At 41.6% G+C, this 72,089-nt stretch overlaps 2 protein-coding genes across 3 annotated transcripts in view; one reads left to right on the top strand and one right to left on the bottom strand.

The window, feature by feature from the left end:
* The window catches only part of LOC120020629 (mesoderm induction early response protein 1-like), a 27,517-nt gene extending 4,076 nt beyond the window's left edge, over positions 1 to 23,441 (top strand). Inside the window, exons 4-14 of the mRNA XM_038964339.1 lie at positions 689 to 889; positions 3,388 to 3,520; positions 6,672 to 6,736; positions 13,027 to 13,099; positions 13,238 to 13,389; positions 13,909 to 13,990; positions 14,256 to 14,350; positions 19,962 to 20,089; positions 20,930 to 21,060; positions 22,544 to 22,662; positions 23,095 to 23,441. Of these exons, the coding sequence (XP_038820267.1) occupies positions 689 to 889; positions 3,388 to 3,520; positions 6,672 to 6,736; positions 13,027 to 13,099; positions 13,238 to 13,389; positions 13,909 to 13,990; positions 14,256 to 14,350; positions 19,962 to 20,089; positions 20,930 to 21,060; positions 22,544 to 22,662; positions 23,095 to 23,301 (1,386 nt within the window). The 3' untranslated portion in view covers positions 23,302 to 23,441. The remainder of the gene's footprint in view (positions 1 to 688; positions 890 to 3,387; positions 3,521 to 6,671; positions 6,737 to 13,026; positions 13,100 to 13,237; positions 13,390 to 13,908; positions 13,991 to 14,255; positions 14,351 to 19,961; positions 20,090 to 20,929; positions 21,061 to 22,543; positions 22,663 to 23,094) is intronic.
* A 6,750-nt stretch (positions 23,442 to 30,191) lies between these two features.
* Positions 30,192 to 57,774, bottom strand: LOC120020627 (plasminogen activator inhibitor 1 RNA-binding protein-like). 2 transcript variants are annotated; one of them, XM_038964337.1, is made up of 9 exons: positions 57,403 to 57,774; positions 47,808 to 48,000; positions 40,077 to 40,220; positions 39,872 to 39,940; positions 39,667 to 39,744; positions 38,230 to 38,407; positions 34,380 to 34,436; positions 34,022 to 34,183; positions 30,192 to 32,062 (listed from the first exon to the last, which is right to left on the bottom strand). In XM_038964337.1, exons 1-9 carry the CDS (start codon positions 57,656 to 57,658, stop codon positions 32,003 to 32,005), a joined length of 1,197 nt encoding a protein of 398 aa, XP_038820265.1. In that variant the 5' UTR covers positions 57,659 to 57,774; the 3' UTR covers positions 30,192 to 32,002. The 2 variants fall into 2 exon arrangements, with proteins under 2 accessions (XP_038820265.1, XP_038820264.1); XM_038964336.1 differs by having other exon boundaries at positions 38,206 to 38,407; positions 57,403 to 57,773.
* Positions 57,775 to 72,089: the final 14,315 nt, after the last annotated feature.

Below are 72,089 nucleotides of genomic sequence, written 5' to 3'. Positions count from 1 at the left end.
AAGTCACACAGCTAACGTTAGCTAGCTAACGTTACAACATCAGATGCGCAAATGTTAGTAACCTGACCAATTCGCTATAGTATTCACTGGTATACGACTCCATGCCGTATATAATGTTATCAAGTTATAATGCGTTAGTTGCTTACCGGACACTGGGAATCTGTGTGAAATGTTAACTAGCTAACAAACTAACCACTATCTGTGAACTAATGTTTTCCCTCTACAGTATGTGGTTAATTTTCGTAATGAGAGAATTAGGGGAAAATGAGGCATTGCTTGTTAAACAAGTGGATTCAGGGATGAAGTGTAGCTGGAGCTGGTTTAAGCTGGATGCTACCATGTATTCTCTCCCTGAAAGAGATCAATTATGCCAACAAAGGGTATCATGTAAAATATATATTTTGATTTGTATAACACTGTTTTGGTTACTACATGATTCCATATGTGTTATTTCATAGTTTTGATGTTTTCACTATTATTCTACCATGTAGAAAATAGTAAAAAATAAAGAAAAACCCTTGAATGAGTAGGTGTGTCCAAACTTTTGACTGCTACTGTATATATAGACTATTTGAACCCTATTATTGCAAAGTTTTACCAGTGATTTATGTTAGTCTGTTTTTAAGTGTAATCCACTAAATTCAGTGTGTAACAAAAGGGATTTTTTGTTGTTCCATTTGCGCCATAGGAGGGAGAGATGCCCATTCATGAGTTGTTGAGTATGTATGGATGTGGCGGCGGTTCACCAGCAGATGGAGAGGAGGAAGAAGAGGAGGAGGAGGAAGACTTTGAGGACGAAGAGGAGTTGGAGGATGAGGAAGAGGAGGAAGAGGACGATCTGGACAATGATGAAAGCAGTAGAAACACTGGCGAGCTGAAGAGGAATAAGGTGGGTGCCATGAATCTCCAGAAATAACAGGATATCAACCAACACAGTCATAAAGAAGGAATGCTTGTTTGCACCTTACTGTTCTAATGTGACTGTTATAAAGCTCCACTACATATTATACAGTTGACCCATTCAGTCAGAAATGTGTAGTTGTTGCTGATAGATACATCTAGTCAGCGTTGATGATGATGCCGCTGTTTCATACATGAGTATTGAATGTTGATTTTGTTGTTTTTTAAAGGGTAGGATGTCCAATCAAAACACATCTTTTGACCAATGGGTAATATAATGTTAGTTATATACATAATCTAAATAAAAAAAACAATGGTCCAAACCTCATGTCGTAATCCGTTCAAAAGTGATTGGAGTTTTTAGCCTTGTAGAATGGCCAAAATTGGGGTGACTAAATCAATGGAGGCCAGAAAAACAAATTAGTCAAAAATCAGGAAAATAGCATTGTATCACGTAGGCTGGATGCTGTGCTACAATTAAGGCTAACTGACAGGCTCACCGTTGAACTCCTCTTTCTTCTCAAACCCAGAGGATATAAAACATTTGCGGTAAGATGGATATCGATTTTGAGACATGATGTAGTATTTTTATATTTTAGTATACACTTCATATTAATGGTATTTTTTTTGTGTGTGTAAAATTTCTCACAAAAACAAGCATACCTCTGTCAACAGAGCTTGGTGCTTATTATCGGATCTCGGGGAAAAATAAACGCCCTCACTGTCAACTGTGTTTATTTTCAGCAAATAATGAATGGATGAACATAAGATTCAACAACTGAGACATAAATTGAACAAGTTCCACAGACATGTGACTAAAATAAATGGAATAATGTGTCCCTGAACAAAGGGGGGGTCAAAATCAAAAGTAACAGTCAGTATCTGGTGTGGCCACCAGCCTCATTAAGTACTGCAGTGAATCTCCTCCTCGTGGACTGCACCAGATTTGCCAGTTCTTGCAGTGAGATGTTACCCCACTCTTCCACCAAGGCACCTGCAAGTTCTGGGGGTAATGGCCTTAGCCCTCATCCTCCGATCCAACAGGTCCCAGACGTGTTCAATGGGATTGAGATCCGGGCTCTTCGCTGGCCATGGCAGAACACTGACATTCCTGTCTTGCAGGAAATCACGCACAGAACGAGCAGTATGGCTGGTGGCTTTGTCATGCTGGAAGGTCATGTCCGGATGAGCCTGCAGGAAGGGTACCACATGAGCGAGGAGGATGTTACAGAGGATGTCTTCCCTGTAATGCACAGCATTGAGATTGCCTGCAATGACAACAAGCTCAGTGCAGTGAGTGCTGTGCAGTGCTGTGACACACCGCCCCAGACCATGACGGACCATCCACCTCCAAATTGATCCCGCTCCAGAGTACAGGCCTTGGTGTAACGCTCATTCCTTCGACGATAAACACAAATCCGACCATCACCCCTGGTGAGACAAAACCGAGACTTGTCAGTGAAGAGCACTTTTTGCCTGTCCTGTCTGGTCTAGCGACGGTGGAATTGTACCTATAGGCGACGTTGTTGCCGGTGATATCTGGTGAGGACCTGCCTTACAACAAGCCCTCAGTCCAGCCTCTCTCAGCCTATTTTGGACAGTCTAAGCACTGATGGAGGGATTGTGCATTCCTGGTGTAACTCGGGCAGTTGTTGTTGCCATCCTGTACCTGTCCCGCAGGTGTGATGTTCGGATGTACCGATCCTGTGCAGGTGTTGTTACACGTGGTCTGCCACCGCGAGGACGATTAGCTGTCAGTCCTATCTCCCTGTAGCGCAGTCTTAGGCTTCTCACAGTACGGACATTGCAATTTATTGCCCTGGCCACATCTGCAGGCCTCATGCCTCCTTGCAACATGCCTAAGGCACGTTCACGCAGATGAGCAGGGACCCTGGGCATCTTCCTTTTGTGTTTTTCAGAGTCAGTAGAAAGGCCTCTCTAGTGTCATAACTGTGACCTTAATTGCCTACCGTCTGTAAGCTGTTAGTGTCTTAACGACCGTTCCACAGGTGCATGTTCATTAATTGTTTATGGTTCAACAAGCATGGGAAACAGTGTTTAAACCCTTTACAATGAAGATCTGTGAAGCTATTTGGAGTTTTATGAATTATCTTTGAAAGACAGGGTCCTGAAAAGGGATGTTTCTTTTTTTGCAGAGTCTTGGTAAAATGTGTTTTATAACATAAAAAAAAACAAGCTGGCGCCCACCCAGAAAAATTACTTTGTGTGGAGGTGCTGACTAACGGCGAATAAACTATATCATTTGTTGCACTCTCCATATATAAACTCCCATTTATTGGGTAAATCACCAACGTTTCGGCATCACTGCCTTCTTCAATGCCTTTTTTATAGTTTATAACAAAAGGAAGGGAAAGTGTTTTCTCCCACTCTGGGCAGAGTGGGTGGACACCCTGCAAAGGGGCTTCTTTGAATGTACCATTGGGGGAAAAAATTGTGTGTAATGCTTTGGGGTGTGTGTGTGTTCAGACTGAGAGGGTGAAGATCTCGTCAGGAATGGGGAACGAGAACCAGTTGTCCTGCGAGGGTCGCACGCGCTCCGTCAAATCCCACGGCACGGCAGAGCTGATACGCGGATCACAGACGCTCAAGTACTTTGAAAGTATGCACCTTTGCTTCCATCACGAGACACGCTTTTTATATTGGATTGTTTGTGAGATCTTTTTTTACATTGCCTTCAAAAAGTATTCCCTTTGAATTATTCCACATTTTGTTGTTACAGCCTGAATTCAAAATGGACTAAATAGATTTTCACCCATCTACACACAATACCCCATAATGACAAAGTGAAAACGTGTTTCTAGAAATGTTGGTAAATGTATTGAAAATGAAGTACATGAAGTACCAGTCAAAAGTTTGGACACACCTACTCATTCAAGGGTTTTTTCTTTATTATTTTACTATTTTCTACATTGTACAATAATAGTGAAGACATCAAAACTATGAAATAACACATATGGAATCATGTAGCAACCAAAAAAGTGTTATACAAATCAAAATATATATTTTTTATTTTAGATTCTTCAAAGTAGCCACCCGTTGCCTTGACAGCGTTGCAGACTCTTGGCATTCTCTCAACCAGCTTCATGAGGTAGTCACCTGGAATGCATTTCAATTAACAGGTGTGCCTTAAGTTCATTTGTGGGATTTCTTTCCTTAATGTGTTTGAGACATTTTCAGTTATGTTGTGACAAGGTAGGGTTGGTATACAGAAGATGGCCCTAGTTGGCAAAAGACCAAGTCCATATTATGGCAAGAACAGCTAAAATAAGCAAAGTGAAATGACAATCCATCATTACTTTAAGACATGAAGGTCAGTCAATACGGAAAATGTCAAGAACTTTGAAAGTAACTTCAAGAGCAGTCGCAAAAACCATCAAGCACTATGATGAAACAGGCTCTCATGAGGACTGCCACAGGGAAGGAAGACCCAGAGTTACCTCTGCTGCAGAGGATAAGTTCTTTAAAGTTACCAGCCTTAGAAATTGGCAATTAACTCCACCTCAGATTGCACCTCAGAGTTCAAGTAAAACACATCTCAACATCAATTGTTCAGAAGAGACCGCGTGAATCAGGCCTTCATGGTTGAATTGCTGCAAAGACACCACTACTAAAGGACACCAATAATATTAAGAAGAGACTTGATGGGACGAAGACACATGAGCAATGGACATTAGACCGGTGGAAATCTGTCCTTTGGTCTGATGAGTCCAAATTTGAGATTTTTGGTTTCAACCGCCTGGTCTTTGTGAGACGCAGAGTAGGTGAACGGATGATCTCCACGTGTGGTTCCCACCGTGAAGCATGGAGGTGGAGGTGTGGGGGTACTTTGCTGATGACACTGTCTGCCTTGAATTTTAAATACAATTACAAACTTAACCAGCATGGCTACCACAGCATTCTGCAACAATACGCCTTCCCATCTGGTTTGGGTTGGTTTGGGCTTAGTCCCACTATCATTTGTTTTTCAACAGGACAATGACCTAAAACACACCTCCAGGCTGTATATGGGCTATTTGACCAAGAAAGAGAGTGATGGAGTGCTGCATCAGATGACTTGGCCTCCACAATCACCTGACCTCAAACCAATTGAGACAGTTTGGGATGAGTTGGACCGCAGAGTGAAGGAAAAGCAGCCAACATGTGCTTAGCATATGTTGGAACTCCTTCAAGACTGTTGAAAATGCATTCCAGGTGACTACCTCATGAAGCTGGTTGAGAGAATGCCAAGAGTGTGCAAGGCTGTCATCAAGGCAAGGGGTGGCTACTTTGAAAAATCTAAAATATATTTGTTTAACACTTTTTTTGGGGTTCTACATTATATATTCCATATGTGTTATTTCATAGTTTTGATGTCTTCACTATTATAATACAATGTAGAAACTAGTAAAAATAAAGACAAACCCTTGAATGAGTAGGTGTGTACAAACTTTTGACTGGTACTATAAGTATTCACTCCCCTTACTCTGTACATGTTAGAATCACCTTTGGCAGTGATTGCAGCTAAGAGTCTTTTGGGGTCTCTAAGAGCTTTGTACACATGGATTGTACAGTATTTGCACATTATTATTTTTAAAATTCTTCAAGCTCTGTCAAGTTGGTTGTTGATCATTGCTAGAAATCCATTTTCAAGTCTTGCTATAGATTTTCAAGACATTTTAAGTCAAAACTGTAACAATTAGGCCACTCAGGAACATTCAATGTCATCTTGGTATGCAACTCCGGTGTATATTTGGCCTTTGGTTTTAGGTTATTGACCTGCTGAAAGGTGAATTTTTCTACCAGAGTCTGTTGGAAAGCAGACAAACAGGTTCTCCTCTGGGATTTTGCCTGTGCTTAGCTCTGTTCCGTTTCTTTTTATCCTAGAAAACTCCCTAGTCCTTGCTGATGACAAGCATACCTATAACATGATGCAGCCACCACTATGCTTGAAAATATGGAGAGTGGTACACCGTGATGTTGTTAGATTTTCCCCTAACATGGCCCTTTGTATTCAGGACATAAAGTACATTTTTGTGCCACATTTTTTTGCAGTTTTACTGTAGTGCCTTATAGCAAACTTTTTTTTTTTATTCTGTATAATATTCCTTTTCACTCATGTAGGTTAGTATTGTGGAGTTACTATAGTGTTGCTGATCCATCCTCAGTTTTCTCCTATCACAGCCATTAAACTATGTAACATGTTTTAGTCACTATTGGCCTCATGGTGAAATCTCTGAGCGATTTCCTTCCTCTTCGGCAACTGAGTTAGGATGGACGTCTATCTTTGTAGTGACTGGATGTATTGATACTCCATCCAAAGTGTAATCAATAACTTCACTATGCTCAAAGGGATATTCAATGTCTGCTTTATTTATTTTTTACTCATCTCCCTGGTCTTTGTAGTTGAATCTGCAACTTATGTGAATTCTTAAGCCGATTTTTCTTCACTCCTGAACTTATTTAAGATTACTGTAACAAAGGGATTGAATACTTATTGACTCCAGACATTTCAGCTTTTCATTTGTTATTCATTTGTAAAAGAAATCTAAACATAATTCCACTTTGACATTATGGGGTATTGTGTGTTGGCCAGTGACACAATTTCAATTTAAGCCATTTAAAATTCAGGCTGTAAGACAACAAAATTTGGAAAAAGTCAAAAGGGTGTGAATACTTTCTGAAGACACTTTATGCATTTTAACCCAGTGGTTGAAAATGAGAACTGATGTGTGGAAAAGGTGACAGAGTCAAACTGCCAAATGTTGTTTCAGATAAGGATGCAGAGGAAGAGTCAGAAGAAGATGAAAATTATGTCCCTTCTGAGGATTGGAAAAAGGTAAATATATTGTTTAATCATTCGTTAGATATGGTAGTTCCAGTGGCGATTTTTAGCATGTAAATCTCGATGTGGCGAACTCAACTTTTTTGTTTTTAGATGCATGCCAGCAAAGCCACTACACCAATGTTCCCACCTAATTTTTTTCGGGCACTGAGCAAATTTCAGATCTACTGACGGCAAACTTAAACGTTGTGAAAATCCTGTGGAACTTCCAGTGCGCGTTTACTGTGAACACTGAGGCTGTAGCCGCTTTAAGTTAGTTTTAACAGTGGTCAAGTAGGCTACTGTGGTTATTTGATCATAATGTAGGTCTACCAGAGTGGCCTACTATTAAAAAATGATGTCCTGATGCCTCGTATGGAATACAGTACGACAAAAGGAGTCTGTATTGAAAACATTCCAACGGCAATCCCTAGCTGCTGGGCTTGCTAAGGCCTTGCCCTGGGGGTCTGCTGTACTGTTGTTACTCTGGACTTAACCTAACACACCTGAAGACAATATTGAATGTTTCTCTAAGCTGAGTGGGGTGTGTTGGGTTAGAGCGATACAGGGCTGTGGACCCCTAGAGACAGGATGGGGCAACTCCTCTATATTGTGTGCAAGTAAAAAGAGCTCTACAGTACCATGAGATTAATTATATGGAGGATTTGCTGTTTGTCTGTTATTATATATTTGAGGTGTATGTGTTTTTTTTTATTTATTTTTTTGTACTGTTGTTTCCAAGCCTTTCCCTTGGGAATAAAAAAAGGGGGGGGGGGGGATTGTTGGGAAATTTAAGTCATGTACTAGACTGGTGGGGGTCGGGCGTGCAGGCGGCTTGGGCTGGCTGGGCGTTCTGGCTGAAATTTGATATCGAGGATGTCGTAATAAAAACTATGTTTTTTTTCTTTTTGGAGTCCATTTGTTAGGCTATTGGTTAAAGGAGCAACACATTATTGATTATTGAATGACCTTTGATCTAGTTCAGTCTTATCAATCACTTAAACATATTTAATAATGATCTCTTACTAAGCTTGATGACTGTGGGCATTTTTGCTTACTTTTTGTTGTTCTAAATAGAGATGGCATATTGGATTGTGTGGAAATGCAGAAAATTAGCTTTAGAGGGCCAATACAATTCTGGGGGGGACCCCCAGACCCACCGCCAGGTTATGTCCCCCCCACTTCTAAAACCAAAGTTGCGCCCCTGCTGCATCTGATGTTCAGTCTTAGCAGAGGGAGAGAGCAGCATCCCTCCACTCTCCTTTTCCTCCACTGACACTGAGGGACAGAGAGGGACACCGTCTTCCAGTTGTGGTGAAACTTTCTGCCTCATGCAAAAGTCATGGTTTTAAACGTTTTGAAATCTCAAGTATCACATTTGCTGTAGCCTTCTTTTATGCCTGCTACATTACTGCAGACACGCTAATCTGAGCCATCCGATTGGCCAGCGTTAGTCCTATAGTGCACTTGATTTGCTCTCCGGGCTGGCCGAGAAGGCAGAGTTTGTACATTTGACACATGAAATGGTTCAAAATGGCAATAGTTGCTTACCCGGTGCGCAGGGCAGCTGAATCGGATGCACCTACCGAAAACAGCCCGAGACACATACAAATAGGAACACAAGGCTTTATCGTTGTTTGTTTTTACATAAATGTTTGGCTATCGACTAGGAATGCCTTGGAGATCGAACAGTTGGTGTCCACTGCTCTAGAAAGTTGCGTGAAGTTCAATCTCGTGCTTCTCTATGGGCTAATACAGTTGAAGTCGAAAGTTTACATACACCTTAGCCAAATACATTTAAACTCAGTTTTTCCACAATTCCTGTCATTTATTCCTAGTAAAAATTCACTGTCTTAGGTCAGTTAGGATCACCACTTTATTTTAAGAATGTGAAATGTCAGAATAATAGTAGAGAGAATGATTTCTTTCAGCTTTTATTTCTTTCATCACATTCCCAGTGGGTCAGAAGTTTACATACACACACACAATTAGTATTTGGTAGCATTGCCTTTTAAATTGTTTAACTTGGGTCAAATGTTTCGGGTAGCCTTCCACAAGCTTCCCACAATAAGTGGGGTGAATTTTGGCCCATTCCTCCTGACAGAGCTGGTGTAACTGAGTCAGGTTTGTAGCCCTCCCTGCTCGCACACGCTTTTTCAGTTCTGCCCACAAATTTTCTATAGGATTGAGGTCAGGGCTTTGTGATGGCCACTCCAATACCTTGACTTTGTTGTCCTTAAGCCATTTTGCCGCAACTTTGGAAGTATGCTTGGGGTCATTGTCATTTGGAAGACCCATTTGCAACCAAGCTTTAACTTGCTGACTGATGTCTTGAGATGTTGCTTCAATATATCCACATAATTGTCCTTCCTCATGATGCCATGTATTTTGTGAAGTGTACCAGTCCCTCCTGCAGCAAAGCACCCCCACAACATGATGCTGCCACCCTTGTGCTTCATGGTTGGGATGGTGTTCTTTGGCTTGCACGCCTCCCCCTTTTTCCTCCAAACATAACGATGGTCATTATGGCCAAACAGTTCTATTTTTGTTTCATCAGACAAGAGGACATTTGTCCAAAAAGTACGATCATTGTCCCCATGTGCAGTTGCAAACTGTAGTCGGTTGCTTTTTTAGGGTGGTTTTGGAGCAGTGGCTTCTTCCTTGCTGAGCGGCCTTTCTGGTTATGTCAATATAGGACCCGTTTTACTGTGGATATAGATACTTCTGTACCCGTTTCCTCCAGCATCTTCACAAGGTCCTTTGCTGTTGTTCTGTTGAAATACATCCACAGGTACACCTCCAATTGACTCAAATAATGTGAATTAGCTTATCAGAAGCTTCTAAAGCCATGACATCATTTTATGGAATTTTCCAAGCTGTTTAAAGGCACAGTCAACTTAGTGTATGTAAACTTCTGACCCACTGGAATTGTGATGCAGTGAATTATAAGTGAAATAATCTGTCTGTAAACAATTGTTGGAGAAATGACTTGTGTCATACACAAAGTAGATGTCCTAACTGACTTGCCAAATCTATAGTTTGCTAACAAGAAATTTGTGGAGTGGTTTAAAAACAAGTTTTAATGACTCCAACCTAAGTGTATGTAAACTTCCAACCTGCGTGCCCGTGGGCAGATTAGAGGGAACATTGCATGACACAACACTAAACAATACAGTATTTGCACTTTAACAGTGACACATGTTGCCCACAAACTGTTAGGGCCTACATAAAGCTGTCCCAACAGCGGAGCTTTCTTTTCAGCACCATGGAGTGAATCCTTACCACTGTTACACCTGGCTATCAGAGGAGCCTTGTCTGGCAGCGAAACAGTTCATTCAGCCTCATTTACTGCGTTTAATAAAAGATAGCTGATTTGGCTGACTGGCTTAATTATATATGGTTTCTACTGACTCCTTGTGGATTTGTGTAACTCGGTAAAAAACGCATTCTCTTTCAATTATAATGAATGTCGACATGAGTTTTGACTTTTGAACAATACACAAACATTACATTTATTTTTCAGTCGATTCATAATGTTTGTTCTTGTCATTAACACTTACAGTACCAGTCAAAAATTTGGACACACCAATTTTCTACATTGTAGAATAACAAGGCACACCTGTTAATTGAAATGCGTTCCAGGTGACTACCTCATGAAGCTGGTTGAGAGAATGCCAAGAGTGAGCAAAGCTGTCAAGGCAAAGGGTGGCTACTTTGAAGAATCTCAAATATATTTCTTTAGCACTTTATTCTTTTTGATGTCTTCACTATTATTCTACAATGTAAAAAATAAAGAAAAACCCTTGAATGAGGTAGGTGTGTCCAAATGTTTGACTGGTGCTGTAGCTCTTAATTATAAGCAAGTGCAAGCAAAAGGAGCTGCGACGAGGTAGGCCATCGTTCAGCACTTTCAAAATGGACACCGACCAGAGATTCAGATGGGTGTTCAGATAAATTCAGCAAGATGTTGAGAACGAAACTTTACTCTGTAAGACATCACAGAGGAAGAGCGCAAGAAAGATGTGAATAGCCTACCATTAACTATTTTATTAGGGCTATGTTTTTGTTTTTTTTAAATAAGGAAAATACAATCACAAGGATACACTTTAATAGACAGAATACCAACGCACAGACAGCGTATTGCGCCAACAAAACAACCCTTGCATTGTCAACTGGAATTACACGGGTCTACTAAACTTTTTGTAGAAGAATAATTACAAAAAAATGAATGTGAAGAGACTGTCACATTATATGGTATCCCCTCGTGGAGAAAAGCACATGAGCAAATTTAAGAAACAATGAAATGCATCATTCCAACATGACCTAAAAAGATAAATAAGATACTGATTAAGACATTAATGAGCACGTGAAGCCGGACATAGTCGATATGCCTATTTATTCAGCCCTTTTGAAATGGACAGCGAAGGAATTCAGAACATGGGCCGTTCTTACAGTATTCTCCCTGTACACCAAGTCAGAACCAATAGGATAAATAACGGCGGCATATAAGCAGACAATGAAAGCTCTTACAATATTCGATGATGACATTTCTCGAAAACAGGCTATAGGGCTACATGTTCAACCACCAAGTCAGAACAGTAAGCTAAGTCCTGAGGGGGTGCGGGACCAAATTCTTAGGGTGAAACGCATGGGCTACTAACAGCTTACTACACAACATACACTTAGTATTACTTTCTTAGCTACAGTATACATATCTCCCTGGCATATTACATCATTGATGCAGCAGTATACAAGACATAGTTTTGGACTCACTGTTTATGGCCCATAGTGTGAATGTTTGTTATTTTAAGCTTGGAAAAGAGATCGTTTCAGACCGATGTTTTAAATCCTTCAACCCAGACTTGGACCACACACCCTCTCCACCAAATAGCAGGCAGGGGAAGCACAATAGTTATTGCTTTGCAATGCTTGCAGTTAGCCACTGATTCCTTGCAAACCACTCATTGTTGAATTAGCTATTTCCAACTTGTGTAATGTTTATGGTCGATGAGCACCGGGCCGTTTTATCTATAATGAACAAAAATATAAATGCAAAGTATTGGTCCCGTGCTTCATGAGCTGAAATGAAAGATCCCCGAAATGTTCCATACGCACAAAAAGCTTATTTTTCTCAAATTTTGTGCAGAAATTTGTTCACATCCCTGTTAGTGATATTTTCTACTTTGCCAAAATAATCCATCCACCTGAACGGTGTGGCATATCAAGAAGCTGATTAAACAGCATGATCATTACACAGGTGCACCTCGTGCTGGGGACAATAAAATGCCGCTCTAAAATGTGCAGTTGTGACAACAACAAAAAATGCTACAGATGTCTCAAGTTTTGAGGGAGCGTGCAATTGGCATGCTGACTGCAGGAATGTTCACCAGAGCTGTTGCCAGAGAATTGAATGTTCCTTTCTCTACCATAAGCCACCTCCACCATCGTTTTAGAGAATTTGGCAGTACGTCCAACTGGCCTCACAACCGCAGACCACGTGTAACCACAACAACCCAGGACCTCCATATCCGGCTTCTTCACCTGCGGAATCGTCTGAGACCAGCCAATATTTCTGTCTGTAATGAAAAGCTTTTTGTTTGGAAAAAGGTGGGCCTAGGCCCACCCAAGGCTGCACCCCTGCTCATGGATTAGGGCCTAATGAATTTATTTCAAATGACTGTTTTCCTTAAATGAACCGTAACTCAGTAAAATTGTTGCATGCTGTGTCCATCTTTTTTTTCAGTATATAATTACTAAGGATTTGCCAGTAGATTGTCGACGTGATTCATGATGACTGCTTGTTTAACTTGCTAGCTATCAAAACTACGGTAGATATTACGTGACTTTATATCATTTTATCTGTGGCCAATGACGGTGAGCCACCTTGGACGGGCATGTAATGTAAATCTATGGCAGCACCCAAAGGGGCTTGAACTGCCTAGCTCTCCCTGTAGGTTCTGCAGTGATGTAGTGTGCCCATGGGTGACAGAACATTGAGCGAATCACGGGTGCAACTAGAGAAGATTACCAACGCCTACGCTGTGTGCTTTCGCTGGCTGCCCCTCCAACACAGAAAGCACTGAGCTAGGCTGAAACACCTGCATTTTGGTGCTGCTTTACTCAAGAGACCGTGTTTGTATGCGGCTATATTAACTCAAGGGATTATTTCATTTTAGCTAAACAGGTGGGGCTCTGCCCTGAATGATGGGTCGCAACTGGGTAGTTCTAGCCTTAAAGACATGCTATTCATTTGAAGCACACTTTTGATTTGTGAAACTAAATAAAGTGTGTTTTGATCTGGACAGGAAATCATGGTTGGGTCCATGTATCAGGCTGAAACACCGCCTGGCCTTTGTAAATATAAAGACTATGAGAAAGGTAAGGCATTCTGTTTGCAATTGCGATGCACTAATTGAGTTGAATTGAAAAATATCTTCCAATCACAGAGGTAAATAGGAAATAAAATGACTTTCTCTCTGCTTTCCCCCCTCTCGCTCCTTTTTCCTCTCCTTCCAGTATATGAAAACGATGACCAGCTTTTATGGGACCCCGAGTTCCTTCCCGAGGGCAAGGTTGTGGAGTTTTTATCTCAGGCGTCAACACGAACAGGAGAGGAGAAAGGAGTGGATGCCATCCCCGAGGGATCCCATATCAAAGACAATGAGCAGGTATGAAGACCACCACAGTCGAGCAGATCAGTGTTCAAACAGACTGGCGTCCAGAGTTGTGTTCAGTTAGCCTGGAGGCAGTTTGTTAATGCAATATTCGCTCAGAAATTGTGCGACGGGTTTGATTGGTTCTCTCTCAGGTTTGTTTTTTCCTCGGGGGTTGAGAGCACATAGTTTTGGATTTGAAAATCCCACCATTGTAATGGAAGAGGGTGGCGCTCGGGGGGGCTTTGTGTGGCTGTCAGTGTTGGAGTGAGAAAGACAGAGGAGAGTCAACCAGTAAAAGTACAGCCCCCTTCATTGTTGACGCATTGTGCCGCATTATCAAAGAGCCATTCCAGACTCTGAAGTCAGGATGACTTTGAGGGTTAGGTATTACTTGTTTTCATATCTAGTACCTCCATATTTCACTGTTTTCAAAATGCCACCTGCTGAACACAAGCCATTACCATAAAGACTGTAGTATGCACTTTTGTCTGTAACCGTCTTCTTTACAATTTCAATGTTGTCTTTCCACAGGCACTTTATGAGTTGGTCAGGTGTGAATTTGACACCGAGGAAGCTTTAAGAAGACTGAAGTTTAATGTGAAGGCAGCTAGAGGTAACACCTGCAGTGAACTAGGGTTGACTTTCGCTCTTGATTTCACTCATATCTGGCATATTTTCTCTCAATATCTAACCAGTCATGTTTGGTGTATTTGAAGTATTTTGATGATAAAAGCTGTCCTTGACTTATATGGGTCCTGGCTTGTGTCTGTGTTTTGTTGATGGCGTCCGGGACCTGTAACATGGTCGTAGTTGTATTATATTTTATGTGAACGGAGCAGTGGTTGTGGTACTTAATAACCCTTTGCCCTCTGTCACAGAAGAGCTGTCTGTGTGGACAGAAGACGAATGTAGATATTTTGAGCAAGGACTAAAAGGTTATGGGAAAGACTTTCATTCAATACAAGCCAACAAGGTAAGCTATGTCTGTCTTATACAGTGCTTCCCCTATATTAATTTAGCAGCGGCAGGCCTCCGAAGCTGAATCATTGCCGCCACTCCAAAATATATATAAAACACACAGTGCATTCGGAAAGTTTTCAGACCCCTTGACTTTTTCTACATTTTGTTACGTTACAGCCTTATTCTAAAATTTCCTCATCAATCTACACACAATACCCTATAATGATTAATAAAAAACAGAAATACCTTATTTACGTAAGTATTCAGACCCTTTGCTATGAGACTCGTAATTGAGCTCAGGTGCATTCTGTTTCCATTGATCATCCTTGAGATGTTTCTACAACTTGATTGGAGTCTATGATTTAGAAAGGCACACACCTGTCTATATAAGGTCCCACAGTTGACAGTGCATGTCAGAGCAAAAACCAAGCCATGAGGTTGAAGAAATTGAGCTCTGAGACAGGATTGGACCGAGGCACAGATCTGGGGAAGGGTACCAAAACATGTCTGCAGCATTCAAGGTCCCCAAGAACACGGTGGCCTCCATCATTCGTAAATGGAAGAAGTTTGGAACCACCAAGACTCTTCCTAGAGCTGTCCGCCTGCCAAACTGAGAAATCAGGGGAGAAGGGCCTTGGTCAGGGAAGGTGACCATGAACCCAATGGTCCGTTTGACAGAGCTCGAGGGTTCCTCTGTGGAGATGGGAGAACCTTCCAGAAGGACAACCATCACTGTAGCACTCCACTAATCAGGCCTTTATGGTAGAGCGACAAGACGGAAGACACTCCTCAGTAAAAAGCACATGACAGCCCGCTTGGAGTTTGCTAAAAGGCACCTAAATGATTCTGACTATGAGAAACAAGATTCTCTGGTCTGATGAAACCAAGATTGAACTCCTAGGCTTGAAAGCCAAGCGTCACATCTGGAGGAAACCTGGCACCATCCCTACAGTGAAGCATGGTGGTGGCAGCATCATGCTGTGGGGAGGTTTTTCAGTGGCAGGGACTGGGAGACTAGTCAGGATCGAGGGAAAGATGAATGGAGCAAAGTACAGAGAGATCTTTGATGAAAACCTGCTCCAGAGCGCTCATGACCTCAGACTGGGGCGAAAGTTCACCTTCCAACAGGACAACAACCCTAAGCACACAGCCAAGACAATACAGGAGTGGCTATGGGGGCAAGTCTCTGAATGTCCTTGAGTGGCATAGCCAGAGTCCGGACTTGAACCTGATCGAACATCTCTGGAAAGACCTGAAAATAGCTGTGCAGTGACTCTCCCATCCAACCTGACAGAGCTTGAGAGGATCTGCAGAGAAGAATGGGAGGAACTCCCCAAGTACATGTGTGCCAAGTAGAGGTCGACTAATTTACCGATTTAATCGGCCAATTAAAAAAAATATATATATATTTGTAATAATGACAATTACAACAATACTGAATGAACAATGAACACTTATTTTAACTTAATATAATACATAAATAAATTTAGTCTCAAATAATGAAACATGTTCAATTTGGTTTAAATAATGCAAAAACATGTTGACTGTACCTACCTTTTGAAATGTGGTTACAGGATTTAGAGAATGTAACACATATGGAAAAGATTATATGCAATACCTCCAATAGAAGTCCAATGTTTTACAGAATATGGCAGCCGATACTGGATAAATGGTCTAGTCCCGCTTCATAATTGGTTTGATGATCTGCTGCTACTCTGTGCTGTACTCCACTCAATATTTATTTTTGGCCTAACTACACTGCTTGTAATTACTATATGCCTTCTTATACGTGTACCACCTAATAGGATTTTGTTTTATTTTGTGTATGTGTGAGTTCAGTTTTGTTTTGTCCTCTAAATTGGCCATCCCATTCAACAGTGCAGTGAATGTCAATGTTTGTATCGCTGTCTTTTTAAAAATTGTTTTTTATTGGAAAATAATAAACATATTATAAACAAACAAATAAATAATACAAAAACAGTGTTGGAGAAGAAAGTAAAAGTGCAATATGTGCCATGTAAAAAAGCTAATGTTTAAGTTCCTTGCTCAGAACATGAGAACATATGAAAGCTGGTGGTTCCTTTTAACATGAGTCTTCAATATTCCCAGTTAAGAAGTTTTAGGTTGTAGTTATTATAGGAATTATGACGCGTGAACTAATTATCTCTATACCATTTGTATTTCATATACCTTTGACTATTGGATGTTCTTATAGGCACTTTACTATTGCCAGCCTAATCTCGGGAGTTGATAGGCTTGAAGTCATAAACAGCGCTGTGCTTCAGCCATTGCTAAGAGTTGCTGGCAAACGCAGTAAAGTACTGTTTGAATGAATGCTTACGAGCCTGCTGCTGCCTACCATCGCTCAGTCAGACGGCTCTATCAAATCATAGACTTAATTATAATACACTGCTCAAAAAAATAAAGGGAACACTTAAACAACACAATGTAACTCCAAGTCAATCACACTTCTGTGAAATCAAACTGTCCACTTAGGAAGCAACACTGATTGACAATAAATTTCACATGCTGTTGTGCAAATGGAATAGACAAAAGGTGGAAATTTATAGGCAATTAGCAAGACACCCCCAATAAAGGAGTGGTTCTGCAGGTGGTGACCACAGACCACTTCTCAGTTCCTATGCTTCCTGGCTGATGTTTTGGTCACTTTTGAATGCTGGTGGTGCTTTCACTCTAGTGGTAGCATGAGACGGAGTCTACAACCCACACAAGTGGCTCAGGTAGTGCAACGCATCCAGGATGGCACATCAATGTGAGCTGTGGCAAGAAGGTTTGCTGTGTCTGTCAGCGTAGTGTCCAGAGCATGGAGGCGCTACCAGGAGACAGGCCAGTACATCAGGAGACGTGGAGGAGGCCGTAGGAGGGCAACAACCCAGCAGCAGGACCGCTACCTCCGCCTTTGTGCAAGGAGGAGCAGGAGGAGCACTGCCAGAGCCCTGCAAAATGACCTCCAGCAGGCCACAAATGTGCATGTGTCTGCTCAAACGGTCAGAAACAGACTCCATGAGGGTGGTATGAGGGCCCGACGTCCACAGGTGGGGGTTGTGCTTACAGCCCAACACCGTACAGGACGTTTGGCATTTGCCAGAGAACACCAAGATTGGCAAATTCACCACAGGCGCCCTGTGCTCTTCACAGATGAAAGCAGGTTCACACTGAGCACATGTGACAGACGTGACAGAGTCTGGAGACGCCGTGGAGAACGTTCTGCTGCCTGCAACATCCTCCAGCACCGGTTTGGCGGTGGGTCAGTCATGGTGTGGGGTGGCATTTCTTTGGGGGGCCGCACAGCCCTCCATGTGCTCGCCAGAGGTAGCCTGACTGCCATTAGGTACCGAGATGAGATCCTCAGACCCCTTGTGAGACCATATGCTGGTGCGGTTGGCCCTGCGTTCCTCCTAATGCAAGACAATGCTAGACCTCATGTGGCTGGAGTGTCAGCAGTTCCTGCAAGAGGAAGGCATTGATGCTATGGACTGGCCCGCCCGTTCCCCAGACCTGAATCCAATTGAGCACATCTGGGACATCATGTCTCGCTCCATCCACCAACGCCACGTTGCACCACAGACTGTCCAGGAGTTGGCGGATGCTTTAGTCCAGGTCTGGGAGGAGATCCCTCAGGAGACCATCCGCCACCTCATCAGGAGCATGCCCAGGCTTTGTAGGGAGGTCATACAGGCACGTGGAGGCCACACACACTACTGAGCCTCATTTTGACTTGTTTTAAGGACATTACATCAAAGTTGGATAAGCCTGTAGTGTGGTTTTCCACTTTAATTTTGAGTGTGACTCCAAATCCAGACCTCCATGGGTTAATAAATTTGATTTCCATTGATAATTTTTGTGTGATTTTGTTGTCAGCACATTCAACTATGTAAAGAAAAAAGTATTTAATAAGAATATTTCATTCATTCAGATCTAGGATGTGTTATTTTAGTGTTCCCTTTATTTTTTTGAGCAGTGTATAATAACACACAGAAATAGGAGCCTTTGGTCATTAATATGGTCAAATCCAGAAACTATCATTTCGAAAACAAAACGTTTATTCTTTCAGTGAAATACGGAACCGTTCCGTATTTTATCGAACGGGTGGCAACCCTAAATCTAAATATTGCTGTTACATTGCACAACCTTCAATGTTATGTCATAATTATGTAAAATTCTGGCAAATTAATTACGATCTTTGTTAGGAAGAAATGGTCTTCACACAGTTCGCAACGAGCCAGGTGGCCCAAACTGCTGTATATACCCTGACTCTGCTTGCACTGAGCACAAGAGAAGTGACACAATTTTCCTAGTTAATATTACCTGCTAACATTAATTTCTTTTAGCTAAATATGCAGGTTTAAAAAATATATACTTCTGTGTATTGATTTTAAGAAAGGCATTGATGTTCATGGTTATGTACATTTGTGCAACGATTGTGCTTTTTTTCGCGAATGCGCCATCACCCGTTTCGCGAAGTTGAAGTAGGCTGTGATTTGATGATAAATTAACAAACACCGCATTGATTATTGCAACGCAGGACAAGCTAGTTAACCTAGTAATATCATCAACCATGTGTAGTTAACTAGTGATTATGTGAAGATTGATTGTTTTTTAAGACAAGTTTAATGCTAGCTAGCAACTTACCTTGACTCCTTGCAGCCACAAGGTCCTTTTGATGCTGCACTCGCGTAACAGGTGGTCAGCCTGCCACGCAGTCTCCTCGTGAATTGCAATGTAATCGACGTCCAAAAAGGCCGATTTACCGATAATAAAAACTTGAAATCGGCCATAATTAATCGGCCGTGCCGATTTAATCGGTAGACCTCTAGTGCCAAGTGTGTAGCGTCATACCCAAGAAGACTCGAGGTTGTATCGCTGTCAAAGGTGCTTCAACAAAGTACTGAGTAAAGGTTCTGAATACCTATGTAAATGTGATATTTCAGGATTTGTATTTTTTTCCAAAATGTGCAAAAAATTCTAAACCTGTTTTTGCTTTTTCATTATGGGGAATTGTGTGTAGATTGAGGGGATCTTTTTTTTTTTTGAATCCATTTTTGAATTAAACTAACGTAACAAAATGTGGAAGTCATAGGGTCTGCATGCTTTCCGGATGCACTGTATATATTTATTTTTTGAAAATGTCTCTGCTCATTGCAAAATGTGTAGAATTGCTGGAAATTAGCTTTAAAACGGCAAGACCACGACATTGGCCATGCCCACTACCAAGTCCCTCCCCCACTAACTTTTCCACCGCTGCTGAAAATAATCCAAGGGGAAACACTGTATTATATATCAGATTGTATTAAATACTATGGTATCTGATTTAAAAAGTATGTTTATTTTCAGAATATTTATCTTCATGTTGATTTAGCATGTGTTTTGAAGCGACCAGGGTGGGGTCAGTTCCATTTTAACCTCCAACTCTCGTGAGGATTTGAAATTCAGTTCATGAATTGAAAAGCAAAAAAAAAAAAAGGCTTGTTTTTTCAATTCACATATTGCATTTCGACTCATCCCTCGTAGACTTGACTGGGGAGTTGAAATTGAATTGAGTTTAACGCTGGAAGGCGATGGTAATAATGTCTCTCGTTGTCTGCTGATATTACATTTTTCAGGTGAGAACTAGGTCAGTAGGAGAATGTGTGGCCTTTTATTACATGTGGAAGAAGTCTGAGCGTTATGATTTCTTTGCACAGCAAAGCAGGCTGGGGAAAAGGAAATACAGCCTTCACCCTGGGGTCACGTAAGTCTCTTTTCACCAGACCAAGCTAATTGTTTTGAATATTGAGTTCCGTCCACAACTGTCTTATTTGTATAACATGTTTTTTTTATATATAAAAATTATATATATTTTAGATTTTTGCTTACCTGATTCTGAAATGTATTTTGAAACGGCAATCAGCAGTAGACAAAGTAAAGCGTACTCCCCGCCCCGGTAAAAAGCTGAGGGATGGAGCTGAAGAAATGTAACCCCTCTCAAATTCATAGACCGAGCTACACATGCAAGCTGACCATCCATGATACCAGATGTATAGTTCTAACCATGTTTTGAGGCTATACAGTGTTTGGTTACATTGTTTTCAAACATTGGAGTTAAACAAGCTTATATTTGGGGTTCTGGTGCGGTATGACTGTTGATCATCGGTTATATTCTTCAAAAATCAATGTGTACATATCATTAATTTATAAGTCCAAAAAACGATGTAGCGATGTAGCAACAAAAATATTATTTGAAATGAAATGTAACTTGTCATGAATGGGTATTCCCTGTGACCAATACACACTCAGTATGTGTGATCACCTTTGTTTTGGGAACCATAGCTACTGTTGACACTATGTTCCAGGGGTGTGAATTTAATACCCTGTTATCACGATCTTGCTAAGCTGATCTGTACTATGCGGGCTTGGACGTTTCTTTTCACATGGTCCTGGAGGCGTAACCAGGCCAGCCTAGTATGGCTTAGTAGTGTGAACAGGGTATGCATGTGGTGTGATTAGTGTAAGGGCTAAACTGGCAGGCTGTAGTTAGTGCTGACTGAATTGTTTAAAATAATGTTATTTATCTTATCCCTGTGTGTCTCAGGGACTACATGGACCGGCTGCTGGACGAGACGGAGAGCGCCACGTCCAGCCGGGGGGCCTCGCCCCCTCCCACCACCTCCAACAGCAGCACCAGCCACTCTGAGAGGGAGGACGGCAGTAGCAGCCACAATGGTAAGGGAACACACACAATCCCTGAGCAATTGTGGAGGGGAGAAATACACTCAGGGAACATCAGTTCAAGGAGCTACATGAAATGCTGTTACAATGACTGAGAACATTTCTCATGTGAATTCTAGTGGAGACCCTTGTGTGCCTCTATATTGACAGTACCTTACATGATTCATGACGTCTCAGCTCACTCGGTTTATCTTTCCTCCAACAGGTTTAGTGAGTCACAGCTCTTTATCTTTCCTCCAACAGGTTTAGTGAGTCACAGCTCTTTCTTTCCTCCAACAGGTTTAGTGAGTCACAGCTCTTTCTTTCCTCCAACAGGTTTAGTGAGTCACAGCTCTATCTTTCCTCCAACAGGTTTAGTGAGTCACAGCTCTATCTTTCCTCCAACAGGTTTAGTGAGTCACAGCTCTTTATCTTTCCTCCAACAGGTTTAGTGAGTCACAGCTCTATCTTTCCTCCAACAGGTTTAGTGAGTCACAGCTCTATCTTTCCTCCAACAGGTTTAGTGAGTCACAGCTCTTTATCTTTCCTCCAACAGGTTTAGTGAGTCACAGCTCTATCTTTCCTCCAACAGGTTTAGTGAGTCACAGCTCTATCTTTCCTCCAACAGGTTTAGTGAGTCACAGCGCTCTATCTTTCCTCCAACAGGTTTAGTGAGTCACAGCTCTTTATCTTTCCTCCAACAGGTTTAGTGAGTCACAGCTCTTTATCTTTCCTCCAACAGGTTTAGTGAGTCACAGCTCTTTATCTTTCCTCCAACAGGTTTAGTGAGTCACAGCTCTATCTTTCCTCCAACAGGTTTAGTGAGTCACAGCTCTTTATCTTTCCTCCAACAGGTTTAGTGAGTCACAGCTCTTTATCTTTCCTCCAACAGGTTTAGTGAGTCACAGCTCTTTATCTTTCCTCCAACAGGTTTAGTGAGTCACAGCTCTTTATCTTTCCTCCAACAGGTTTAGTGAGTCACAGCTCTTTATCTTTCCTCCAACAGGTTTAGTGAGTCACAGCTCTTTATCTTTCCTCCAACAGGTTTAGTGAGTCACAGCTCTTTATCTTTCCTCCAACAGGTTTAGTGAGTCACAGCTCTTTATCTTTCCTCCAACAGGTTTAGTGAGTCACAGCTCTTTATCTTTCCTCCAACAGGTTTAGTGAGTCACAGCTCTTTATCTTTCCTCCAACAGGTTTAGTGAGTCACAGCTCTTTATCTTTCCTCCAACAGGTTTAGTGAGTCACAGCTCTTTATCTTTCCTCCAACAGGTTTAGTGAGTCACAGCTCTTTATCTTTCCTCCAACAGGTTTAGTGAGTCACAGCTCTTTATCTTTCCTCCAACAGGTTTAGTGAGTCACAGCTCTTTATCTTTCCTCCAACAGGTTTAGTGAGTCACAGCTCTTTATCTTTCCTCCAACAGGTTTAGTGAGTCACAGCTCTTTATCTTTCCTCCAACAGGTTTAGTGAGTCACAGCTCTATCTTTCCTCCAACAGGTTTAGTGAGTCACAACTTGAGCTCGGGAGAAGCTTCCCAATCATCCACGGTGGCGAACGACGTCAAAGCAGAATCCGTCCAGTTCAACGGGCTCACTCCCCCCCACCCCTCTCTGGATGTTCCTCACACTGCCCCCCACCCCTCTCTGGATGTTCCTCACACTGCCCCCCACCCCTCTCTGGATGTTCTCCCTCCTCACCCCACTCTGGATGTTCTCCCTCCTCACCCCTCTCTGGATGTTCTCCCTCCCCCCAATGCCACCCACCCCTCTCTGGATGTTCTCCCTACTCACACTGCCCCCCACCCCTCTCTGGATGTTCTCCCTCCTCACACTGCCCCCCACCCACCTCTGGATGTTCTCCCTCCTCACACTGCCCCCCACCCATCTCTGGAGGCTCTCCCTCCTCCCACTGCCCCCCACCCATCTCTGGAGGCTCTCCCTCCTCCCACTGCCCCCCACCCATCTCTGGAGGCTCTCCCTCCTCCCACTGCCCCCCACCCATCTCTGGAGGCTCTCCCTCCTCCCACTGCCCCCCACCCATCTCTGGAGGCTCTCCCTCCTCCCACCACCTCGGACAAAGAGTCCAGCAGCTGCGAGGCAGTGGTCGCCACTCCCAGTCACGACAGGAATGGCTCCCTGGAGCCCCACTGTGGCAACGGTCACTACGATGACATGCCGGCCAAGAGGTGCCGGACAGAGGCGGAGCCACCAGAACCCTCCAGAACATTGACGACCCTCCAGCAAGAGAACAAATGATAATGATGACCCCTTCTCAGAGAGGTCAAAGCGCACAGAACCAAACCTAAATAAAAAATAACATGGTGGTATTCATTAGTGCACACCGCAGCAAAACGTTTTGCAACAGAAAAATAAAACTAGATTTTCTTTTTGGACAAGTTCAGGTAGTCCATCCCTGTTGGTCTGTTTTTTTTTCTCGTTTTGGGCCTAGTGAATACGACCTATACCAACCAACCAACCAAACACGGCTGGGCCACACCAGCAAACGGAGGGAAGGCAGCGGCCTGATTGTAAAAGGGGCACAACATAGAGCCCTGCCTCATCCCCCATCCAGCAAAACCTCCAACGCTCCAAACATCCAAAGTAGCACAGTTTCTGCACCCCTCCCTTCCTCCTACCTGCTACCACCTCATAATTCATACGGATTCTTCTACTCATATTCTCCTTATTCACTTTTTTGGAGACCGATCTCGAAAATTTCTACGGAAAGAAAATGTTTTTTCCCCTATTTGTATTAGAATAAAAATCGCCTGTGGTATTTTTTTACTTGAAAAATATGTATATATTTTTTCCAATAAATGTACTATGATTGATGGGTATTTTGCTTTCCAAGACATTTGAAACAAAGAAGTGAAAGGGGCGATGTTGAGGGTTCTAGGTCTTCGACGGGACGATCGATATGCAGGCAGATTGGCGCTGTTGCAGGCACACTAAAGCCTCGTTTTTACCTGCCGTTAACATACATTCTTTATTCTGATCTTGTCCACATTCTGATTGTGCCCAGATTTTCAGATATGCATTTACACATAGTATTAAAATGGGATCCAAACACAATAGGTGCCTGACTATCTCCGGAGGTGGTCAGGAAAATCTGATCACAATCTGTCTTTTAATCATCTACAGCTGTCCAAAAATGTGGACAAGATCACAGCATACCACCCTGCATCCCACTGCTGGCTTACCTCTGAAGCTAAGCAGGGTTGTTCCTGGTTGGGAGACCAGATTCTGCTGGAAGTGGTGTTGGAGGGCGCTCTTTCCTCTGGTCTAAAATATACCAACGCCCCAGGGCAGTGATTGGGGACATTGCCCTGTGTAGAGTGCAGTCTTTCGGATGGGATGTTAAACGGGTGTCCTGTCTGTGGTCACTAAAGATCCCATGCCACTTATCCTAATAGTAGGGGTGTTAACCCTGGTGTCCTGGCTAAATTCACAATCTGACCCACAAACCATCATGGCCACCAAATCATCCCCAGCTTCCAATAGGCTCATTTGTCCCGCCCCCCCCTCTCCCCTGTAATTATTCCCCAGGTTGTTGCTGTGAATGAGAATGTGTTCAGTCAACTTACCTGGTAAAATAAGGGTTAAAATAAAATAACAATCCGGACAAAGGACTGATTGTGATCTGAGAACCAGGTATAAACGGGGCTTATGTTGCACTTTCATCCTTTGTTTTCTTTGTTGATAGAGTGGAGAAAGCAACACTGCTGCATGACATCATTGCTTATTTGAAACCTGTGGTGTGTTCAGTTCGATTGAAGTTTGCTATGTTGCGTAACGGTTTGTACTGAACGACACGTTTCCCCAAAACATTCCAATGTTCTTTGAATGGACTTTGAGGTACGTTTGCTCCGTTTGGTGGGTGTGGCTTGAAGCAATGGGGGCCATATTTAACGAGCAGTGGCCATGCTGATCCCCAACCTCTGGTTTTTTGAGCTGGCCGTTCAGAACAGCACCGTTTCTGTTTAATTGAATGTTGCACTGTTTTTTTTCGTACTGAACGTTGCCCTGACCATGGAAACATTTTAATTGCAAGAAATGAACTAATGGGAGTGTCTGTCCCTGAGGTTTGTGTAAAGCGTCTGACATCAGTGATGTCTTGTATTATAACTCATTGGTTAGAACGCTGTATTTTTATTAGTCAGCGTTTTCCTATAGTTTCGTTTCTCTTGTTTTTGCTAGACAGTACTTCTGTGACTTTGTGTAAAGTTTGTAAAGATTTTCTTATCTTGTACACTTCTTACACTTTTTGATAAGTCTCTTTAATCTGTGTATTTTACCATCTTTCTTGTAAGCTTTTGTTAAGGATTTATTTCCTAGGTGTTCCGAGTGTAGCTGTTCTGAAAGTAGTCATTCCTATTTCTCTGCGTTTCCCTGACCCATTTGGAAATGGATTTGCCGCAAAAAGATGTTTGATTACTTGATAATGATTCCATCTAAAAGAGAGATGCAGTGTAGTGACACTTGTCTTTTAGGTTGAAAACGCTTTTTGAAATTGGAGACAATGTGGCACCAGTAATGTTTCTTGTCACCTGCGAGCTCTCATTATTAGGAATTAAAGAACTTGACTGTAAGCTTCAATGTGAAGAACCTCCACTAGTTCCAGTGGAGGTTTAATAACGCATCGTTTTGACATTTGTGTTACTGTAGCTTTTTTTAATGTCTCAACGTTTTACTTTGTAAGCTACTCCTGCTTTGGTCTACATTCACAAATGGTTTGTAAAACAACACAAAAAGCTGTTTTTTTTTTGTTCTTTAAAAGCACAGCCTCGAATAATGTTGATTCAAGTAGTTTATTTTTATTTTTTATTATGTGCTGTAAGTAGTCATCGGAAAATGACAACATTTAATTAAAGTGAAGCGTATACCAAGACTGGCTGTGAATGAATAATGGTGACTATATTTAATAAATTTATTCACACTGATGTTCTGTGTTGTATAATGTCATGTTTTAGAATGTCCTAACTGGAATATATGCACTTTATGAATGATTTGTGGGCGGGTTAATGATTTTAAATGGTTTAACTGTCCAGGTCCGTCTACTCTTGTAAGATATCCAAACACGTGTGCCTGACTACCTCCAGAGGTGGTCTAAAAGAACTGATCAGAATCCATATTTTAATTGCCACCTGTCTAAACATGGGGCACAATCAGAATGTGGACAAGATCAGGACAAATGAGGCATATTAACATCAGGTATAAACAGGTATTTTGACACAATGTACTGACATAGTTTTACACAATTATGTGAGGACAAATCAGTCATTCTTACATTGGACAAGGTAACTAACTGGTGGAATTTTCATACATTTTTCATCAGTATGGCAGGAAATGAAACCTAGACCATATTTCAACAACTTACATTTGAGGTTGAAATATTGGACCTTACAAATTGTTGAACCAACTATTACATTTTTTTTGCTTAGATATTAGATTCACAAAATAAACAAAAAAACTAATGTATAAAACAAAAGTATTCCATTGAAGAATTCAAATATGTGAAAACAAGGTCAGGAATCAGAGGCACATTGTCGACAATGCGCCTTTTAAAGGCAATTTCCACAACATTTGCAGAGATTGACTGAATTCATGGTAAGCGCTGCAGATGGCTCAAGTGGAAAAAGCTTTTACAGCGCTACAACACACCGTTGGTTTAATTGCGTCCAGAGTTACTGTAGAATGACTACTTGACTCGGCACAAATCTTCCAAAACACTTGATCCAGTCTTATGATTGTATGATTAAACAGTGGCCTTAAAATGTTTGACATAGAGTACATGTTTGACATAGTACATCTCAAGCTTCAACCTTCCAGTGCACTCCCATTTAAGGCTTCTCTGTTGAAATTACAAGTTAACATTTCAGAGATGTTTATTCAGTCCAGTGAAATGAGGATAAACTGATGAATATTATATATTATTAATTTATTATATATAATATTATTAATATTATTATGCCATAGACATAGAATGGGTCACTTTTCACTGCCTTTTTGCGAAGCCAAGTATCAGCCAATGGGAAAGTTGAACAGCTGTTGCTATTACAGTACCATGTGAATATTTAGATTATTATTATTTTTTTTATAAATGAGTTGTGTCAAAAATGAAAAACAATACCCCAATACACCCTCACACACAATGGAACACGTAGGATTTGCAATCCCAATTTCCTGGCTAATCTTTTTTACTTTGCTTACTTGATTGTTCATCTGTGAACGTGATTATAAACACGTAGCCTTGACGATCTAAGGCCAAATCACTGCTGTAACAGACCAAGTGAGAGATGTTTTTTTCTGTCATGTAGTTCCGCACTGGTGGGGACCATTCCCTTTTCAACAGTTTAACTGTTGCAATGGTAACAAACTGAACCTGCTGGGCGAGACACGTGCTTAACCTTAGAGCCCGACACGTTGTGACCTTTGGTGTTTGTTCCATCAATCACAGTTTATTCAGTAACCTGACCAAGCAAGCAAGCAAGTAAAACTTACCTTGCAGCTACAAAAAAATGCTCCAAAGATCATGGCAAACCCTGTTGCCTCGATAGGCCCAGAGAATGGATTTCTGTGGGGAAGGAACGTTTATCCACAAAATGAAACATATAATGTAATCTAATTTTTAAAAATTGTCTTGGTTTCTAACAATTGAAGAGAACTTACTTCAGTAGGATTCCCTCATCCAAAATGGTTAACAAAATAGAGAATCTTCTTAAAAGTGTAAGCATGGGGTAGACTGGAAGAGATTAGAGGATGCACCATACATTGGACATAATAGCCAGGACATGACATACAATCATACCACTGTGATCTCTATACTTCACATGCATTGATCATAGAAATAAAATGGTGAATATTCAGTATCGCGGTCAATGAACAAGAAAGAGGTCATACTTGAGTCATTTGGTTCCTAGAAGTCCTGATAGCAGATTCCAAACGTACAGAAGAGGTAGGGGAAACATCTGCAAAGACTATAGACATATATCATCATGTTGAAACAGGCACACTGTTTCCGGTGAATATAGCTTGGGGTTCCCCACTTCCATTTTCACTAGAGGTCTCTTTACCATTTTCTAAGGGTTTTCCCTTGAACTTGCACATGTTGACGTTTCTGAAATTCAACGTCGGAGGGGTTGTCTTCCAATGATTTGCTACGATGTCTCCACCTTGTGGGATGCAGAAGTACACTACATGACCAAAAGTATGTGGACACCTGCTTGTTGAACATCTAATTCCAAAATCATGGGCATTAAGATGGAGTTGGTCCCCCCCTTTGCTGCTATAACAGCCTCCATTCTTCTGGGAAGGCTTTCCACTAGATGTTGGAACATTGCATATTGTTAATTTTTGCTCCTTTGCACCCCCGTATCTCTACTTACACATTCATCTTCTGCGGGTCTATCACTCCAGTGTTAATTGCTAAATCGTAATTATTTCGTCACTATGGCCTATTTATTGCCTTAGCTCCTTAATCTTATTGCATTTGCACACACTGTATATTGATTTTTCTATTGTGTTATTGACTGTACGTTTGTTTATCCCATGTGTAACTGTGTTGTTTGTGTCGCACTGCTTTGCTTTATCTTGGCCAGGTCGCAGCTGTAAATTAGAACTTGTTCTCAACTGGCCTAGCTGGTTAAAATAGAGGTGAAATTTCAAAATAAAAAATTGCATCAGGGACTTGCTTCCATTCAGCCACAAGAGCTTTATTGAGGTTGGGCACTGACGTCGCCGTTCCAATTCATCCCAAAGGTGTTCGATTGGGTTGAGGTCAGGGCTCTGTGCAGGCCAGTCAAGTTCTTCCACATCGACCTCGACAAACCATTTCTGTATGGACCTCGCTTAGTGCATGGGGGCATTGTCATGGTGGAACAGGAAAGGGCCTTCCCTAAAGATGGAAGCGTAGAATCGTCTAGAATGTCATTGTATGCTGTAAGATTTCCCTTCACTGGAACTAAGGAGCCCGATCCATGAAAAACAGCCCCAGACCATTATTCCTCCTCCACCAAACTATACAGCTGGCACTATGCATTGGGGCAGGTAGTATTCTCCTGGCATCCGCCAAACCCAGATTCGTCCATCGGACTGCCAGATGGTGAACCGTGATTCATCTGGAGAACGTGTTTCCAATGCTACAGAGTCCAATGGCGGTGAGCTTTACACCAACGCTTGGCATTGCGCATGGTGATCTTAGGCTTGTGTGCGGCTGCTCGGCCATGGAAACCCATTTCATGAAGCTCCCGACAAACAGCTATTGTGCTGATGCTGCTTCCAGAGGCCGTTTGGAAATCGGTAGTGAGTGTTGCAAACGAGGACAGACTATGTTTACGCGCTACGTGCTTCAGCACTCGCCGGTCCTGTTCTGTGAGCTTGTGTGGCCTACCACTTTGCTGCTGAGCCATTGTTGCTCCTAGACGTTTCCACTTCACAATAACAGCACTTACAGTTTACCGGAACAGCTCTACAGGGCAGACAGTTTACGAACTGACTTGTTGGAAAAGTGGCATCCTATGGCGGTGCCACTTTGAAAGTCACTGAGCTCTTCAGTAAGGCCTTTCTACTGCCAATGTTTGTCTATGGCGATTGCATGGCTGTGTGCTCGACTTTATACACCTGTCAGCAAAGGTTGAGGCTGAAATAGCCAAATCCACTAATTTCAAGGGGTGTCTACATACTTTTTTCATATAATAGCACTCACAGCTTTCAAAGAAAACTAAATCTGAGACATTATTGTCTGTTCACATTTTCGATTATATTTATATTGAAAACGTGTATTAAAACCTGTATAAACCATATTTATTATTATATGATAATATTTTAGGTTGACTACAACTGATATAATCACACGCTTTACTTTTATTTTCCTGCATTTAGTAAAATCAGGAAACACATCACCTATTCCTCTATTGCCATTCATTCCAACTAGACTGGTTTTGGATTTCCCCCTGACCAAGATGGCTGCCCCATTATGGAACTTTGAGGGTTTATAACATAGCTCCTACAGTAATTTAATAGGATCTCTATGGACATAACATTGAAATAATGCCAACATCACACAGCTTGAATATAGAAAAGCAATAGTCCATTCTTTTTCTTTTTCTTTTAAAATCACAGTAATGATTTCACACAACTCATTTCCGTGGGCAGAATACATTTAACACCTCTTAAGTCATTTATTAGAACAGGGATGTTTGCAGAGAAGTCTACCGTCAAGTGTCTCAAACAGTACTACAAAAGGCTTGCGCCAATCACCTGTGTCCATGCATTACCAGCAAGTCTTTCCAGAGCACTGTAATATAAAGCTTTCTGTCACTTACAATATCTGCCTTAAATGTACCTCTTCCCCAACCCAAATGTGTGAAGCACAGGAGGTTGGTGACAGCTTAATTGAGGAGAACGGGCTCATGGTAATGACTGGAGCGGAATCAGTGGAATTAAATACATCTAACACATGGTTTCCATGTGTTTTATGCTATTCCATCAGCTCCGCTCCAGCCGTTATTATGAGCCATTGTCCCATCCTGTGGTGTGAAGTATACCCACTTTGGTCAAATAAATCCTCTATTGGAAATGCTAGACACAGATGACTATACGCAAGGTTAGCAGTCATACATTCTGTAGCACTCGATTGCTCCACATTGAACGGTCCATTTCTTTCAGACAAATGATGCAGTAGTGCTGCTGTAGTAATGATAATAATAATAATAATAACAACAACAATAGAACAGTAACAGCAAAGATGATCACAAGGAATTATAAAATAAATAAACGTAAGTTTCAGAGTACTGGTGCTGATAGAAACAAGATATGTTCACAGTCGACCATCTTCCCTAAACAACTATGTTCTCAGAAATAACAACTACCTCAGGCAAAAGAGAGCTGCTTTTCAACTTGTGGTCAAGTGCCCGGGAAGATGTCAAGTTCATGATAGGGGAGTACTTTAAGTCCTACAAGTAACTATTGTTCACGTTCACAATGAACCCAATCAATTTCGCATGCATGCACGCACACACACAAAGATTTGGTCACACAAAAAATACAATATATTCGTATAGTGGTCCTAAGGTTACTAGTAGTAAAGCCTGTACGACCTTCAAGGACCAGCCTAGAAATACATTTGGACCCTGGCTGCCCTGAAGACACAGGCAGTTAAGGACCAGGGACAAAGCACATGAACCACTGGTCAAGAAAAATAAGAGCCTATCAATAGGAAAATAAAGGAAATTCACTTTCACTGCATGACAAGCAGAAGAATATTAAGCTCAAGGGGTCACTAGAATACAGGTACATTTTTAAAACACAGTAAAAGATTTAGTACAAAGGTACTCAAATGTATTGAGTTTAACAGAGTAATACATGACTTAAAAGTCACCCTTTCAAAATAAAAGCTTGTCTAAGATGACCCCAAAATATTCCGATAAAGTCATGAGGAAAGCCAGCCAAAGCATCGGGGTTAAAACACACACACACACACACACACACACACACACACACACACACACACACACACACACACACACACACACACACACACACACACACACACACACACACACACACACACACACACACACACACACACACACACAATCTCTGAAATGCATTTTTTCAAGCAGCAATACAAAAGAATATCCATGAAGTATGCATAATATCTGAAGAAACAAAACTACTGTATGAAAACATCCCTGCTATCATGTCTCAAAATACAAAACGTTTACCAATAATTTGCTTCAGTTCAACAAGAGAAGTCCATTTTCTGCTTTTTTTGGTCTTTTATCTGTCATTTTAAAACAGGTTAAAATTTCAGTCCTCAGGTGTGATGACAGTCTTTTTTTTCTCTCGTATACTTGAAGAAGTTGTAAGCATGCAAGCCTCGTAGAGGAGGGGCCCGGAGGGGCGGGGCTAATGCCCGGAGGGGCTGATGGGGCGGGCTGGTGGCGGTGCTAGAGTATTAAGCCAGGGCCGGGAAGGCCTCTGGGTCGTCAACGTTGGGAACGGACACTCCACCCGGCTGGGGACAAAGAGAGATTTTTAATTTTTTTAGACGAAATCTGAGAATAATGGGTCGTGTTCAGTAGGGATTGGTAGGTACTTCATGAACAACACAACTCAACAAGTAGAACAATGATCACAGTCAGCTTGAGCACCCAATTTGACTTTTTGTGGTCAGTGAAAACAGCTTTTTATGGTCAATAACCATTAAGGTTGAATGGTGGGAACCCGGTTACCGAGATTTACCAACCAAAACCACTCCCTTTTTACCCAGGATAAATAACTGCGAGAAACTGGTATAATCTAATAAATTATTTATATGAATACCATGGCGTGAAACAGAACTATTAAAATATACGCAATGTCTAAATCTGGCTTCTCTATGGACTGTGCATGATGAATCAGGGTGGGGACAGGCAGCCCATCTCTGTATGGAGCGCAGTTCTCAATGCATGTAGACCTATCATCTCATCTTGGTAACTTTTTTTCTTGTGGACCTAGGCCTAAATTTGATGCAGCATACTACAGTAATATTAAGACCGAATGCACGTCTAATTTACCCATCTTCAGTTGGCTTTCGGGGGTCACCTTGTTTTAATTTGTAAAGATAATATTTTTTTTTAAACGGCCTATCACTCGAATATCGTTGTTTTAAATCAGTGCATGCATGAGCACTCTCTGTCTTTCTCTCTCTCCATCAACTCCATTCAAATTGCATCCAAAATAGATCATCCTGAATCTAGATTGATATATAGCCCTGTATATAGGATGTCCTAGCCTACCTCTTTCAGGTAATACATTTAATGCAGTATTAGCCTTATATTTAGCTAATTACTGATGGGTTATGCATAACAAGCTTCTAACTTATAGCCTCTGTCTTTCGCGCAATACGCAACCACCTGAGCTCCGACTGGACTCTCCTTAAAAAACGTTCCTTAGCTCTTGGAGTTCCATGCAGGAAAAGCTAGACTAGAATAACTTGTTGGACATCATTTTTTTTAGAAGAGGAGCGCAAGCTCTTTTTTTGTTTAATGTTAAATCCAGCAGCCAAGAGAAGTCACGGATAGTTTGAAAGAAGAGCGAACGCGCGATGGCGGTCGGCTATAGCAGTTATTTATTCAGACTCATAACCATTCAATCTTTGTGAAGAGAAGTGAAAGCCTTCTGCATGTAATTCTAGTCCAACATTATTAACAGACAACATTAGAACGATGACGATGATTTAACTGTTGAACGCGAGGAAGTAGTAAAGCAATAGAGAGAAAGAGGAGGAAGGCTAATAACATTAGGGGAAATATTACGAAAGGTATATATGCGTCAGCCTACTAATTATACAAATAGGCCCCATTATATTTCAATATTAAAATCAAATTCAGTAGCTTGTAACTTTGTAGACCGCTTGTGCTACACCAGAATGTTCTCTTCTGCTTTATCACGGTTTGAACGATGTGCGTAATACCAGTCCATATAATACAATACAGTACAGTAATACAGTTCACGCTCAAAAAGATTAGCCTACTGGTGCTAGATTCATTTATTTACCCAAGAGAGCATATAGCTAGCTACATCTATTGGTTTTTATGTTTTTCTGTCGTGCGTAATGTGCAGTAGCCTATATCATATATGTATTCGATAATGGCACAATCATTTGGGCTTTTTTTGGGCTTGGGTTTATTAAATGTGGTTAATGTAGGGCTCATTAAATGTATGTAATATATGTCTCATCAGGCTCAGGTAGCATCAGGTTTGAATGTTCATGCTGATCAAAGCTACAATTAAATCCAGATTTATATGCTTTATAATGCCACTCCCGGTTTTGGAGGGAAATACCGGGTTACCGGGGAGAAAAGTGATTTATTCTCAGGATGGAACATTTGTACAATACCCGGGAAAATATTCAACTCTAGTAACCACAGCCTTTTGTGATCAACATTTACATCTATTTGTGTTCTGTGACAACAGCCTCAATTAGCGTTACCTTTTCAGATCGGCCTCCTCCCGCACCGCGGCCTCCCCTTCCTCCACGGGCTCCCCCCCGCCCGCGCCGGCCCAGGTCTCCAAAGTTGATCTCCAGCTGGGCTGTGATGTCGTTGGCGGGCTTGCGGAAGTGGTGGTCCGGGCCAACTTCGTCAGGATTGCCCTGGTGGAGGAAGAGTTGACGTTGTTTACATTTAGCCAGAGACCACTGATAGCAACCATCTCAACTCAAATAGCCAACATGCTAACTACTGTTTGACATAATTGAACTCTTGATATACCATGCCGATGTGTATGAGTGTGATAAAGGCTTGTTTTATCAGAATTGTATAAGGGTGAATATGTGAAACAACAGGCACCTTGAACAGAGGGGTTGTGTCTGCTTCAATCTCCGGAGCATCAATCACAGCCGGTCTCTGCAACAACCAAGAGAAAGGACCAACAATAAGGAGAAGCACTTCAGTCCCATTTGTAATGACATAGCCTCTTCAGGAGGGTTGTTAGCTGGTTAACATTACTATCTGGTTTATATCAGCCCTTTTGTTGGTAAATACATAATAAAATACAGACCACCACAGTTATTTAATACCTTAAAGATGGTTTACTATTGATCCGTTGACAGGAATCAATCAGCAAACTTCTTTCTAACTTAAAACTTTTTCCCCAAAACTTGAAATGACACAGTTCACCAATATCACTCGAGTAGAATACTGTATATCTGAAAATGTTTTGTAACTTAAATTGAAATCAAATTGATTTGAAATTAAAAACAAATTATTTAATTGATTCCGTCACATCCTAAATGTAAATAACACAGAATTTTCTCAAATACAGCATGAAAACATAATGAAATATGCAAAACACAACTAGGGCTGTCACAATTACTGTATAACTAACGGTAATGGATGAAGACACATATACATATACATATACATATATATATATATATATAGATATATGGTTATTTTATTTTCATGACAGTCTTCATCCATTACCGTCAGTTATACAGTAATTGTGACAGCTCTAGTTGTGTTTTTGGGGGAGGGGGGAATGAACATCTGATTGAAGACTTTCTGCAATAACATGGACTCTTAACAACGTGATGAAACTTTGATGCCCTTGCTGGAACAAGCAAGGTGTTGTAGCAAACTATGAATATAAGGAGCTTGGAACCTCTAACCCTGGCAATAGATGCAGTAAAGAGGTCAATTGAACTCGACCAAAACAATTGAATTGTCATGGAAACAAGTAGGGGGAAATGCCCTGGGAGAAAGATCCCGAGTCTCCTATTGCCCCCCAGCAAAATTAGCCTACATTTAGGCTATTGTTTACACGTGTATTTTACACTATGTTAAGGTAAAAATCATTTTATAATGCTTGTATGGATGTCAACCCCAATACATGTTCATGTCATTGTTACTAGTCAATTGTATTATAGTTAAAACTACCACCACTAATTTCTGTATGCTAGCTGTTCTAACCAGCTTATATGAACGGGAGTTAGCATTTAGCAGGCACTTCTTCTAAACTTAAAAAAGGGACAACCTCGACATGTTTTGCAGCGAAAACTGCCAAATATATCCGAATCGGACTTAACTTCTTCTTAATAGGGGGGCGCTGTTTTCACTTTGGAAAACATCGTGCCCAAATTAAACGGCCTCGTACTCTGTTCTAGATCATACAATATGCATATTATTATTACTATTGGATAGAAAACACTCTGAAGTTTCTAAAACTGTTTGAATTATATCTGTGAGTAAAACAGAACTCATTTGGCAGCAAACTTCCATACAGGAAGTGAAAATTCTGAAAATGAGGCTCTGTGTCAGGGCCTGCCTATTCAACTGGCTTTTATTTATGGATCTGTATGCACTTCATACGCCTTCCACTAGATGTCAACAGGCAGTAGAAGGTTGAATGGGGTGTCTAGCTTGATGTGAGGCCGAATAAGAGCTTTTGGAGTGACAGTTCCGCTCTTTTGTCAGTTTTCAACTGCGCGCCGGGGAACCTCACATTGTCTTCTGAAAAGCGTTCGGTATACACGATGAATTGCTCCGGCTCTGATTTTATTGTATACATGTGAGAAGAACATCATAAAGTAGGATTTTCAACCGAGTTTGACCAGTTTATTCAACGTTTATTGGGAATTTTGGAATTTTTCGTTCCAGGTGCCAAGAGTTGATGGGCATGTTCGCGCCACAATGCTAGCCAAAGTTGCTAATTCGACAGAAGAAATGGACATTCTAAAACCAAACAACGATTTATTCTGGACCTAGGACTCCTTGCACAACATTCTGATGGAAGATCAACAAAAGTAAGATAATATTTATGATGTTATTTCGTATTTTTGTGTAATATGTTGGCTCCAACACGGCGGAGAATAGGTGAGCGCTGTCTCACAATAATGCATGCTGTATGTTGTAGTAAAGTTATTTTTAAAAATCTAACACAGCGGTTGCATTAAGAACCAGTGTATCTTTCATTTTCTGTACAACATGTATTTTTTAGTAAAGTTTATGATGAGTTCTTTGGTTAGATTAGGTGACTGTCCAAAATATCTCCGGACATTTTGGTGAATTGTTGCTACGTATTCACAATGTATAACCACGATTTGCAGCTCTAAATATGCACAATTTTGAACAAAACATAAATGTATTGTATAACATGATGTTATAAGACTGTCATCTGATGAAGTTGTCCAAAGGTTAGTGATTAATTTTATCTCTATTGCTGGTTTTTGTGAAAGCTATGTTGGCGGTGAATAAATGGCTTTGTGTGTTTGGCTATTGTGGTAAGCTAATATAATTCTATATTGTGTTTTCGCAATTGGCTGGATTCACAAGATGTTTATCTTTCATTTGCTGTACACCATGTATTTTTCATAAATGTTTTATGATGAGTATTTATGTATTTCACGTTGCTCTCTGTAATTATTCTGGCTGTTTTGGTGCTATTTGTGATGGTGGCTGCAATGTAAAACTACGATTTATACCTCAAATATGATTATGTTTTGTTTGAAAATTTGCATATTTGAGGTATAAATCGTAGTTTTACATTGCAGCCACCATCACAAATAGCACCAAAACAGCCAGAATAATTACAGAGAGCAACGTGAAATACATAAATACTCATCATAAAACATTGTATAACATGATGTTATAAGACTGTCATCTGATGAAGTTGTTCAAGGTTAGTGATTAATTTTATCTCTATTTCTGGGTTTTGTGAAAGCTACCTATGCGGTGGAAACATGGTGAAAACATGGCGTTGTGTGTTTGGCTATTGTGGTTAGCTAATATAAATACATATTGTGTTTTCGCTGTAAAACATTTTAAAAATCGGAAATGATGGCTGGATTCACAAGATGTTTATCTTTCATTTGCTGTATTGGACTTGTGATTTCATGAAATTATATTATATGATATCCCTGTCCCGTTAGGCTAGGCTATGCTAGTCAGCTTTTTTGATGAGGATGCTCCCGGATCCGGGATGGGTAGCCCTGTAAGTAACCACAGTGGCCTGTTCCATTTCATAAATCGTGAAGGATTTGACAAATATCCACTTTGTTAGATCAGATTTGTTGAACGTGCGCCAATCTGGTTGTTCAATTGACTCCTTCACCCCATATAGTTGAATGGTAAACTCATGGGTACACTGGCAATGGCTGCCTGCTATTGTAATGCAATCATTTCCATGGTAATGTTGAATGTTCACTCAAATGATAACTGAGGTGGCTCATATTTTTTGTAATGAAAATTGAGTTGAATCAACAAATCACAGCACATATTGATGGGTACACTTCCTGTTTTTACTTCCTGCTTTACTCCTATGGGTACACTAGTAATGTCCAGTCCACCAATTATGCTTTCATTGACTTGAATGAGGATGCCTGTTCTATTAATTATATTTCTATGGCAGCCATGCAGTCAGGAGCGGAGGAAAGCAGAAAATATGGGTCCAAAAAAATGTACAATAATAATAATACAAAAATATTCTTATTCGAATGGTTATTACGGAGACCGCGGTCATCTGGCTGGACAATTACAGTCATTCAGAATTCCATGACCATCACAGTCCTAAACACAACAAAATACAATGGCAAAACATCCATATATACCTAACAGTGCACTGCACAACTATAGATAAGCAAAAATTCTCTATATATTCCCGGCTTTTGTCACTTACGTCTTTCAGCTTTTCGTCACTTACATCTTCGCTCTTGGACTTGTGCAGAACGTAGCCTTTGTTCCACTTGCTGTCGGCGCCCTCGTTGGGCTTGCGGATGTTGAACTCCACTTTGGCGCGTTCCTTGTCCTGCATGGCTTTCCATTCGTCCAGGGTCATCTCCTTGGGGCCCTCCTCCTTCGGTTCCTCCACCTCGTTCTCCCTGGAGGAGACAGAGACACATTTGTTATTGACCATTCGTCCAGGGTCATCTCCTTGGGGCCCTCCTCCTTCGGTTCCTCCACCTCGTTCTCCCTGGAGGAGACAGAGACGCATTTGTTATTGAAAGATATTACCATACATTGTCTGTTAGCTTTCACATTTCTGTTGTTTTTGGATTTCTTCTAGATTGACTGTAGGGCTGCTTGTATTGTGGACCACGGGATGAATTGAATGTTGAGAGCAGCACAAATCAGCATGAATGCAGCACCATAGTGAACCAGCACAGTGATGTTAACTCCAAGAATAGGTCTCCCTGGCAAAAATTGGACTTAACCTGTAAACACACACACACACACACACACACACACACACACACACACACACACACACACACACACACACACACACACACACACACACACACACACACACACACACACACACACACACACACACACACACACACACACACACACACACACACACACACAGCTCTGGAAAAAATTAAGAGACCATTGCAAAATGATCAGTTTCTCTGGTTGTACTATTTATAGGTATGTGTTTGGGTAAAATTAACATTTTTGTTTTATTCTATAAATTACTGACAACATTTCTCCCAAATTCCAATTAAAAATATGTATTTGCAGAAAATGACAACTGAAAAATGACAACAAAAAAGATGCTGTGTTGTCAGATCTCGAATAATGCAAAGAAAATAAGTTCATATTCATTTTTAAACAACACAATACTAATGTTTTAACTTAGGAAGAGTTCAGAAATCTATATTTGGTGGAATAACCCTGATTTTCAATCACAGCTTTCATGCGTCTTGGCATGCTCTCCACCAGTCTTTCACATTGATGTCGGGTGACTTTATGCCACTCCTGGTGCAAAAATTCAAGCACCTCAGCTCTTCCTCTTGATCACATTCAAGTGGTTTTCAATGGGGTTCAGGTCTGGAGATTGGGCTTGATTCAAGCGTCCTTCACAAAGACAAATCTGCCCGATTCCAGCCTTGCTGAATCATCACCGATCCTCCTCCAGATTACACAGTGGGTGCGAGACCTGGAGAGGCCTACAAGCCACAGTGTGACTTATTCCACCAAATATAGATTTCTGAACTCTTCCTAAGTTAAAACATTAGTATTGTGTTGTTTAAAAATGAATATGAACTTATTTTCTTTGCATTATTCGAGGTCTGACAACACCGCAACTTTTTTTGTTTTTTTGACCAGTTGTCAGGTCCAGGAAGGTGCTCACTTGTTCTCAGAGTCAGCAGGGGGGTGTTCCACTCCCTCAGGGGTTCCCCCGGGGGCAGCAGTCTGTTCAGCATCACCACTGGGAACAGAAATTCAACACAGCGAAGGAACAAACCAGTCAATATCAACAAAGGACCTGTGTCCTTGCCTACACATAATGGTCATCTCATTTAAGGAAGTAGGTAATGATTGTTTGACCCACCAACCTTGTTTCGTCCTTGGGGTTCCCCCGGTTGTGAGAGCCACTCCCGCCACGCTTCTCCTCGGATTTCTGACTGTTGAGGGAAAAAAAATGGAAACCAAAAGCTCCACCATTCCTACCACTAATCACAGAGCATCTGAAAATGTAATCACTCCAAAAGACCATCACTACCACTAGTCCTTTAAGGACTCAGAGCAGAAATTACTCACGGTTTGTCACCGCCGCCACTGTGTCTGTCGAAGTCCCGTTTGCCGCGGGAGTCGAAGCCGTCACCCCGGCCCATGCCCCGGCCCCGTCCACCACGCCCACCTCGGCCGCCGCCACGCCCTCTGGGGGGCCGGTCTACGAAAGGTCTAAGGAGGCACACACACACAGGCTCAGCATCAAGCAGCACAGATACAGAATGAGCAGCTCAGAACTACGAAAACTACTTTATTGAACGTTTTAAAAACATGCAAGGATATATAGAGTGCCTTCAGAAAGTAGTCATATACCCCTTGACTCATTCCACATGTTGTTGTCTAACAGCCAGAATTCAAAATGGATTAAATGAAATAAAAATCTCACCCATCTACACACAATATCCCATTACGACAAAGTTGAAAACGTGTTTTTTTCGAACATTTATTGAAAATGAAATACAGACCTATCTAATTTACATACAATATGTAAATTAGATATTTCTGTATTTCATTTTCAATAAACTTGCTACAATTGCTAAAATCATGTAACAAGTACTCACATCCCTTTGCTATGACACTCCAACTTGAGTTTAGGTGCATCCAATTTCTTTAGATCAACCTTGAGATGCCACTACAACTTGGGAGTCCACCTGTGGCCAATTAAATTGTTTGGACATGATTTAGAAAGAAACACACCTGTCTATATAAGGTCTGACAGTGTATGTCAGAGCAGAAACTATACCATGAAATCCAAGGAACTGTCCCTAGATCTCTGAGATAGAATTGTAATGAGGCATATATCTGGGATATAAAACAATTTCTATAGTATCGATAGTATAGAGAACTGTGGTCTCCGTCATCGGGAAATAGTGGTACTAAAAATATGGTACTACCCAGACTCTGCATAGAGCTGGCCTTCCGACCAAACTGAGCAACCGGACAAGAAGGACCTTGGTCACGAAGGTGAACAAGAACCCAATGACCACTGACAGAACTACAGAGTTCCTTGGCTGAGATGGGAGAACCTGCCAGAAGGACAACAGTTTCTACAGCACTTCACCCATCTGAGCTTTATGGGAGAGTGGCCAGATGGAAGCCACTCCTGAGAAAAAGGCACTTGACAGCACGCTTGGACTTTGCAAAAACGCACGTGAAAGACTGAGAGGCAAAAGATTCTGTGGTCTAATGAGACAAAAATGTAACTAAATGTAAAGCACTATGTCTGGAGACAAACAGGCACAGCTGATCATCTGTCTAACACCATCCCTACCATGAAGCATGGTGGTGGCAGCATCATGCTATGGGAATGCTTTACAACTTGCTGAGACTGTGGGACTGGTAAGGATAGAGGGAACAATGAATGGAGCCAAATACAGGCAAATCCTTGATGAGAACCTGCTTCAGAGTGTTCTCACTTGTTCTCACTTCCGGGCCGACAGAGATGGTCGCCTCGCTTCGCGTTCTCAGGAAACTATGCAGTATTTTGTTTTTTTATGTATTATTTCTTACATTGTTACCCCAGGAAATCTTAAGTTTATTACCTACAGCCGGGAGGAACTATTGGATATAAGAGTAACGTCAACTCACCAACATTACGACCAGGAATACGACTTTCCAAAAGCGGATCCTCTGTTTGGTCCACCACCCAGGACAATGGATCGGATCCCAGCCGGCGACCCAAAACAATGGCGCCGCAGAAGGGGCAGACGGAGCAGTCTTCTGGTCAGGCTACGCAGACTGGCACATCGCGCACCGCTCCCGAGTATACTACTCGCCAATGTCCAGTCTCTTGACAACAAGGTAGACGAAATCCGAGCAAGGGTCGCCTCCCAGAGAGACATCAGAGATTGTAACGTTCTTTGATTCACGGAAACATGGCTCTCTCGGGATACATTATCAGAGTCGGTACAGCCACCTGGTTTCTTCACGCATCGCGCCGACAGAAACAACCAGAAACAACCGACCGCATTATATACCAAGAGAATTCTCTTCAATTATAATCACAGTCGACTATATCCCCCCCAAGCAGACACATCGACGGCCCTGAAAGAACTTCATTGGACTCTATGTAAACTGGAAACCACATATCCTGGTTTATTGTAGCTGGTGATTTATTGTAGCTGGGGATTTTAACAAGGCTAATCTGAAAACAAGGCTCCCTAAATTTTATCAGCATATCGAATGCGCAACCCAGGCTGACAAAACCCTGGATCATTGTTATTCTAACTTCCGCGATGCATACGAAGCCCTCCACCGCCCTCTTTTCGGAAAATCTGACCACGACTCCATTTTGTTGCTCCCAGCCTACAGACAGAAACTAAAACAGGAAAAACCCGTGCTCACGTCTGTTCAACGCTGGTCCGACCAATCGGATTCCACGCTTCAAGATTGCTTCGATCACGTGGACTGGGATACGTTCCGCATAGAGTCGGCCAATAACATTGAATAATACGCTGATTCGGTGAGCGAGTTTATTAGCAACTGCATCGGTGATGTTGTACCCACAGAGACTATTAAAACTTTCCTCAACCAGAAACCGTGGATTGATGGCAGCATTTGCGCAACACTGAAAGCGCGAACCACTGCTTTTAATCAGAGCAAGGTGACCGGAAACATGACTGAATACAAACAGTGTAGCTACTCCCTCCGCAAGGAAATCAAACAAGCTAAGCATCAGTATAGAGACAAAGTAGAGTCACAATTCAACGGCTCAGACACGAGAGGTATGTGGCAGGGTCTACAGTTAATCACGGACTACAAAAAGAAAACCAGCCCCAACGCGGACCAGGATGTCTTGCTCCCAGACAAACTAAACAACTTCTTTGCTCGCTTTGAGGACAATTCAGTGCCACCGACACGGCCTGCTACCAAAACCTGCGGGCTCTCCTTCACTGCAGCCAACGTGAGTAAAACATTTAAACGTGTTAACCCTCACAAGGCTGCCATCCCAGACGGCATCCCTAGCCGCGTCCTCAAGAGCATGCGCAGACCAGCTGGCTGGTGTGTTTACGGACATATTCAATCAATCCTTATCCCAGTCTGCTGTTCCCACATGCTTCAAGAGGGCCACCATTGTTCCTGTTCCCAAGAAAGCTAAGGTAACTGAGCAAAATGACTATCGCCCCGTAGCACTCACCTCCGTCATCATGAAGTGCTTTGAGAGACTAGTCAAGGACCATATCACCTCCACCCTACCTGACACCCTAGACCCACTCCAATTTGCTTACCGCCCCAATAGGTCCACAGACGACGCAATCGCAATCACACTGCCCTAACCCATCTGGACAAAAGGAATACCTATGCAAGAATGCTGTACATCGACTAGAGGTAGACCGATTAATCGGAATGACCGATTTGTAAAAAACTTTTTTTACACCTTTATTTAACCTTTATTTAACTAGGCAAGTCAGTTAAGAACAAATTCTTACTTTCAATGACGGCCTAGGAACGGTGGGTTAACTGCCTCGTTCAGGGGCAGAACGACAGATTTTTACCTTGTCAGCTATGGAACCAGAAGAGGACTGGCCACCCCTCATAGCCTGGTTCCTCTCTAGGTTTCTTCCTAGGTTTTGGCCTTTCTAGGGAGTGTTTCCTAGCCACCGTGCTTCTACACCTGCATTGCTTGCTGTTTGGGGTTTAAGGCTGGGTTTCTGTACAGCACTTTGAGATATCAGCTGATGTAAGAAGGGCTATATAAATAAATTTGATTTGATTTGATTCAGCTCAGGGGATTCAATCTTGCAACCTTACAGTTAACTAGTCCAACGCTCTAACCACCTGATTACATTGCACTGCACGAGGAGCCTGCCTGTTACGCGAATGCAGTAAGCCAAGGTAAGTTGCTAGCTAGCATTAAACTTATCTTATAAAAAACAAACAATCAATCAATCATAATCACTAGTTAACTACACATGGTTGATGATATTACTAGTTTATCTAGCGTGTCCTGCGTTGCATATAATCGATGTGGTGCGTATCGTTGCTCCAATGTGTACCTAACCATAAACATCAATGCCTTTCTTAAAATCAATACACAGAAGTATATATTTTTAAACCTGCATATTTAGCTAAAAGAAATCCAGGTTAGCTGGCAATATTAACCAGGTGAAATTGTGTCACTTCTCTTGCGTTAATTGCACGCAGAGTCAGTGTATATGCAACAGTTTGGGCCGCCTAATTTGCCAGAATTTTACATAACTATGACATAACATTGAAGGTTGTGCAATGTAACAGGAATATTTAGACTGATGGATGCCACCCGTTGGATAAAATACGGAACGGTTCCGTATTTCACTGAAAGAATAAACGTCTTGTTTTCGAGATGATAGTTTCCGGATTCGACCATATTAATGACCAAAGGCTCGTATTTCTGTGTGTTATTATGTTATAATTAAGTCTATGATTTGATAGAGCAGTCTGACTGAGCGATGGTAGGCACCAGCAGGCTCGTAGGCATTCATTCAAACAGCACTTTCGTGCGTTTTGCCAGCAGCTCTGCTGTTTATGACTTCAAGCCTATCAACTCCTGAGATGAGGCTGGTGTAACCGATGTGAAATGGCTAGCTAGTTAGCGGGGTGCGCGCTAATAGCGTTTCAAGCGTCACTCGCTCTGAGACTTGGAGTGGTTGTTCCCCTTGCTCTGCAAGGGCCGCGGCTTTTGTGGAGCAATGGGTAACGCTGCTTTGAGGGTGGGTGATGTCGTTGTGTTCCTAGTTCGAGCCCAGGTAGGAGCGAGGAGAGGGACGGAAGCTATAATGTTACACTGGCAATACTAAAGTGCCTATAAGAACATCCAATAGTCAAAGGTTAATGAAATACAAATGGTATAGAGAGAAATAGTCCTATAATTCCTATAATAACTACAACCTAAAACTTCTTACCTGGGAATATTGAAGACTCATGTTAAAAGGAACCACCAGCTTTCATATGTTCTAATGTTCTGAGCAAGGAACTTAAATGTTAGCTTTCTTACATGGCACATATTTCACTTTTACTTTCTTCTCCAACACTTTGTTTTTGCATTATTTAAACCAAATTGAACCTGTTTCATTATTTATTTGAGGCTAAATTGATTTTATTGATATGTTCATTCAGTATTGTTGTAATTGTCATTAAAAATCGGCCGATTAAATCGGTATCGGCTTTTTTGGTCCTCCAATAATCGGTATCGGTATCGGCGTTGAAAAATCATAATCGGTCAACCTCTAACATCGACTACAGCTCAGCATTTAACACCACAGTACCCTCCAAACTCGTCATTAAGCTCGAGACCCTGGGTCTCGACCCCGCCCTGTGCAACTGGGTCCTGGACCCCACAAGGGTGCGTTCTCAGCCCTCTCCTGTACTCCCTGTTCACCCATGACTGCATGGCCATGCACGCATCCAACTCAATCATCAAGTTTGCAGACGACACTACAGTGGTAGGCTTGATTACCAACAACGACGAGACGGCCTACAGGGAGGAGGTGAGGGCCCTCGGAGTGTGGTGTCAGGAAAATAACCTCACACTCAATGTCAACAAAACAAAGGAGATGATCGTGGACTTCAGGAAACAGCAAAGGGAGCAGCCCCCTATCCACATCGATGGGACAGTAGTGGAGAAGGTGGAATGTTTTAAGTTCCTCGGCGTACACATCACGGACAAATTGAAATGGTCCACCCACACAGACAGCATGGTGAAGAAGGCGCAGCAGCGCCTCTTCAACCTCAGGAGGCTGAAGAAATTTGACTTGTCACCAAAAACTTTTACAAGCTTTTCCAGATGCACAATCGAGAGCATCCTGTCGGGCTGTATCACCGCCTGGTACGGCAACTGCTCCGCCCACAACCGTAAGGCTCTCCAGAGGGTAGTGAGGTCTGCACAACACATCACCGGGGGCAAACTACCTGCCCTCCAGGAGACCTACACCACCCGATGTCACAGGAAGGCCAAAAAGATCATCAAGGACAACAACCACCCGAGCCACTGCTTGTTCACCCCGCTATCATCCAGAAGGCGAGGTCAGAACAGGTGCATCAAAGCTGGGACCGAGAAACTGAAAAACAGCTTCTTTCTCAAGGCCATCAGACTGTTAAACAGCCATCACTAACATTCAGTGGCTGCCGCCAACATACTGACTCATCTCTAGCCACTTTAACAATTCAAAATGGCATGTAATAAATGTATTACTAGCCACTTTAAACAATGCCACTTTATATAATGTTTACATACCCTACATTACTCATCTCATATGTATATACTGTACTCTATACCATCTACTGCATCTTGTCTATGCCGTTCGGCCATCACTCATCCATATATTTTTAGGTACATATTCTTATTCATTCCTTTACACTTGTGTGTATAAGGTAGTTGTTGTGAAATTGTTAGATTACTCGTTGGTTATTACTGCATGGTCGGAACTAGAAGCACAAGCATTTCGCTACACTCGCATTAACATCTGCTAACCATCTGTATGTGACAAATAAAATTTTATTTGATTTGAGAAAACTTAAACTGGGGTGAAGATTTACTTTCCAACAGGACAAGCATACAACCAAAGCAACACTGGAATGGCTTCAGAACAAGCATGTGAAAGTCCTTGAGTAGCCCAGACAAAGCCCAGACTTGAATACCATTGAAAATCTGTGGAAAACTTGAAGATTGTTGTTCACCGCTGCTCCCAATCTAACTTAACAGAGCTTGAGAAAATCTCCAAGGAAGAATGGGAGAAAATCCCCAAATCCAGTTGTGCAAAGCTGATACAGACATACCCCAGATGGCTCAAAGTTGATACAGACATACCCCAGATGACTCAAAGCTGATACAGACATACCCCAGACGACTCAAAGCTGATACAGACATACCCCAGACGACTCAAAGCTGATACAGACATACCCCAGACGACTCAAAGCTGATACAGACATACCCCAGATGACTCAAAGCTGATACAGATATACCCCAGACGACTCAAAGCTGATACAGACATACCCCAGACGACTCAAAGCTGATACAGACATACCCCAGACGACTCAAAGCTGATACAGACATACCCCAGACGACTCAAAGCTGATACAGACATACCCCAGACGACTCAAAGCTGATACAGACATACCCCATACGACTCAAAGCTGATACAGACATACCCCAGATGACTCAAAGCTGATACAGACATACCCCAGACGACTCAAAGCTGATACAGACATACCCCAGACGACTCAAAGCTGATACAGACATACCCCAGATGACTCAAAGCTGATACAGACATACCCCAGACGACTCAAAGCTGATACAGATATACCCCAGATGACTCAAAGCTGAAATCGCCGCCAAAAGTGCTTCTACAAAGTAATGACTCAGGGGTGTGAATACTTAGATATTTCTGTATTTAATTTACAATAAATTTACTATAATTTATAAAAACATGTTTTCACAAATTTTATCCATTTTGAATACAGGTTGTAACAACAAAATGCGGAATAAGTCACGCTGTATGAATACTTTCTGAAGGCACTGTAGGTTATTGGTTGTGAGGATAATAGGTGTGATTTGAATTTTGACCGTTTTGTTTTTGCATTGCTTTAGCTAGTAGTGAGCACAAACTACAGTCAAAGTGAAAGGGAGAGGTGTCATCTGACACTTATAAATAACAAACTGAAGCAGTGCGTCCCGGACATCTGTCTATCCCACGACTCCAAGACATCCACATTTCATCAACGATAATAATAATTAACAAAACATTGCTCTAAGCATTGTCATTTAGTACAGCAACTACTCACTTGTCTGCAGAGAACTCTCCTCTCTCTCCGACGTCGGGCTTGTCCTCGATGGGTTTATCGAAGCGGCGCTCACGTGGGGGTCTCCTGTTGTCTGGCCTCCTCTCGCCGGGGGGCCGCCCCTCGCCCTGCCCGGCCTGGTGCTGGGAGCCAGGTTGGCCCTGCTGGTCCGGCCTTCGGTCCACCCGCCTGATACCTGCCACCACAACAACACATGGAGGCTTTAGAGGTGGACACTGATATGACTACAGAGACTAATTAGGAGGGCGGTACAGCCAAAAGCCACATGAGCACCACTCTTTCAATAATACTTTTTGATCAAATGTTATTTTATTTGTCACATGCGCCGAATACAACAGGTGTAGACCTTAACGTGAAGTGCTTACTTACAAGTCCTTATTAACCAACAATGCAGTTCAAGAAATAGAGTTCAGAAAATATTTACTAAATAAACTAAAGTACAAAATAAAATAAAAGTTACACAAAATAACAATACATCATCGATACACTTATTGATGAAGCCAGTGACTGATGTGGTGTACTTCTCAATGCCATTGGAAGAATCCCTGAACATATTTCAGTCTGTGCTAGCAAAACAGTCCTGTAGCTTAGCATCTGCTTCATCTGACCACTTTTTTATAAACCGAGTCACTGGTGCTTCCTGCTTTAATTTTTGCTTGTAAGCAGGAATCAGGAAGATAGCATTATGGTCAGATTTGCCAAATGGAGGGCGAGGGAGAGCTTTGTACGTGTCTCTGTGTGTGGAGTAAAGATCACGTAAAACATCAGCCATCCTCTCCGGCACCATTCTACTGAATGTTGCGTTGATTAGAGCGGTGTCTGACACTTGACATTTATTTATGAAAGTTTGCGGTGGAACACGTGAAAACGGCATGTATTTTCAGAATTGTTTGGCGAACAACTCATAGGTGGGCTGCGAGCTACTGGTAGCTCACGATCAACCTGTTGGAGACCCCTGTAGTAAGCACTAGTGTATCCGTCCAAATAACAGCTCTAATATTCTTCTGCATTTAGATATTTACGCAAACCTGGAGATTTCACCGTGTAGGTGTAGATATCGCCATATGCTACTTTGACTTGGGCCATTAGGTAGGGTTGTATCTAGTGCTGTCCCCAACAAAACAAAAATGTTGGTCGACCCGAGTCATCGGTTCTTAATTTTAAAACGTGTATTTTTCCATATGTGTTTGAATAAAAGCAACTATTACTGAACAAAAATATAAACGCAAGATGTAAAGGGTTTGTCCCATGTTTCATGAGCTGAAATAAAACATCCCAGAGGTTTTCCATACTTCATATTTCTCTCTCATTTTGTGCATAATTTTGTTTACATCCCTGTTAGTGAACATTTCTACTTTGCCAAGATAATCCATCCAGCTGACAGGTGTGGCATATCAAGAAGCTGATTCAACAGCATGATCATGACACAGGTGCACCTTGTGCTGGGGATAATAAAAGGCCACTCTAAAATGTGCAGTTGTCACACAACACAATGCCACAGATGTCTCAAGTTGAGGGTGCATGCAATTGGCATGCCGACTGCAGGAATGTCCACCAGAGCTGTTGCCAGGGAATTTAATGTTAATTTCTCTACCATAAGCCACCTCCAATGTTGTTTTAGATCATTTGCCAGTACGTCCAACAGCCCAGGACCTCCACATCCGGCTTCTTCCCCAGTGGGATCGTCTGAGACCAGCCACCCGGACAGCTGATGAAACTGAGGAGTATTTCTGTCTGTAATAAAGCCCTTTTATGGGGAAAACTCATTCTGATTGGCTGGGCCTGGCTCCCAGTTGGTGGGCCTGGCTCCCAAGTGGGTGAGACTATACCCACCCATGGATGCGCCCCTGCCCAGCCATGTGAAATCCATAGATTAGGGCCTAATGAATTTATTTAAATTACTGAAATACCTAATTTGTTTAGGAAAAACATTCCCTCAACCCTTGCTCTCTTTAACATGAAACATCAATGCATTGCATGCACGTGACCAATAGGGCCTGACCTGTAGCCTATCATAATCACATCAATAAATTGCTTATAACAAACTCCGAACACTGTAACAGCTAATTGGATGCAGAGGTCGGATGAGGTGAAAAATAAACTCGAAACTGAGAATGTTTACTGGTTGCTCAGGAGGGAAAGGGGAAGTCAGATGTGTGGAAGACATTTGACTTAGTTGTGTAAACTACTGGAGATCCAGAAAAAGGAGGGAGTGTGAGTCACTGTGTGAGTATTGTGTGCCAAACAGGTGCTGTAAGATTACAATATTATTACGAACAGTGTAAATACTAAATAAATTATAAATGTACGAAAAAAGGATGTTCTAACGGAAAATGAAATAAATATATAAAGACTTTATTAAAGCAAAGACTAAAAAAGTTGCATGCATTCATGAATTGCGGTTTATTTATTGTTTAGGCTAATCATCCAAAGCTCTCTTTGATATTTCATTTGAAAACTAAAATGATTGATTGCAATTCAAAGCATGAATTACTCGTATGCTGTGTGATGACATGAAGGAATGAATGATTGATTGATACAATAGCCTATATATCGAAATATAGGCCCAAGTAAGTTACGCTATTAAGACTAAACACATTACACGCTCTTTGACCTACAGCTCGATGGTGGTTATACAAGGCTCCTACTACTATAAGAAGCCATATAATGATAATGACACTACTAATGATGATCATAATAATAATTGTAATAGCAATTAGGAGATCAAGAAAGAGGGTATAGGAGCAAGAGCTGTGTGCATATTATGACTCACAAACAGGTGCTGTTAGATTAAAATATTATTTTATGCACCTTAGGAACAGTGTTAACACTAAATACATTTAGTAACACCACTATTCTAATGAAAACAATCTTGAAAAACCCTTTATTAAGATGAAAGATTTAAAAACAGCCGAATTTGTGAAATTGCTTTATCCGACATGTTGTGGTTGCGTGAGGCTTGGTGCTCACAGAATCAGTAGGCTATTAAACAAACATTCAAACTGGCAACAGAAGCAGGATCTGTCTTATTTCTGTAGATATACAGTACCAGTCAAAAGATTGGATACAGCTACCCTTTCATGTTTCTTTTATGTTTTATTATTTTCTACATTGTAGAATAATAGTGAAGACATCAAAACTAATAAAAAACACATAGAATCATGTAGCAACCAAAAAAAAGTGTTAAACAAATCAAAATATATTTGATATTCTTCAAAATAGCCACCCTTTTACCTTGATGACAGCTTTGCACACTCTTGGCATTCTCTCAACCCGCTTCATGAGGAATGCTTTTCCAACAGTCTTGAAGGAGTTCCCACATATGCTGCGCACTTGTTGGCTGCTCTGGGCCTTCAGTTCCTGTGGCGGTCCTCATGAGAGCCAGTTTCATCATAACACTTGATGGTTTTTGAGACTGCACTTGAAGAACATTTCAAAGTTCTTGAAATTCTCAGGATTTACTGACTTTCATGTCTTAAAGTAATGATGGACTGTCGTTTCTCTTTGCTTATTTGAGCTGTTCTTGCCATAATATGGACTTTGTATTTTAGCAAATAGGGCTATCTTCTGTATACCACCCCTACCTTGTCACAACACAACTGATTAGCTCAAACGCATTAAGGAAAGAAATTCCACAAATTAACTTTTAACAAAGCACACCTGTTAATTGAAATGCATTCCAGGTCCATTCCAGGACTACCTCATGAGGCTGGTTGAGAGAATACCAAGAGTGTGCAAAGCTATCATCGTGATTGAAAGTGCATGTTATACAATAATATTTATTAGTGTTGCACCATTATTCTTACTAGAGGTCGACCGATTATGATTTTTCAACGCCGATACCGATAAATGAAGAGCCCAAAAAAGCCGATACCGATTAATCGGCCGATTTATATATATATATATATATATATATATATATATATATATATACACACACAGTATATATATATTTGTAATAATGACAATTACAACAATACTGAATGAACACTTATTTTAACTTAATATAATACATCAATAAAATCAATTTAGTCTCAAATAAATTATGAAACATGTTATAATGCAAAAACAAAGTGTTGGAGAAGAAAGTAAAAGTGCAATATGTGCCATGTAAAAGAGCTAACGTTTAAGTTCCTTGCTCAGAACATATGAAAGCATACGAAACATGAGTCTTCAATATTCCCAGGTAAGAGGTTTTAGGTTGTAGTTATTATAGGACTATTTATCTCTATACCATTTGTATTTCATATACTTTTGACTATTGGATGTTCTAATAGGCACTATAGTATTGCCAGCCGAATCTCGGGAGTTGATAGGCTTGAAGTCATAAACAGCGCAATGTTTGAAGCACAGCGAAGATCTGCTGGCAAATGCAGGAAAGTGCTGTTTGAATGAATGCTTACGAGCCTGCTGCTGCCTACCACCGCTCAGTCAGACTGCTCTATCAAATCATAGACTTAATTATAACATAATAACACACAGAAATACGAGCCTTGGGTCATTAATATGGTCAAATCCGGAAACTATCATTTCGAAAAACAAAACGTTTATTCTTTCAGTGAAATACGGAACCGTTCCGTATTTTATCTAACCGGTGGCATCCCTAAGTCTAAATATTGATGTTACATTGTACAACCTTCAATGTTATGTCATAATTACGTACAATTCTGGCAAATTAATTAGGGTCTTTGTTAAGAAGAAATGGTCTTCACACAGTTCGCAACGAGCCAGGCGGCCCAAACTGCGGCATATACCCTGACTCTGCTTACACAGAACACAAGAGAAGTGACACAATTTCACTAGTTAAAAGAAATTCATGTTAGCAGGCAATATGAACTAAATATGCAGGTTTAAAAATATATACTTGTGTATTGATTTTAAGAAAGGCGTTGATGTTTATGGTTAGGTACACATTGGTGCAACGACAGTGCTTTTTTCGGCGAATGCGCTTGTTAAATCACCCGTTTGGCGAAGTAGGCTGTGATTCAATGACAAATGAACAGGCACCACATCGATTATATGCAACGCAGGACAAGCTAGATAAACTAGTAATATCATCAACCATGTGTAGTTAACTAGTGATTATGTTAAGATTGATTGATTTTTATAAGATAAGTTTAATGTTAGCTAGCACCTTACCTTGGCTCCTTGCTGCACTCACATAACAGGTAGTCAGCCTGCTACGCAGTCTCCTCGTGGAGTGCAATGTAATCGGCCATAATCGGTGTCCAAAAATGCCGATTACCTATTGTTATGAAAACTTGAAATCGGCCCTAATTAATCGGCCTTTCCGATTAATCTCTCGACCTCTAAATCTTACATAATATAACCATTTACAATTTCAGTAGCACATGTCTTAGGGTGATGGACTGTGCCATCCCTGTGGCCTCCAATGGTTCAGTCCACAGAGACAGGCGTGAGTCAGACAGGTGTCTTGTGTACCATGAAACAAACAAAATAATTTGTGACAGCTTGACTAAAGAAATCTGTCGACCAGAAGCCTATCGACCAAACAATCGACATGTCGACTCATTTTTTCTCTCACTGAAACATGCAAAAGGTACCACGTTCATCTGTAGAAATAATAGTACGCAAGTATAAACACCATGGGACCACGCAGCCGTCATACCGCTCAGGAAGGAGACGCGCTCTGTCTCCTAGAGATGAACGTACATTGGTGCGAAAAGTGCAAATCAATCCCAGAACAACAGCAAAGGACCTTGTGCAGATACTGGAGGAAACAGGTACAAAATTATCTATATCCACAGAAAAACGAGTCCTATATCGACATAACCTGAAAGGCCGCTCAACAAGGAAGAAGCTCCAAAACCGCCATAAAAAATCCAGACTACGGTTTGCAACTGCATATGGGGACAAAGATTGTACTTTTTGGAGAAATGTCCTCTGGTCTAGATAGAACTGTTTGCCATAATGACCATTGTTATGTTAGGAGGAAAAAGGGGGATGCTTGCAAGCCGAAGAACACCATCCCAACCGTGAAGCACAGGGGTGGCAGCATCATGTTGTGGGGGTGCTTTGCTGCAGGAGGGACTGGTGCACTTCACAAAATAGATGGCATCATGAGGAAGAAAAAATATGTGGATATATTGAAGCAACATCTTAAGACATCAGTCAGGAAGTTAAAGCTTGGTCGCAAATGGGTCTTCCAAATGGAAAATGACCCCAAGCATACTTCCAAAGTTGTGGCAAAATGGCTTAAAGACAACAAAGTCAAGGTATTGGAGTGGCCATCACAAAGCCCTGACCTCAATGCCATAGAACATTTGTGGGCAGAACTTTAAAAGCGTGTGTGAGCAAGGAGGCCTAAGAACCTGACTCAGTTACACCAGCTCTCTCAGGAGGAATGGGCCAAAGATTCCCCCAACTTATTGTGGGAAGCTTGTGGAAGGCTACCCGAAACGTTTGACCCAAGTTAAACAATTTAAAGGCAATGCTACCAAATACTAATTGAGTGTATGTAAACTTCTGACCCACTGGGAATGTGATGAAAGAAATAAAAGCTGAAATAAATCATTCTCTCTACTATTTTTCTGACATTTCACATTCTTAAAATAAAGTGGTGATCCTAACTGACCTAAAACAGAGAATTTTTACCAGGATTAAATGTCAGGAATTGTGAAAAACTGAGTTTAAATGTATTTGGCTAAGGTGTATGTAAACTTCCGACTTCAACTGTAAATTTTGCAATTGGGAAAAAATATCTTAAAGTAGAAATAGAATGAAACAAACAGGTATTCTATTTTTGCTCTATTATAGTGGCCACTAAAGTAGACGTCGATCAAGTGCACAAGGCTACATCTGTGCAAAAATAACGTTCGCAGAGTAAAACATTTAATAATCCCCTCTCACTCACGTGTTACTGTTAAGTTCAACACAACAAAAGCAATCTCTTTGGGCTACACTGCACATTATTACATTGTACACTTTCTGCCTGTGGACATCTGTTCTACAATGTGCCAGCAGAGCATGATACCCTTTGTTGGCATAATTGATCTCTTTCAGGCAGAGAGTACACCTGGAATACCCATTTTAATCCACTGTATTGAAAAAGTGAGAAAAAGGGAAAGTGTGTGGTGTTCCTTTCATCTCAGGCCCAGCTCCAGCTACACTTCATCCCTGAATCCACTTGTTTAACAAGCAACGCCTCATTTTCACCTAATTCTCTCATTCTGAAAATGAACCACATACTGTAGAGGGAAAACATTAGTACTCTAGTTAGTTGGCTAACTTGTAAACATTTCACAGATTGCCAGGGTCCAGTAAGCAACTAACACGTTATAACTTGAGGAACGGTATTGTGCGGAAATCTCCCCCTGCCAGAACCTCCCCCTGCCAGAATCTCCCCCTGCCAGAACCTCCCCCTGCCAGAACCTCCCCCTGCCAGAACCTCCCCCTGACAGAACCTCCCCCTGACAGAACCTCCCCCTGACGGAACCTCCCCCACTCCTTCGCGTGAACGCGCACACACTCAACTCTTCATTGCTGCAACTTGCTTGCTAGTTGAGATTTCTGCTCTTCACTCCATTGTCAGTTTAGCCTACATTTCATTGATCTTAGTAGCAGAAAGCATTGTTGATTTGTGTCCTTCAAGGCAGCTGTCTGTGATCACGTTGGGCTGCGTTTCATTTCAATTTATATGGCGGTTTGATCGCTGGGGAGGCACTAGTAATGTCTGCAGTTTTCGGTTTGGCTATTTGTGTATTAGTCTATAAATAAATCTCTTTGCCAAAATTCGTCATCTCTCCCATGTCTTAATCGACTAGTAGTTCTGAAATGTTTATTGCTTGGCTACATTTTACTCCCTCCTCTATGTTTAATATAACACACATACATTCATTATTCATTTCGGCTGCCTATCCTGATGGGAAGTTTGTTCTATAAAAAGTATTTGACTCTGATGTGTGCCACAGAAAATATTTGACTCCTTGTTACAAAATTAAGGAAATTAGAAGGGGGAGGATTTCAACAAGACCATTTTCTTGCCTGCCCGAAATACCCCCCCCCCCCCCCCCCCCATCCAGCTACTGTAGCAATATACTTTAAAATGCTAGCAATACTTGTTCCACCACACTTTCTCCCTCACCTCAAACTTTCCAAATGCCAGTTGTTTTTCGGTTACATCTCATGAAGTACGGTTCATCACATTCTCACCCCCGTCTCCTAGTCAGGCTTCTCACCTGTATCGAGTTAAAGATGCAATATGCAGAAATTGCTCAGCCATTTCCTGGTTACTAAAATTGTAATAGTTTGCCTAATTTCAGTATGTGACAAAACAAGCAAGTATGTTTTAGAGAAACATTGTGGCATCTAAACCATTGAGAAATATATTTTCCATAACCAAAAATATTGTATCCAGCTGTTTGAAGCTAGTGTGCAAAACCGAAAGTAAAAGGAAGCATAGAAAAAGCATAGCAATAAAGCACAAAGAAAATATATATTGCTTCTTAGACTTGATTTCAATGTAATGACAGATCTATAACTAATATTTATATGTGAATTTGTTACAAAAAGTTACATATTACAGCTTTAACAACATGAAATATGGGCCAGCTGTCAGCAAAGGTGTTAGGTTACTCCAGAGGAAGTTGCTTAGCTATTTCATGAGGGTGTTGTGTTAGCTGGCTATGCCCTGTCATTCTTACTTTGACAGCATGCACGTTTGATTCCATGCAGACACGCCTTCGTTCAATGCATTTAGCTAGTGATAATATTTCGAGGGGCCTTAGCTAGCTAATGTTACTTTTGTTGTGGTGGACATCTGGCCAGATGCACTCGTTTACAAAAGCATTGCGCATGTACGTCGTGGAAATAGTAGCTTGTTAGCTATAAAGTGAAGTACAGTAACATTATCTGTTTAGAAAAGCGTATGCGCAGATGAAAACAAACGGCAACACGCTAGTTACACTGTCATAACACTTCACTGAATAAGCTACCTACATGAAAACAGTACTATGCAATAACTTGATAGCCAGCTTGTACTGTTTTATCCACCTAAACCGGACATTGGTTGGCTAGGTCGCGCGAACTACCTAGCTCGCTAATGATGCAGTTGCAGCAGAACGCACGGGCCTCATTCAACTCGATATTTCTGACGGTTCAGTAGCATCAGTGTTGTTTTGAAGAATAGCTAGCTAACTACGCAGCAAGCTGGCCTGTCCCGCAAATCCCTAGAAGAGCCAGATAGCTATCTTCTTTCTTAGCCGACTACAAAGCTACCTAGGCTAGGTATATTATGAATATGTGCACTAAGCTCGAGCTGTTTCACAACAAAAACATTACCCTCCGCAGCAACCACAGCGCCATCATTTACAACATCCACATCCTGCAGGTGGAATGGATTTCAGCGAGAGGCGGACCAAAGTGCACAGGTGGTTGCTATCCAATGCATATCCAATGCATGATTAACCTGTCTAATAATGCATTGGATATTTGCATGTTCGCAATGGGTTCTTCTGTTACCCTCTAAATTGATCGCAACAGGACATAACCCATGTTGTTAGCAAACTGGCTAGGATTTTGCAGGTTTTGACTACCAATTTATCCGCGTGCACCTTACCTTCTTTCTTCAGAGGTACTGCAGTCTGAGTTTCATCTTTCTTGTCAAGGAGCGGATTCTTCCTGTCCTTCTGTGACTCCTTCTTGGTCTGCTTGGCGGCTTGGGCTGCAGACTTGGTGATACCAGCTGCAGCCGCCTCTTTCTTCTTATTCTCCGCCGCCTTTAGCACCTCGAAAGGGTCTGATTCATCGTCCAATAGCTGGTCGAACCGATTGGTTACGACGCAGCCGAAGCTTTCTTGCAGATGCCCGGGCATGATCGCGCCCCTTCAGCGGAATTCACCTCCGATTCTACGAGGCTTGGTGCGAACAATTCGCTAGATACTACCACAAGATGGCTGGGAAATGTACCTCTTCTCTTCCGGCGCGAGGAATATCCGTTATATTCAGTAGCGTGATATGGGGCATGTAGTCGTCTAGTCCAGGATTTTCCAAACTCGGTCCTGCTTGTAAACTAATGCAAATTATATCATGTAAAGTGACAACTGTTTGATTATTCATTAATCCCATTAGCCTTTAAATACTATTGCTATTAAAATGCATGTTCATTGACAAAACAAAATGCCTTTACACTAAGAAATCAAATCGAACTTTATTTGTCACATGCGCTGAATACAAGTGTAGACCTTACCGTGAAATCCTTACTTTACAAGCCCCTTTAACCAACAGTGCAGTTCAAGAAGAGTTTAAGAAAATATTCACCAAATAAACTAAAGTAACACAATAAAATAACAATAATGAGGCTATAAACAGGGGGTACCGGTACCGAGTCGGTGTGTGAGGGTGCAGGTTAGATGAGGTAATTTAGGTGTAGATGGGTGACCAATACATATTTTTATGTATATATTTATATACATTTTTGCATTATGTTTAGAACAGAATAATACGTGCTTTATATGCAGTTAATATATATATATATATATATATATATATATATATAGAGAGAGAGAGAGAGAGAGAGAGAGAGAGAGAGAGAGAGAGAGAGAGAGAGAGGCATTTCCACATTCAAATATACAGCTGCTCTGTGTGTGGGCTAGTGCACATCTGAAGATTAAGGAGGATTTGTCTGTTTATAAAAAGCAGCAAATAAAAGTGTGTGGTGAGGGCAGGCAGGGGTCATGTAGTAAAACAGCTGGTAGTGTCGTACAGCGGTCAATCGGACAAGTCACTTCTGTTGTAGCCTATCAGCATGGGAAGTTTGGGAACTAAACCATCAAGACATATACACACCTGTAATTCCCAACAGTAATGAATCCGTCATTATAGCTAATGTGTTTCTCTGTAGACCTACTGTATATGGTGCACACCTGTTTTAGTAGAGGGAGGGATATTACTCATAGATCAACTTCACTGTTATTCGTTGTTAAGTGAGACACCATCCATCACCACAACTATTCTTCATCTTTTATGATTGAAGTAACACGACAAAAAGAAACGCAAATTAAAACTGGCTTGAGGTAATTGGTGTTGGCCAAAGGAAACCACACCTCAAATAACCCAACTCAGGTTCTATAGGCCTCCCGAGTGGCGCAGCGTCACTACAGATCCGGGTTCAATCCCGGGCTGTGTCGGAGCCGGCCGCGACCAGGATACCCATGAAGCGGCACACAATTGGCCCAGCGTAGTCCGGGTTAGGGGAGGGTTTGGCCGGCAGGGTTTTCTGTGTCCCATCGCGCTCTAGCGACTCCTTGTGGCGGCCGGGTGCATGAACACTGACTTCGGTCGCCAGCTGTACGGTGTTTCCTCCGGCTGGCTTCTGGGTGAAGCGGGCAGTGTGTCAAGAAGCAGTTCGGCTTGGAGGGGTCGTGTTTTGGAGGAAGTACGGCTCTTGACCTTCGCCTCTCCCGAGTCCGCACGGGAGTTGCAGCGATGGGACAAGACTGTAACTACCAATTGGATACCACGAAAGGGGTAAAAAGTCCCCCCAAAATTAAATAATCAAATAATTAATGTTCTATAAGGCTACACCGTAGCAGCCTGTGTGTATCATGATGAAGCTATCGGGTAAAGAGACATGGCTGGTGTCTTAGTTACACCAGTGAGCTAGGCTATTTCAACTCACACACTCAGCAATACAGACCATACCAACTGTTGCTGCTCTAACATTTTAGTTCTAACAAATGAAACGAGATGGGCTAAAATCGTTCATTTTAAACATACATTTTAATAAAAGTTCAACAGCTCACAAGTAGCTCTTCATCTTACCATAAGGCAGCACCTGTGAACCTAACACTCACAGAAAATGAATGCTTTGACATCATTTATCTAATTTTGGTCAAGTTATTACCATGTGTGCTTTATAATTCACAAAAGGTCTTCATAGTATAGAGCCACCACATTTAGATCAATGAGTTAGCAGCAGGAATTTACATCCTAGTCCCTTTCAAAGTGACAATAACAAATGTCCCCTATTGAATTCCATTTTTATAGCGTTTCAGTATAGGTGCTATTTGGAACCAGAAAGAGATCCATGTGATCTTTGTTAGAGGGTTCCTCCATTGTCTTACGTCAGATAGCGCCACGATTCCACGTGCACTGATTGGTTGAGGGAACAAGCGTTGCGTAGTAGTGACGCCATCTGACGTAAGACAATGAGAGTGTAGTGCCTCATGGCGATGGTCAATTTATACAGAGCACACTGTTTCCTTCCATTCACACGTGAGTAAAACCGTTTCATCCATATAGATTCTATGTTATAGAATAAAAGTCAAGTGGTTAAACTAGTCAGTCAAGGAGAATAGCCGGACAAAAGACTACTCAGTCTGGTGGAGGTACTTTTTGTAAGCTTGTTTATCATCATCCTCCTTATTTAATCTCTTATGAGTAGCTTTTTCTATTTCCAGCAGTTTCACATACAGGGCCTCTGACACGTCGTCATCAACGTCCATCTGAAAAACACAAAACGGCAAAGCCATGGAAGAACAGCCTAGATAACCTTCCCTTTTAAACGCTATAACATATGACATAACATGAAAATGTCTAGATAAGCTTTTTTCTTTCAAATATAATTTGAATTAAATCCCCATGTATTTGTATTTATTATGGATCTCCATTAGCTGCTGCCTTGGCTATGACATCAACCCTTATCAGACTGAAATATTCATATAGAAGCTGTTCACAGATGTTTATCTTGGGCCTAGCTTTCCAAAAACCTTTTACGAGACACTCACTTGTCGAGGTTGCGTGTAGTTGCTCCCCATGCCTGACGTCAAACTGTGGTACTTTGCGCTTGGATCCAGGGATCCAGTGCTATAAAAGACAGGATTAAATTTCCGATTATGAAAAATCACTCAAAGGAATTAGTATCAAAACATTTTAAGCTGTTGAGAGTGACATATTCAACTGTAAAAGCAGCTTCTGTATAAACGCACCAAAATCACCAGATAAGCATGTGATAATGCAGTAATCCCATGAATACCCAGTGCAGTCTGAATGCCCAGTGCAGTCTGAATGCCCAGTGCCGTCTAAATACCCAGCGCCGTCTAAATACCCAGCGCCGTCTAAATACCCAGTGCTGTCTGAATACCCAGCGCCGTCTGAATACCAAGTGCCGTCTGAATGCCCTGTGTCGTCTGAATACCCAGTGCCGTCTAAATACCCAGTGCCGTCTGAATACCCAGTGCCGTCTGAATACCCAGTGCCGTCTGAATACCCAGTGTCGTCTGAATACCCAGCGCCGTCTGAATACCCAGTGCCGTCTGAATACCCAGCGCCGTCTGAATACCCAGTGTCGTCTAAATACCCAGCGCCGTCTGAATACCCAGTGCCGTCTGAATGCCCAGTGCCGTCTGAATGCCCTGTGCCGTCTGAATACTCAGTGCCGTCTGAATACCCAGTGTCGTCTAAATACCCAGCGCCGTCTGAATACCCAGTGCCGTCTGAATACCCAGTGCCGTCTGAATGCCCTGTGCCGTCTGAATACTCAGTGCCGTCTGAATACCCAGTGTCGTCTAAATACCCAGTGTCGTCTGAATACCCAGTGCCGTCTGAATACTCAGTGCCGTCTGAATACCCAGCGCCGTCTGAATACCCAGCGCCGTCTGAATACCCAGCGCAGTCTGAATACCCAGCGCAGTCTGAATGCCCTGTGCCGTCTGAACGCCCTGTGCCGTCTGAACACCCAGTGCCGTCTGAATACCCAGTGCCGTCTGAATACCAAGAGTCGTCTGAATACCCAGCGCCGTCTGAATACCCAGCGCCGTCTGAACGCCCTGTGCCGTCTGAATACCCAGTGCCGTCTGAATACTCAGTGCCGTCTGAATACCCAGTGCTGTCTGAATACCCAGTGCTGTCTGAATACCCAGTGCCGTCTGAATACCCAGCGCCGTCTGAATACCCAGCGTCGTCTGAATACCCAGTGCCGTCTGAATACCCAGTGCCGTCTGAATACCCAGTGTCGTCTGAATACCCAGTGCTGTCTGAATACCCAGTGCTGTCTGTACTGGTGCATCAAGGCTCAGACCAAAAGACTCCTAAACAGTTTATATTTATATATTCCTGCTATCAGTCACTTTTCAGCCCTGTTTACATGTACAGTGCATTCAGAAAGTATTCTGACCCTTGGACATTTTCCACATTTTGTTAATTTAAAGCAGGGGTGACAACTCTGTGTTGTTGTTTTGTCACACTGCTTTGCTTTATCTTGGCCAGGTCGCAGTTGTAAATGAGAACTTGTTCTCAACTGGCCTACCTGGTTAAATGATGTCACACTTTTCTCTATCCCTAGCAAACACAGCTGATTAATCGAACTGCATTCCAAACTGAAGATCATGATTAGGTGATTATTGATGTGTTAGATGGGGCTGGGGCAAAACTGTGACACCAATCAGGCCCTCGAGGACTGAAATTGCCCACCCTGCTTTAAAGCCGTATTCTAAAATTGATTAAATATAAGTTTTCCCTCATCAATCTACACACAGTACCCCATAATGACAAAGCAAAAACAGGTTTTAAGAAATGTTTGCAAATGTATATAAAAAATATATAAATAAATACCTTATTTACATAAGTATTCAGAAGCTTTGCTATGAGACTCGTAATTGAGCTCAGGTGCCTCCTGTTTCCATTGATCATCCTTGATGTTTCTACAACTTGATTGGAGTCTATGATTTGGAAAGGCACACACCTGTCTATATAAGGTCCAACAGTTGACAGTGCATGTCAGAGCAAAAACCAAACCATGAGGTCGAAGAAATTGTCTGTAGAGCTCCGAGACAGGATTGTGTCGAGGCACAGATCTGGGAAAGGGTAACAAAAAATGTATGTTGCATTGAAGGTCCCCAAGAACACGGTGGCGTCCATCATTTTTAAATGGAAGTAGTTTGGAACCACCAAGACTCTTCCTAGAGCTGGTCGCAATCTGGGGAGAAGGGCCTTGGTCAGGGAGGTGACCAAGAACCCGATGGTCACTCTGACAGAGCTCCAGAGTTCCTCTGTGGAAATGGGAGAACCTTCCAAAAGGACAACCATCTCTGCAGCACTCCACCAATCGGGCCTTTATGGTGGAGTGGCCAGATGGAAGCCACTCCTCAGTAAAAGGCACATGACAGCCCGCTTGGAGTTTGCCAAAAGCCACCTAAAGGACTCAGACCATGAGAAACAAGATTCTCTGGTCTGATGAAACCAAGATTGAACTTTTTTGCCTAAATGCCAAGCGTCACGTGGAGGAAACCTGGCACCATCCCTACGGTGAAGAATGGTGATGGCAGCATCATGCTGTGGGGATGTTTTTCAGTGGCAGGGACTGGGAGACTTGTCAGGATCGAGGGAAAGATGAACGGAGCAAAGTACAGAGAGATCCTTGATGAAAACCTGCTCCAGAGTGCTCAAGACTTCAGACTGGGGCGAAGCTTCACAAGATCTAACATCTCGGGAGAGACCTAAAAATAGCTGTGCAGCGACGCTACCCATCCAACCTGACAGAGCTTGAGAAGATCTGCAGAGAAGAATGGGAGAAACTCCCCAAATACAGGTGTGCCAAGCTTATAATGTCATACCCAAGAAGACTCAAGGCTGTCATTAATGCCAAAGGTGCTTCAACAAAGTACTTAGTAAAGGGTCTGAATACTTATGTCAATGTGATATTTCAGTTTTTTATTTTTAATACATTTGCTAAAATTTCTATAAAACCAGTTTTTACTTTGTCATTATGGGGTATTGTGTGTAGATTGATGAGGGGGAAAAAACGATTTAATCCATTTTAGAATAAGGCTGTAATGTAACATAATGTGGAAAAAGTCAAGGGGTCTGAATACTTTCCAAACACACTGTATATATATACATACACTACCGTTCAAAAGTTTGGGGTCACTTAGAAATGTCCTTATTTTTGAAAGAAAAGCAATTTTTTTGTCCATTAAAATAACATCAAATTGATCAGAAATACAGTGTAGACATTGTTAATGTTGTAAATGACTTTGTTGCTGGAAACGGCTGATTTTTAATGGAATATCTACATAGGCGTACAGAGGCCCATTATCAGCAACCATCACTCCTGTGTTCCATTGGCACGTTGTGTTAGCTAATCCAAGTTTATAATTTTAAAAGGCTAATTGATCATTAGAAAACCCTTTTGCAATTATGTTAGCACAGCTGAAAACTGTTGTGCAGATTAAAGAAGCAATAAAACTGGCCTTCTTTAGACTAGTTGAGTATCTGGAGCATCAGCATTTGTGTATTCGAATACAGTCTCAAAGTGACCAGAAACAAAGACCTTTCTTCTGAAACTCGTCAGTCTATTCTTGTTCTGAGAAATGAAGGCTATTCCATGCGAGAAATGGCCAAGAAACTGAAGATTTTGTTCAACGCTGTGTACTACTCCCTTCACAGAACAGTGCAAACTGGCTCTAACCAGAATAGAAAGAGGAGTGGGAGGCCCCGGTGCACAACTGAGCAAGAGGACAAGTACATTAGAATGTCTAGTTTGAGAAACAGACACCTCACGTCCTCAACTGGCAGCTTCATTAAATAGTCCCCATCGAAAACACCAGTCTCAAGGTCAACAGTGAAGACGTGACTCTGGGATGCTCGCCTTCTAGGCAGAGTTCCTCTGTCCAGTGTCTGTGTTCTTTTGCCCATTTTAATCTTTTATTTTTATTGGCCAGTCTTTTTCTTTGCAACTCTGCCTAGAAGGCCAGCATCCCAGAGTCGCCTTTATATATATATATTGTGGTATCCCAGGAGGTCTACCCCAGGGGATGATAATAGAGGGGAGGTACGTGAGGCAACGTTGGCTCCCTCTGCTGGGAATACGGGAGCTGGGCACTCCGACACGGACAGCTCTAAGTGGAGGTAATTAGAGGAAAGTGCCAACCAGCTGTGAAGGCCAAGTAAAAGGAGCATATAAACTTCTGACCCACTGGAATTGTGATACAGTGAATTATAAGTGAAATAATCTGTCTGTAAACAATTGTTGGAAAAATTACTTGTGTCATGCACAAAGTAGATGTCCTAACCGACTTGCCAAAACTATAGTTTGTTAACAAGAAATTTGTGGAGTGGTTGAGTGTATGTGTGTAAGTGTATGTAAACTTCCGACTTCAACTGTATAATGATCTGTAATTAGAAAAATAACTTAGATCTTAGGTTATATGCACCATGGCTAATATACTGGTAGTTTATTTATTTTTTACCCCTTTTTCTCCCCAATTGGTAGTTACAGTCTTGTCCCATCACTGCAACTCCCAAATGGACTTGGGAGAGGCGATGTTCGAGAGCCATGCGTCCTCTGAAACATGACCCAGCCAAGCCGCTACTGCTTCTTGACACACTGCTCGCTTAACCCAGAAGCCAGCCGCACCAATGTGTCAGAGGAAACACCGCTCAGTTGGTGACCGAAGTCAGCATGCATGCACCTGGCCACCACAAGGAGTCGCTGGAGCGCAATGGGACAAGGACATCCCAGCTGGCCAAACCCTCCCCTAACCTGGACGACGCTGGGCTAATTGTGAGCTGCCTCATGGCTCTCCCGGTCGCGGCCGGCTGCAACACAGCCCGGGATCGAACCCGGATCTGTAGTGACACCTCTAGCACTGTGATGCAGTGCCTTAAACCGCTGCGCCACTCGGGAGGCCCAATGTACTGATTATGTTAATGACCTTATATCACTTACAGAATGTCAGGTTACCAGTCTATTCAATCAAATAAAGTCTAACATTTAAAAATATAAAGTAAATCATTAGAAGAGCACATAAAGGGATTCCACTCTTTCCTCAAATTAACGAAATGAATGTAAAATTATGAAGTATTATCTAATGGAAAATAACTTATTTTTGTTAAATAACTTATTTCTATTTATTTGTCAATTAAGTTGCAAGGTAATAGTTAAACTTTCCTCAGCTTTCAATGTGATTGATAACAAACCCATACCCATAGCTGTCACTGAAACGTGGCTACTATCAGTGTCAAAATACAGCATCACATGACTGTCTATAAAAGTAAGAGTTATCGAAGAGAAAATAATGACCACACTTAGTTTTCAACAGCCCCATTCCCTTTCCAACATCATTAGTAGTCCAGGGGAATATTATTCCAAAATTGACTGGATACAATTCCAGATCTGGGAATGCCGCAACAAACTCCTACCCTCTTCCCGGGAACGACTTTCTGGAAAAGGAGGAAGAGAAGGGCTGATGTAAAAAGCTCTCTCGCTGAAGGACGGAGAAATGGAAGAGAAGGGCTGATGTAAAAAGCTCTCTCGCTGAAGGACGGAGAAATGGAAGAGAAGGGCTGATGTAAAAAGCTCTCTCGCTGAAGGACGGAGAAATGGAAGAGAAGGGCTGATGTAAAAAGCTCTCTCGCTGAAGGACGGAGAAATGGAAAAAAACATAACAAGAAAATAACATATTCTCTGGTTCTTTGGGATGTCGCCAAAAAATCCCCAGAATTCCACCTGATCCACATAAGGTTCCAATTAGGGGCTGGAGAGCTGAAGGGGCCGTTGGTTTAACGCAGGCCTCTGTTGGGCAGCCAAAGGCTACTGAAGTAGGACCCGAGTTTACATTCCTCCTCTGAAAAACCTGTTCATTACTGTGGGAGTGATGATGTTTTATATGTCTTCTAAAATTAACACAAATTATGTAGACCAAAACATAACAATTGTTGGACATGGAAGTAAAATGATGTCTGACTGAACTTGGATGCTCCTTGTATTGCTCTTTATTGACTGTTTTGAAATAGTCAGCAAACAGACATCACTCTTTTTTTATGAAACACTTTTTCAACTTCCAACAGTTTCCATTGAGAGCCTAAAGCAGGGTTTCTCAAACTGAGTCCTGGGGCCCACCCTGGGTGCATGTTTTGTCCTAGCTGATTCAAATAACAAAGCTTGATGATGAGTTATTTGAATCAAGGAATACAAGGAATCATACAATAACAAGGCGACACCCAGCCTATTTTTTTGTTGAGGGATAGAGCTAGAGAAATGTAACCACTCAAATTCATAGAAGGACCTAATGGATACACGGACTGGAGATCAATATTATAGATCAGCCATCATTTAAAGCTATTCAGAATTTGTTTACAGGAGGAGGCGGGAACATTTTAGTAAATGAGGTGGCAGATTTGCATGTGAACAACAGGCACAACTGAGATATAAAGAAAAGAAAATGTAATGTAAGATTGCGCCTTCATTCGTAACAACAACCTAAACATGAGGAAACTTTGATCGCAGGCCCAGCTCCAGGATGACATGCCTGGCAGGCCCAGCTCCAGGATGACATGCCTGGCAGGCCCCGCTCCAGGATGACATGCCTGGCAGGCCCCGCTCCAGGATGACATGCCTGGCAGGCCCCGCTCCAGGCAGGCCCAACAACGCTACATTGGCAAAACTGGGCATTGTAATTCATATACCATCTGTTATGTTTATGGGGAAACAATACTGGGGGGGCACAAATTAATCCATGCCCAGCTTTGCCACCCCATAAAGCGCTGTAGACCTCACGTAGCAAATAAGCAATACATTTTCATGCTGACCAAATTATCCCATTGCCTTTCTTAAAAAAAAGCCTGAAGAAACGTACACTGCTTCACGCTTTAGTCAGACCCCTCTGATTTGACCATGAGAGGGCAGTAAAAGTCCATGATGATCTCATATTGGCTTGTCTTGTGCAGAACAACACCAAATATGAATGTATCTCAATAATTGTCTTACATGGCTCCCTCTCTTGTCGCCACTCATTCATCTTCACTAATAAAACAAATCTAATAAATAATGGACAGGTGAAAGCATTATGGTGGATCCTTACACGGAATTGAATTCACATGCCCAATTTCTTTCCCATCAGTGCAGATTAAGGTAAGGACAGGAGAGGAAACTACTTTAAAATAATGATCAGAGGAGAGGAATCCACTGTATTCTACTATAATGAACACAGAAGAGAAATCCACTTTATTCTACTATAATGAACACAGAAGAGGAATCCACTTTATTCTACTATAATGAACACAGAAGAGGAATCCACTTTATTCTACTATAATGAACAGAGGAGAGGAATCCATTTTTTGCTACTATAATGAACAGAGGAGAGGAATCCATTTTATTCTACTATAATGAACAGAGGAGAGGAATCCACTTTATTCTACTATAATGAACAGACAATATGACTTATCATGCCAACATACCTCACAGGTTCAGCTATGAGACAGAGTTCCAAAGATTACAGCTGCAATTTAGAGAAAGATAGTTTAATCACTATATGCACAGGTCTCCCATCTCAGTATAACACACGTTGCTCTGTATGAAAGACTCCATGTCTCAATCACCATATTATCATTGAAAGAAAATAAGTGACGCTTGCATGTAAGTGAGGGGTGTCAAACTCATTTCACGGAGGGCCGAGTATCTGCCGGTTTTGGGGTTTTCCCTTTCAATTAAGACCAAGACAACCAGGTGAGCGGAGTTCCTTACTGAGACCTAGACAACCAGCTGAGGAGAGTTCCTTACTGAGACCTAGACAACCAGGTGAGGAGAGTTCCTTACTGAGACCAAGACAACCAGGTGAGGGGAGTTCCTTTTCTAATCAGTGACCTTAATTCATCAATCGAGTACAAGGGTGGAGGGATAAATCACAGACACTCGGCCCTCCATGGAATGAGTTTGACACACGATGTATGTGAAGTACAACAAGCTGTAATAAAATTTACATTTTTATCTGATATAAAATTTATGAATACATAATGTATGAAGAACATGCAGATTCTCACACGCAAGTAGAATACATTAACACCAACCAAGAAATAACAACAACAGCTACAAATAGGATTCAGATTATGTAGGATGAAGATCATGTAGGATTCAGCTCATGTAGGATTCAGCTCATGTAGGATATAGATTATGTAGGATAATGATAATGTTGGATAAAGATCATGTACAATACAGATCATGTAGAATACAGATCATGTAGGATACAGATAATGTAGGATACAGATCATGTAGGATACAGATAATGTAGGATACAGATAATGTAGGATACAGATCATGTTGGATAAAGATCATGTACAATACAGATCATGTAGAATACAGATCATGTAGGATACAGATCATGTAGAATACAGATAATGTAGGATACAGATAATGTAGGATACAGATAATGTAGGATACAGATCATGTTGGATACAGATCATGTTGGATAAAGATCATGTACAATACAGATCATGTAGGATACAGATCATGTAGGATACAGATCATGTTGGATAAAGATCATGTACAATACAGATCATGTAGAATACAGATAATGTAGGATACAGATCATGTAGAATACAGATCATGTTGGATAAAGATCATGTACAATACAGATCATGTAGAATACAGATAATGTAGGATACAGATCATGTTGGATAAAGATCATGTACAATACAGATCATGTAGAATACAGATAATGTAGGATACAGATCATGTAGAATACAGATCATGTAGGATACAGATAATGTAGGATACAGATAATGTAGGATACAGATCATGCAGAATACAGATCATGTAGAATACAGATAATGTAGGATACAGATAATGTAGGATACAGATCATGTAGAATACAGATCATGTAGGATACAGATCATGTAGGATACAGATCATGTAGGATACAGTGGTCTAAGTATTGGAGTCACAAAGCAATATACCCTCCCAGTTTCCATAATCAACTTAATAATCAAATCAAACTGTATTTGTCACATGCGCCGAATACAACAGGTACACAACAGGCAACACCTTACAACAGGCAACACCTTACAACAGGCAACACCTTACAACAGGCAACACCTTACAACACCTTACAACAGGCAACACCTTACAACACCTTACAACAGGCAACACCTTACAACAGGCAACACCTTACAACAGGCAACACCTTACAACAGGCAACACCTTACAACAGGCAACACCTTACAACAGGCAACACCTTACAACAGGCAACACCTTACAACAGGCAACATCTTACAACAGGCAACACCTTACAACAGGCAACACCTTACAACAGGCAACACATTACAACATGCAACACCTTACAACACCTTACAACAGGCAACACCTTACAACAGGCAACACCTTACAACAGGCAACAGGCAACACCTTACAACAGGCACCACCTTACAACAGGCAACACCTTACAACAGGCAGCACCTTACAACAGGCAACACCTTACAACAGGCAACACCTTACAACAGGCAGCACCTTACAACAGGCAACACCTTACAACAGGCAACACCTTACAACAGGCAACACCTTACAACAGGCAACACCTTACAACAGGCAACACCTTACAACAGGCAACACCTTACAACACCTTACAACAGGCAACACCTTACAACAGGCAACACCTTACAACAGGCAACACATTACAACAGGCAACACCTTACAACAGGCAACACCTTACAACAGGCAACACCTTACAACAGGCAACACCTTACAGTGAAATGCTTACAGACGCAAAGACTGTGTCCTCATGTTCAGTACAGTGATGAAATGTGCTACAAGGCTTGGAGTCATTAAACAGTACATTAGGTTACAGAGAGCGAGAGAGCTACTGTAGAGTTACCAAGTGCCCAACTTCTCCATGATCAACTTAATGAACACTATCATGTACAGTGGTGGAAGCAATTGGCTGTATATGGAGTGTGGTCATTAAAAGTAGACAGCGAGCTACTGTAGAGTTCCAAGTGCCCAACTTCTCCATCAGATATAGTTCAGGAGTAGTACCCGGCTTAACAAATCACATAAGTTACGTGGACTCACTGTGTGAGAAATAATAAGGGGTTGATATAATTTTTTAATGACTACTCCTTCCTCTGTCCCCCATACATACTGTACAACAACTGTAAGTTCCCTCAGTTAAGTTCTGAGTTTCTAGCACAGATTCAACTACAAAGACCAGGGAGCTTTTTGAAAGCCTCTTAAAGAAGGGCAGTGATTGGTAGATGGGTAACAATAACAAATCAGACATTGAATATATATTTAAGCAGAGTCAAGTTAAGAATCATTTTGTGGATTATGTTTTAAACCACCCAGACACATAAAAGATGTAGTCGTCCTGCTGATCTGAGCTGTAGACCAGAAAGGAAACTACTTAGGGATGTCACCATGAGGCCATTGGGGATTTTAAAAACAGTTACAGAGTTCAATGGCTGTGATGGGAGAAAACTGAGGATGGATCAACAATGTTGTAGTGACTCCACAATAATGACCTAAATGAGTGAAAATAAGAATAAAAATATGCAGAATAACAAAGTAATACTTTAAAAAAACTGAAAATAAATCCCCTTTTTGGCCTATTTGCAAAGCCTTATGTTTGGGGAAAATCCAGTACAACACATTGCTGAGTAACTGCCTCCTTATTTTCAAGCATGGTGCTGGCTGCATCATGGTATGGGTATGCATGACATCGGCTAAGCCCGGGGAGTTTTACAGGATAAAAAGAAACAAGATAGAGCTAAGCACAGGCAAAATCCTAAAGGAAAACCTACTTCAATCGACTTTACACCAGACACCGTGACAGAAATGCACGTTTCAGCAGAACAATAATCTACAACACAAGGCCAAATTTACTTTGGGGACATTATTCAGAATTCTGATGTGATATGAGTTGGTTTGGAGTGTTTTATAACACGCTTAGACACATTTTCATAATGCATTGTAGTCTATAGCAAGTGATGACAACCAATTTTCTCTGTAACAAAAATAAATAAATATATATTATAAAAAACGTTTGGGGGATCAACTCCTAGCACAGAAAGACTGAAAATAAGGCTGCATGTACAAATGGGTGAACTTCCCCTTAACTTGACCATAAAGAGATATTCAATGTCTGATTTGTTATTGTTACCCATCTGCCAACCACTGCCCTTCTTTATGAGGCTTTAGAAAATCTATGCTTGAAATGTGATTATTGACAGAGTGACCTTACAGATGTTGTATGTATGGGGGACAGAGGAAGTGTGTTTTAAAGAATCATGTCAATCCAATTATTTCACACAGAGTCCATGTAACTTATTTTGTGATTTGTTAATGACTCTTTTGCAACGACTATATTTTAGTTATTTAATATGCATTAATTTGACACTTTTCACTTTGACATTATGGAGTATTTTGTGTAGATCACTGCCATATACAGTATATATATATATTTTTTTACAATTAAATCTATTTCAATCCTACTTTGTAATGCAACAACATTTTTAAAAATCCAAAGGTGAATACTT

The sequence above is a fragment of the Salvelinus namaycush genome, chromosome 25 (assembly GCF_016432855.1).
Source record: "Salvelinus namaycush isolate Seneca chromosome 25, SaNama_1.0, whole genome shotgun sequence".
Lineage (NCBI taxonomy): Eukaryota > Metazoa > Chordata > Actinopteri > Salmoniformes > Salmonidae > Salvelinus > Salvelinus namaycush.
This window is presented reverse-complemented; position numbering and strand designations above follow the sequence as displayed.

Excerpts from the sequence above, each read along its gene's own strand:
- LOC120020627 (XM_038964336.1), bottom strand. The coding sequence starts at position 57,658 with ATGCCCGGGCATCTGCAAGAAAGCTTCGGCTGCGTCGTAACCAATCGG. Across the intron at positions 48,001-57,402 it reads AGTACCTCTGAAGAAAGAAG|GTATCAGGCGGGTGGACCGA; the intron begins GTAAGGTGCACG and ends TTGTGGTGGCAG. Across the intron at positions 34,437-38,205 it reads GTGACGAAAAGCTGAAAGAC|AGACCGGCTGTGATTGATGC; the intron begins GTAAGTGACAAA and ends TGGTTGTTGCAG.